Genomic DNA, 72,089 nt, shown 5'->3' with positions numbered 1-72,089 from the left:
GTTTTTTTTTTTTATTTGGACGGAATTGGAATCAAATAATCGACTCCAGTGAAATCCTTACTATATGTCTTATTGTTGTGAAGTCTTTCTTACAGCACCTGATCATAAAGGGAAAGGAGCAGAGACAGGTAACAGAAAGTGAGACCGGTTGGGAATCTGCAATTAATCACAAAATCTCAGTAACTTCTAATTCAGTCAATGCCAAATACATTATAAAGATTTTAAAGGTTGGGCATTTTCATCCAGCTAGGCTGTAACCTAAATTCCACATCGTAGACCAAAGGATGTAATCGTTGACTCGTTAGGGATCTCCAAGACTGCCTTTTAACACACATTCAGATCTCATCAGCTACCAACAAAACAGCAGTAGCAGCAGGTGTATTATTGTAGCTTCACCAAAGTGTCGTGGGCATTGTGTCGTGAGCTTTGTTTATTTAAGCAGACCCTGCCATCGAATGCTAAAGCACTGCCACTGTTCCTCCAATCACTGGCACAGGATCATCTTTCCTAATGCTGTTCAAATCTAGTTTGCTAGAAGTTGGAAGCAGAGAATCTAGATTGTGTTTGTGGTGCCGGCCAAGAAGAGCGAAAGTGGCTGACTGACTACCCATTGTTAAATACCGTAGTGGACAGAGATGCAGACTGCCACCTAATAGACTGGGAATTACATTGGGCCCGGGACTAGAAATATTAGCTGAGGATAAGCTGGCTACAAGCATCTTCATGGGTATGTATACAATGAGACCAGGACAGTTGTGTTGCGCCCGGGTGGTTGCAGGAAAGGCAGCCTACAGTACTTTGGTTCATATGCAGAACACCTGGGGGGAAGGGGGGGACATGACCCCCCCCCCCCCATCCTTGGGAAAACTATGATTTGTCCCCCCGAATATATCACTGTAAACATAACTATGTAATTTCAATAATATTAGTAGTACACAGTGAAAGTAAATTGTGTACATTATAGACACTTAATAGCGTGTTTTTAAGTTTCAGAAGATTGCGACCCCCCGCCTTTTGCCTCAGAATAGTGTGATCCAGTACTCAGCAGTGGCACATCATGCAGGTGTTACAGTACCAGTGTAGGAATCTGAGGTGTCGTTGGTGGCTTGCTTTCAGCAACTAGTTCAAACAAAGCATATGTTAGACATTCCTTTACTTTTACCATTTAATACATTTATACCCTATAATACACATTTAATACCGTCACTAGCCTTAATTTTCGCTACAATGAATTACAGTTCACATTTTGTTAGCTAGCGGTTAGCCGACGTTTGCTAACTCGCTACAGTAACATCAAGTAACATCAACCAGCGTTCGAGTCAATGATAGAAGCTTGCAATGCAATGTACACTGAACAAAATTATAAACGCAAAATTATTTTTTTTACCCACATTTACCATGAGCTGAAGACTTTCTCTATGTACACAAATGCCCTATTTCTCTCAAATATTGTTTGTTTGTGAGCACTTCTCCTTTGCTGAGATAATCCATCCACCTCACAGGTGTGGTATATCAAGATGCTGATTAGACAGCATGATTATTGCACAGGTGTGCATGGAGGTGGTAACAAGGGTTCTTGGGCATGCTGAACCAGTCGGAGAGGTTGAAGGAAAGGGGGGAGTGATTTAAGGAGAGGAGGCTGAAGACATAAACTGAAATACATACTTGTGACGAAGGTAAGTGTAAACATACATCCCAGTGAAAGGGGCCTTACGTAAGATTTCTACTGAAAGCGTAAATATAAGCAAAAATGTCCAGGTGATCTGCAGTTAACGTTTTAAGTTTATGTTTCAAATATTATTTTTATACAAAATAGTTCAGAGTGCCAGAGATATTTCCCATTTAGAAACTGCATTTGTGAAGGTGGTTTATTACCTTTTAATGGCATCAAACAAAAGTTCTGCATTTCCTTGTGCTTGACTTTACTGCTGCCATCCACACCATTGATTGCTCCCTTCTTTTGGAGAATTTGAAAACCCCTATTGTTCTATATGCGGACGGACGCGTCATTGCCCTGTCTATCAGAAGTAGGGCTGTAACGGTACACGTATTCATAAGTGTACCTACCGTACGGTACTGTCCCAAACATCGCAAAAACGATCAACCTAACATTTTTCATCCTCTGCTGTCCCGGGGAAAAATGACACTCCTGTTTCTTTTTTAAGATGCGAAGGATTATTAATAAGCGAGCACAGCATGTTCCACCATTCAACAAGATATATGGTTTGATGCGACTTTCGACTGAGGTATACCGAAAGCTTTAGCCTCACTCCTGGCCTCTTTTGTTGGCTTATTCTTATCTGATAGAGAGACTGAAGGGAGGAGGCCCAAATCTGTCTTTTAAACAAGCCTGCAAATTTAGCAGTTGTACAGTGACAGGTTCTGGTCAAAGTAAAGGCATTTGCACAACCTGGGCTGTTGAGTCAAAGGGAATATTGCAATCTTTTGCAAATTTACAGAATTAATTTAAAGCAGTACAAGAAGACAAATGGATGGTATTAATCTCTTGAATGATTCTGACTGAAGCATGTCCTGTGTATTTTGTTTAGTTATTTTCTTTGGCCTTATGTGTAAAACAACCTCTCTTAGAAATGAATCTCCAGAGATCCTACCTAAGCCCTTCCATGTGTTCACTATGAACGTGTATCCTACGCCCCACCCACCCCTACACTGCCTCACTAGAATCGCTCACTCAGCTCCTCTGTCTCCCATAGGAGCTGAACTCCATATGCACATGCACACACACGCATACACCTATAGTAAAGGTGCAGATATAAAGTCACAAAAACACACGGCCACTATAGCACAGGACATTCAATAAGTAGTAATCTACAAACGGGCTGAGGCAAAAACAAAAACCTGACTCTTCGGGTAGAAACATTTTAGTTTTAATACAAACAAAGAAAACATCCCTGAAACGTTGCCAAATCCAACTTAAGCTGCAGTTGTAGCAAAGGTTGACCCATAACAATGGTTGTAGCTTATTTTGAGATGGAAACAAACAGAAGCAAGTAGTGCCAGTAAAACTTTGGCTGCCGAGCATCTGCAACCTCCAAGAAAAACCTATATGGTCACTCAAGAATTCCCATAAAACTCAGCTTCCAAACAATGGCAACCACCTTAGCATTATACCCCCACACAAAGCCCCAGAATGCACTCCTATGTGGTCAATACACAGAGCTGTCGGAGAGAGATGGTGTCTGGGGAGGCCTGGGATCAGGGTGAGATCTGATGCAGGCGGACAGACAAAGCTGGGGTGGGCTGTGCTGGGAGTTGTACTGGAGGTTTAAAGGGCAGCTGATCCTGTTCAACCCTGTTCGCTGATATCTGTTTGTTGGAAGGAGAGGATCAAGGGAATCATGGACGAGAGAGGAAAGGGGGAATAAAGAGGGAGCAGGCTGTGCTGTTGATAGGGACTGGCGTCACTGGGAAGCAGCCAGCACAAGAACAATAGAGATTAGGAGGGCTTCAGTGGGGCAAGAGGCCCATAGAGGGGCAGCAGTACAGCCCAGCAGGATGGAGGTGGGGGTGGGGGGGGGGGGGCACAGCCAATGTGATATTCCACCATTACTCACCACATAGACAACATAGACATGCACTGTTCCGTATTTATTTAGATGCAACCGATAAAGAACTAAAGGCCGACTGTTCTAGTTTCTGGTATGCCGCAGGGCAGTCATAGGGCTAAAATCTGTCAAGTCATAAGTTGGTTTGTTAATCGTTTTTTGTTTTTTAATGAAGCATGTCTTAGAAACCACTTTTTAACTTTGAATGAACTCAAGTTGAGGCATGTGGTTAGACACAATGCCCATTGTTTATGAGCCTCAGCCCATTTTGAAATTTTTTTGTAGTGATAACGTCTCTCCTTGAAGTCGTACAGAGACCTGTGGAGATGTTTTTTTTGTGTGTTTTTGGGTATTACTTCATAAGGCTTTGGCCACTTCTTTTTTGCTTGGCTGTGTGAGAGTGTGTTTTTTTGTGTGTGTCTAATACTATGCTTGCCAAGAGCTCTTTAAAGATCTGCCTACTGTACCTGCTGGTGACAGGATGTTAGAATTGTATGCAGTTCAGTACGTTAAATGTGTATGCATTCACCTCCCTCCTCTCATTCTCAACCGTCGTGTCTTGCATTTCTACTTCCACTTGCAGTACATCCAGGAGAAAAGTATGTACCATGACTTGAAAACATACAAGTCACCTTGGAGTAATGTTCATGAGTCAATGGCTGTAAATAAATATATAATGATTATGATGATAATTATTATATTTCATATGCTATTTGATATTTTCTTATAGACTTGGAAGTAATGCTGGAATAAAAAAATTGCTTCTCTACTCTGCATGTGTTAGGATCAGGAGGGATTCCACAGGGCTGGTGAACTGCATAATGTATTAAGCTTTCAACTTTTAGAAAAAATATCAGCCAAGGAATGTCTCTGGTTGAGACTGGTTATATAAACAGGAGTCATGTTCCTGTTCAGGAAGTAGACCCATAACATTTGATGAAAAGTTTGATGGGATTCAAGCGAAAGATTAACCAACGGCAAACACTGGCAGACGTTTGGATCACATCCCACTACATAGATTTGAATTCACAGTTAATGTCTTCGTAAACCTCCCCTATCATGACTCATTCTGCCAAGTTGACTTATTCGTAAGGCCAGTAGGTAGTTAGTTCAGAGTATGACCCCATGGTGTCTATGAAAAGCTGAGAATAATGGTTTTAAACAGTATTAGAGGACAGGCCATGCTATGCCACAGTGATGCAACCTCCTTATGTGTGAGCAGCCCACAAAATTTATGTCTACTAGTGAGCTGTCCTGCCCCTACCATAAAATGGTTAAATTGGTTGGTAATGTCAAAAAATTGTGTCAGTGTGTCATGTTTATATTGTCTGTGTAAGTAAAAAAGGTGTGTCCAGGTGTGTTGATTGCAGGCCAAAAGTGGTTTTCCCCTGGCTTCTGTGCATTCTATTTCTGACACAGTGCCAGCCACAGAAACATAGGGACCAGGAAAGATCAGATGTAGCTCATGTGATTCCTTCCTTGCTTTTTTCAGGATTGTGCAGACTCAGACCCTGTGGCTGAACTGGAAGGAAGCACATGTGATGCGTACAGAAAGGCTGCAATAAGAAATGTGAATGTGTTCAACTATTCAATGTATTTTTTATTTGTTATGATATGGTTATGTAGACTTTTCTGTTTTTTTTCTACTTTCCAGGAAAATGTCTTAATGTTTTACTACCTTGAATGTGTTGTGACAATGGTGTAACTGTAATTATTGTTTGCCCTGTTTCTATCCAGTGTAATTACAGGACAATACATGAGGTGCTCTTTAGCTTTATGACACCCCACATATACTCTTACTCTTTGATTCCCTCATTTCTTCAGTTCTTCCCTCATCCCCTTACTTGCCATTCCCCACCCGCTCCTTTTCCTCTTGGCTTTTGTTGTGGTTGTGCCCGGGTGTCCCGTGGGGAGGTGTATGTTATATTTTTTTTGGGCCCCAATGCCGCGTGGTTAGGAACTGCGGGCCCTTTCTAAGTGGCTCCGTGGAGGCAAGGTGGTGCCCTTGGCGCCTGTCCAGTCATGTCCCAGCTGCATTCCTCCGGGACGAGCTGTTCTGTATCATTTCTGCTCTCTCTGACAGGAGACTCCGGAGCTACAAAGAACCCGCTGTGTTGGCCTCTCGTCACCCCAGCCCCTCCTAGCCCTGACTTCCACTGAAGAGGAGAGGCTCGGGCTCCTCTCCTCTCTGATGTGCCTAATTATGCCGACGCTGCGGCCAAACCGGCTCCCACCTGCCGAGCACAAAGAGTCGTTCCACAGGTGTCTGGGCCCACGGCGTGTGCGTGTGCGTCGGCCCAGAGGACACAATCTGTCGGGATCTCATTAGGCCCTGTCACTTCAAAGCGTATACGGTTCCTGTGACATTGGCCTTAATTGCATTTTCAATCACTGATAACATTTCTTGGCTTGGGTGGATTTCCCCTAGTGGTGTTATTATTCGTGGCTCCAGTGTGGTCATGTTAAGGAATTACTTGAAAGGGAAATGGGTGAGGGAGTCGTTTTACTGTCAAGTTCAAGTAAACCGATGAAGCTGCTGTAAAACACACATATGCACATGCAGACACACACACACACACTTTAAATACTTCAGTGAAACCAAAAAATGTTACACAGCGAAGGAGTCAACGCCACACACACAGTCAGGCTGCCCATGTCTGCCCAAACCGAGCTGGCATCGAACCAGCTGCCTTACCCTGATTTCCAGCACGGTTGTTTACGTGTTACTCCAAAGCCTTTGGCCCAAGTGACCATCTCTCTACTGGCCTTCCTTCGGAAGCACAGGAAGTTGTCCATAGTCTCTGTGGCCAGTGGGACCTTTCTTCATGAATCCAAAAAAGGGAGGTTCTGGCTAACTGCCAAACCTTTGCCTTATGACTCTTTAGTATTTGAGTGTGGTAGCTGTGTATATCTACTAAACATCGAATCCACACACACACACACACACACACACAAAGTCTGGAAGTTCCCAATGATTGACGCTTTGTTATCACATCACAAGTCTTAACACAAAAAGAGAAATAGCATATAGGAGCCCTGGTATATGGAGTTGCAAATGTTTATTTAGCTTTTCCTGTATTGTTTTCTTGAAATGTGATGTAGTCTTCTTACTGTTAACAGTAGATTAAGGAAAACTTTGAAATAACTGAAAATGTTGGGGCAACAGTCACAATCTCACAGTTAGCTGTGTCTTTGTGAGACCAGGATTTGAATCCAGCTCACAAACTGTTCCAGGGGCCCTGCGGAAGGTAGTGCAATTGACCATTATCACCTTGGTTTGGGGGAGTCATATTTGAGTAAGGTTGCCTTGCCATGCCACTCTCTGATTCCTTGTTACTGGCTTGGATGCCTGTTAGCAAGTTCGAAGACGTGATGATGAGTTCCCTCTGGTGTGTTCAGACTCGGTCAAGACTTTCTGTTTGAGTGAATGAAGGGATGCATGTCCTTGGCATTTCGTCACCGGTCTCCCTCCTTCTGATGGTAACACCACCATCCCAACCGTGTCAGATTGGTTTTCCAAAATCTCCCATTTCAGCCCATTGCCCAAGCTGCCCTCGGCCATCCAGACAAGCCCAACTGATGTAGCAGCACGTCTCCCAGCTCCATTGCCTCCCCACCGACATGGCGTCAGATCGTGGTCCCCAGTCCGCTTCCTGGCTCTGGAAGGTGTTTTGCACGCTCATTGGGTCGTCGGCCAGCCTCTCCTCAGGCGTTGCCTCGTCTCATCCAACACAACCTCCTGGAGCCACTACTAGCCTCTCTCCCTTCTAGGGCTACCTGCGACACCAGTCTCCTGTTGGCATACCTCCTTCTCATGTGTCCTTCCACCACTGTTATTACCTGTTGTACCCAGCTCCTTGCCACTACTCCGGGCAGAGGATGTGGTTGTCCTCCTGGGATCTGCCACTCTGGGTGGAGTCCCGCAAGTTCAGCTGCCCCTTTCCCATATCCAGGGTCATCAGCACTTCTACTGTTCATCTCCTCCTCCGCGCACTCAGGTTTCAGTCCACCTTTTATGTTTCCCGGGTCAACCCTGTTTCCTGCTCCTAGTGTTCCCCTGCCCCGTGCTGAACCTGTTCCAGTCACGTTTTCTAAAAGGAATCTTGTAGCATACTTTCAGACTCTTCTGCCCACTGCCTGACTACTAAGTGGGGGTGACTCCTGAGTTTATGTTTTTAGGCAAAGTGGAGGGACGGGGAACCTCTGATTGGCTGAGTGGGCAGGCGATTACTTTGTCAGCACTGATCATGGGAATAAGAACACTCCATGGTAATGATGACGGTGCCTCTGCATCATCAATAGAAATTGCAGCTGAACCCTTAAGAGCAAAAAAGTGCTTATTTGCAAACAAAATATCACTTTTGCAAAGCAGATTTGTCAATGACTAATGGATTTCAAACATTGTAAGTACATTATATATTAACATTTTAGTTATGTAGGTAACACCCTGATGTACAGTGACTTACAGTTAAAGCATTCATCTTCAGTCAATAGGGTAGAAGAGGAGAGAGTAGGTGAGAGAGAACAGTGATTATTAGAGTGCAAGACCATCTGGATAGGGGCTGCTTGGGTTGAGCTGAAGGAGACAAAAAGAGAAGAGGAGACAAAGAAATGATCAAAGACCTGTATGAGTGTTGCTTTGAGCTTAGATGATAAACATCATCTAGTAAAGATAAAATCAAGTGCATAGTCTGCATTGTAGATGGGAGGGTGTCAAACTGGCTGACAAACAGATGACAACATTATTAAAGGAGAATAGTTCAGCCCTCTAGCATCTAAAAGGAGAATAGCAGAAATAATGCATTTACGACCAGATAGCCTTAGCGACTAACTAGAAAACCGATATCTAGCTTGGCAATCTAATTAACTTTATGCAATGTGTGGTTCAGAATTGCCATTTTAATGCCTATCCTGCCCATGGTATAACTATAACCATGAAGGCAAATGCTTTTTGTCCTGGGAAAGTGGTGCAGGACAAAGAAAGCTAGCTAGGTTTATCCTTAGCCCAACAGATCAGGAAGTAGGCAGAGATGTAGCAGCATACAAAGTACAGGATGTGATGCCAACCACTACTAAAAGTCATGAATAAAACAGCCAGATACAGTTGACCAAAAAGCACCTAGAAGAGCCTTTTAGATGCTTTTTCTTATGGACCGATCAAATAAGACCTGTTCCAGAGTGACAGAAAGTGGGAGAGAAAAAAAAGAACTACCCATGATCCAAAGTATACGACCTCATCTGTGAAACATGGCTGATCCAGTGTTATACACAACTGGAACTGGCTCACTTTTTCATTAAGTTTACATTTTCCTCATTAAGCAGATGCTCTTATCAAGAATGTAACAACCGTTAGTGCATACATTTCGAGGAACAGCTAGCTAAAACAAAAACACAACTCAGTAGTACAAACCCGATTCCAAAAAAAGTTGGGACACTGTACAATTGTGAATAAAAACAGAATGCAATGATGTGGAAGTTTCAAATTTCAATATTTTATTCAGAATACAACATAGATAACATATCAAATGTTTAAACTGAGAAATTGTATCACTTTAAGGGAAAAATAAGTTGATTTTAAATTTCGTGGCATCAACACATCTCAAAAAAGTTGGGACAAGGCCATGTTTACCACTGTGTGGCATCCCCTCTTCTTTTTATAACAGACTGCAAAAGTCTGGGGACTGAGGAGACAAGTTGCTCAAGTTTATGAATAGGAATGTTGTCCCAATCTTGTCTAATACAGGCTTCTAGTTGCTCAACTGTCTTAGGTCTTCTTTGTCGCACCTTCCTCTTCATGATTCGCCAAATGTTTTCTATGGATGAAAGATCTGGACTGCAGGCTGGCCATTTCAGTATCCGGATCCTTCTTCTATGCAGCCATGACATTGTAATTGATGCAGTATGTGGTCTGGCATTGTCAAGGAATCTTTGGATGATATTATGCACTGTAGATGATGATGATAACTTTAAACTCTTTGCAATTTTTCTCTGAAAATCTCCTTTCTGATATTGCTCCACAATTTTTTGCAGCAGCATTGGGGGAATTGGTGATCCTCTGCCCATCTTGACTTCTGAGAGACAGTGCCACTCTGAGAGGCTCTTTTTATACCCAATCATGTTGCCAATTGACATAATAAGTTGCAAATTGGTCCTCCAGCTGTTCCTTATTTAACTTTTCCAGCCTCTTATTGCTACCTGTCCCAACTTTTTTGGAATGTGTAGCTCTCATGAAATACAAAATGAGCCAATATTTGTCATGACATTACAGAATGTCTTACTTTCAACATTCGATATGTTATCTATATTCTATTGTGAATTAAATATAAGTTAAGGAGATTTGTACATTATTCCATTCATTTTTTATCAACAATTTGTACAGTGTCCCAACTTTTTTGGAACCGGTTTGTAGTAAGCACACTACTTAATTAATCATAGGCAAAAGTTGTTTTTGTGGATGATTTGACAGATGAACGTAGAATTATGCTCAAATACAATTAAATGAACTCACTGGAAGGTGCGTAATCATACACCTTGCATCACACTGCCATAGCTACTAAGGGGTTTTTATGGTGTAACGATCCCAGCCAAACGGGATCACTCAAGTCCTTGTTTTAGTTTTGGTTCCATTGTTTGTTTGTGTCCTGTCATGCCCTCTCTTGGTCTTTAGTTGTTTTACATGTCCTTATTTGGTCTCTCCTTCCTGTCTTCCCTCAGTCAGTCAGTGTCATCATACTCACCTCTGTCCTGTTCCCTCTCTCTTAGGCCTTGTATATATTTTTGTCGTATGTTTAGCTCCCTGTTGGTTATTGTCTGTCCTTAGACACTGGCTGTTTGTGCATTTGTTATGTTGTTCCAGTTTGGTTGGATTAAACCTACCTGTTTCTTTTAACTTTCGTGCTGCTTGTGCCTACTTCCTACACACCCCATCTTAACTGTAACAAATGGTGACTATTTTATGTAATTATATTTTTTCTAAATACTTGTGGTACCCACAGATGGTGGGACTATGTTGAAAATCTGTTTGTTAAAGATTCATCCGATTTGAATGAAATGATCCTGAAATTAAATGTTATCTTTTCCATGTAGTTTTTTGAGAAAGGAGGAGTGGAATTTCACTCACTCATTCCTATGTCCCTCACACGCTCCCAGCCTCAATGCCTCACTTATAAACTTCCTCACCAGAGATGGAAACAGTACTGAAAGTGCAAGAGAAAGTAGTATTACTACTAGTACTATTTTGATATGATATGGTATGTTTTCAATAGGTTGAATAGCCACGATATATCATTTCCATCTTTTATTTGAATATGAGGCAGCCACAACCCACTGCAGGCCCAAATGTGTACCCTGTCTCTCCTCATGTGTGTGCTCAAAGGAGGGTCTTCGGATCCCTGTGGAGGCCACTGCAGCACTATCAAGGCCACTCGCTCCAGGCTCACCCTTACAGACCTGAAACCCAGTAGAGTTTGGAACTGGAATAGGCACACAGACCACGCCATGATTGCAGTTTACTTTAAAAGGAGGGGCACAGAGTGAATGGATAAACTCTAACACACTTTAAAAGGAAGGGAAATACAATCCCTCCCCAGACATTTGGGTTTGTTTGTCTTCACCAGCATCAGACACCTCCTAAGAGAATGAACCCAAACTCTCTGGATGCATTTTGCAATCTTGTCCCTGTTTATACATCTCCACTGAGGTAAAAAGCCTTTTTAGCATCTACACACACTTGGTGAAGTAAGATTCTTCATGGTGATGTTTTTGTTTAACTTTTACTATGAACTCACCACAACGATTTGAGCTAAACACATCACGTGTTCATCCCTGTGGGACAGTGAGGTTTAGTTACCATGGTCGCTGAGTGCCTGGGAGCTAAAAGGGTGGTTCAGCAATTGTCTTGCTCAGTAAAAGTGTAGGGGATAAATTCAGAGTGTCACTGGGATGACCCAAAGACATGCCGTTATAGTGGCTTAGTAATTAGTTCAACCAATAAAAAGATCCGGTGTCATATGCCATCAAATTGTAAACTGATATTGGTTTGTGAAACTATGGGGACATCTAGTGGATTAACATTTACTGTTTGTGTACAGAAGGGAATTCTTTTTGGGGCGTCCTCTGACCCCACCCAATAGCGATGAGCACTGTAAAAATATAAAAGCTAACAAAAAACACTTAATTCAGTTGATTGTGATGAATAATGCGGCACTCCTTAAAAGTCAAAAGCCACAGCTCCTTGTTACTTTTTCTTGTTTTTCTGCATAAGTGCATTGAGCCATACATTAGATTTCCTATGTTAATCTGTGAGGATGCTTCCACAAATTGCAAAATGAAATTATTGCTGTAGTGTTCTTGTTGTTGTTGTTTTTTTAATGACGTTTTCTGTAACACAACGAAACTTCCAGATGGTGGAAGAGAAAGTCTGTGGAATAGAACGGTAACAAAGCTACAAGGTCACAGCTGGAGAGAATAAAGAGCTGTCAGGTGGCATGATGACAGTACAGGGTAACACAGGTTCTGACCACCGGGCCTAATGTCTGAATTACAGAACCATGTATATTATCCGGCTCCCACCACACCTGAGACTCCACAGCACCGGCCGTGCTCAATTCAATACTGGCTAATCTATATTGGGTTTGGTCTTTCTGGGGGTTGTAGTTGATTGAGTCATACTATCACTAACACTCTGTCCCTCTAAGAGATCACTACATTTTCATCAAAGCACTACCGACACCTAGTTTTCTAGCTTTAGTGCTGGACAACATGCCCCAGACTGTGGCAGTTCACTCCCCCTGTCCGCCACTCACCTCCTATCTGCTGAAATCTGCTCCCCTGTCTGCACATCTACAGTATATTTCCAGCAATTTTGCCAGACCCAGCATCTACCCAGCATCTGCCCAGGCTCCACACCATACCATTCATTATTTTAATCTGCCTTCTTATTTTTGTTTCATTTCACTTCATTTCTTTGGCTTTTTTCTTATTAATGTGTACTATATTATTTGTGATGATTTCAAGGAATTTTAAGTGTTTTTAAGAAATAATCTGAATTTACATTTAACTATTTATGAAGCATTTTTAAATGATGCTAATAATCACAACACTGTCTTAGCCCACATTATGGTGAAGTCGGTTAGTCACAAACACAAGTAACTGTGTGTGGATGGATGGAGATTTGACCAGGTCATTGGTGGTTCAGAATTGTATGACTTAGTAAAAGGGAAATAACTATCACCAGTTTCTGCTCTTATTACTGGCCTTTTTTTGTCGTGTTTCTTGTGTGGATCGCTGTGGCAGATGTGTGTTTCCTGTCCAAGCTGTCTCATTTGAGATAAAGATGAGGTGAAATAGGAAATAGCTATCATAGTAAGATGGTGGCGATACGTCACAATAAAATATAATACAGGATCCTACTCAACACTGTTTATTACAAAACTAATTACAAACACACTTCTCTCAGCCGACCAGACCAGGACTACTACAGTACATACATTGCCTCAACCTCTTTCCAGTGGACTTACTGCTACTGGTGACCAGAATGGACAAAGGCCTCACTGGTGGAAGAAGAGGGATTTGGGCCTCCAAATCTTAGTTGAGAAGATGAGTGTCTCCTCCACTTCCAGTTTTCCTGTTGAAAAATGTCCAATTATATGAGAATAAACCTTTTGAACTTTGCTAGCAAGGCTTCAATCACAGGAGAATGTCAGGGATTTCTAGGTTTTTGGTATTACGGGAACATGGCTGCTAAAAAATAAATACACTGGACTCTAGTAAAATACTAAATGGATTCTCCATTCTATGATGGAAGGGCTGCATCTGTTAAGCACAGAAGCGGTGGGGAATGCTTCTTCATGAACTGTTAACACTGTAAAAAGGTTACAAATGTTTCAGGGTAATGCTCACCAAACTTTTGGTACATCACATTAAAATGCCATCTTCACTATATCAAAGCGGCACTAAGCAAAGTGCATAAAAATACGGCATTAATACTGTATCGTACAGCTTTCCATAAAACCACCTTCAGCCAGTTGGATCATGTATCCCTGTTACTTATCCCTGCTTATAACTTGAGGGAGCCAGCTGCACTGAGATCAGTGAGACAGTGGACACAGGAGGCTTACTGAATGACTGTTTGTGTCATGGTCGAGAAAACAGACTGGAACATGTTCAAAGTTTTCATCCGCCCAGGAGACCACCAACACTGAGGAATGTACATCAGCAGTCAAAGGCTTTTTTTAGGAACTTGGGTGGATGATGATCCCAGCCAAATCATTTATATCCACGCAAAAGATCTTGAATAAACAGAGAAATCCAGATACTGCTGAAAGCCTATACTGTAACATCCAATGTCATGAAGTATACTGACGGCTCATTAGCATGCAATGCTAAGTAAAGTAAATACAACATGCCTCTAATCCATGAAGAACGCAAAGAGAAAATACAGACGCCGAACAACTCACATATGCTTGTGATTCATTTGCTTGTGATTCATTTGGCAAGACCTAAACCCAGTGATATTACAAAGCTAAAACAAACAGCGGGGTTCAATCCGATGCCTCCCTCAAGACTAGCACGACCCACTAGTGCTCCGGCCCCCTGAGGCCGACGCGAGGGAGACCACAGGAGTGAACATTCACACAGAGCCCAGCAGGCACCCGGGCCACGTCTTCAGAGAGTGTGCTGTAGTTCCCACATCAAGGAGACGACCAATGTCCCAGCGCTAAAGAAATCCAAGGTAACTTGCTTTTTTAAGGTTATTTGGCATTAATATGAACTTTACCCAGTACTACGAAATTGTGGCCAAAAACCTGAAAGTGAGGGTCATAATAATTTTGACGTACAATTTTGTATGCGAAGGTTGTATTTTGAATGCAGTTATTTTTTTGCTCATCTTTATTAAGGACGCCAATCATTTTGACTGTAATTCAGTCAACGCTTTTGTTCCCTGGAAACATCACTGACGTCACCAGGCTCAATCTGTCTGATGTACCGTTCTTTCTGAGGGGTAGACAGCAGGCTCCGATGATTGGCAATAACACCCATAACACCCCCTGGGGTGAGTTCTCAGCCCTCCTGCTTTACTCTGTGTTTACACATGAGGTCCATCATCACGTTTCCAAGGTTCCGACAACTATGACTGACAAAGCCTACGTAGGAAGGAACTGAAATGGCGATGTGGTGCCAAGACAACACCGGGAATGAAAAGAGTTGGGCTGCAGTACAGGCGGCCAGCAGTTGCACGTTGCGTTCATATAAGCCCATGACTTTTCATGGACCGTCAATGTCAGCAGTGTTTTCCAGAGGGTTCAAGAGCACCTCTGCACCCTACAGCGACTGAGGAAATTCTCCAAATACCAGTGCACTGGTTGTGAGCATTCTGTCCGTCTGCATCACCGGGGAAACTTTACGCGCGACCGCAAGGCTGTCCAGAAGGTGAAGACAGCCCACACATCACAGAGGCCGTGCTCCAGACTATCCAGGACATCTGTCCGAAATGATGCACGTCGAAAGGCCGCGGCATTATCAAGGACCCTTCATACCTCAGCAGTGTACTGTTTATTCACCTACTATGGGTCAGGTGGTGACTGTACTGAAGCAAAGGGTCTCTTACTAACAGCCTAGAATTCTGTTTTTAGCTGCGGGTCACCGGACTGCTGAACACCTGACCTGTTTGACAACCCACACTGACTTGGCTGAACTGGGCACACAGGCACATAGAAAATAGGAAACACTTACGCAAACACACAGCGTGTAAACATTGATGTAAATACTCTGTGATTATTAGTATTAGTACTCTGTGATTATAAGCTCATCCATGCTTTTATCTCTAGTAGGGTTGACCACTGTAATGGCCTCTTAACTGGAATTCTGAAAAAGACTGTAAAACAACTGCAGGTCATTCAGAATGCTGCTGCTAGAATGTTAACCAGGACCAAGAGAACAGAGCACATAACTCTGGTTCTTAAATCTTTGCATTGTCTTCCAGTCAGTTACAGAATAGATTTCAAAGTGGTGCTTTTAGTTTATAAATCTCTGAATGGTTTAGGACCCGAATACATTTCTGATATGTTTGAAGAATATAAACCAAGCAGGGTTCTTAGATCCATGAACACAGGTCAGCTATTAGAGCCCAGAGTCCAAACTAAACATGGAGAAGCTGCGTTTAGTGCTTATGCTGTACAAAACTGGAATAAACTACCAGAAGATCTTAGACGTGCCCCAAACATATAAATCCAGGTTAAAAACACTTCTCTTCTCACGTGCCTATGACTGAGCTCTTAAACTTAACCACGCTGTTTAGCTTCCCACTTTTAATCTTTATATGTTTTATTATTGTATTTTTTATTATTATGATGAATTCATTTGCTTTGATGTTTTCATTTGAGTATCTTATTGTACTTTCATATATTTTTCTTTGTAAAGCACATTGAATTGCTTCAATGTATGAATTGTGCTATATTAATAAACTTGCTTGCTAGAGTATTACCTGTAGATTATCAGTATTATAACTTTGTATCATTTTGGTTTCACTTGTCTTGCATTTCATTTTCTAGGATTGTCAAGCAGTGATTTGCAAGTGTGTCTCCTCATGCATCCTCTGAGTAAGACTAGACCTGATCGTGATAGCAGGAACACTTGGAGGATAAGAGAGGTGGGAGGACAATGGCGGTTGTGGACAGAGGATGAGGTGGCAGGGGCATAAAGGCTTCTGAGAATGACATTTGGAGAGAAGGGAGGAGAGAGTGAATACCAGTAAACAGACTTCTGCTGTTTCCTTTTGTAAGTCTTTAACTGAGTGACAGAAGAACAGGGAGAGAGAGGAGTAGACAGGCAGGGAGGAAGAGAAATATAAAAAGGGGAAAACAAGCCAGACACTATTTAGACAAAAGACTAGTAGAGACAATAGGGGAAGCACACATCTAATCAGTTGAATCTCTAGAATCACTTAGAATATTATTTTTCAAATGTCCTGAAATCCCAAAATAGCAAAATACATGACAATACATTCTATAGTACAATATATAATTAAGGAAGCCAGCGAGGACAGCCCCAAGTGATAAACTTTGGTTGAGATTGTGCTAGTCACCCCACAAAAAAGTATCCAGCCAACTAAAGGGGGAACTGTTAAGGATTATGTTGTTTGTGCCTGGTGGCAGCATGAGCAGGATGTGACAGGTTTTGGTTTTGGGGATAGGTAGATGGTGGCCTTTGGTTAGCCTTGCTGATGCAACCTGAGTGTATTACAGTACAAGGAGAGCTAGGACTCACAGGTCTGGACAGGAGCATATTGTATGTATGTATGTTGAATGTAACCATTTTCTGTATCAATTTGCTAAACCATAGATTTTAAACATAAAAGTTTGCTGTCATGGGGCTGTGCTTTAGAAAAACATAGAATATGATTTGTTGAATTTGAAATTGGGATATCCAATCAGTGGTGCACATCCCCTTCATTATCAACGCCTCTTGCAGACAACATCAAAAGCAGCAAAGAAAGTTGCAGATGGTGAGTGAGAGGGTGGCTTTGACTTCCTGCCAGTCCTGAGAGCAAATCATCTGGTAGGATTTAGGTAATGGTGAGCCGATTGGGTGAGCTGGAAAGATGGTTGCCTTTTACAGAAGTCTCTTGTAAGAATTGGTTGCACTGTAAATTTGAGGCAGCCTAGTTATGTCCTGAAGATAGTGTAGTGGAAGCACAGAAGCTGGTGGGCTTACAATAGGATATGACAAAGGCATGGTTGCCGAAGGCTCGGCCAGCTGGGTTCAGTCCAGCTCAACATGGCAGCAGCTCCATATTTAAAGTAGATGGATGTAAGGTGGGAAGAATAGATGGGCTCTCTGCCAGAGAAAAGGTGCTAACAGAAGCCTCATTTCAGTTCAACTGTTGGTGGGGCCCATTCCAGTTCAACTGTAGGTGGGGCCCATTCCTTGGAATTGGAAAGCTGTGGTGTGAGGTTCTATGGATTCTCAGTGTTGACAAAGGTATATGGTAGTTCTGGGAATGAAGGGTGAGAAGCAATATAGTGAAGTAATTGGACCTTTGAGTCTGAGTCAAGTCTAAATTCCCTGGTGTCCAGGTCTTGGTCTGTGTCCTGTACACCCCAATGCAAGTAGAGGGAATTCATTTAGGTCTTAATTAGAAACCTCCCACTCCTGGTGAACACAACCAAGTACTGGAAAACACTGGGGAGATACATCTACTTTTTACACCTCAGTCGCTACGGAGTTCATTAACTAGCTACACACCTCACCAGGAGTCAAACCAATGCTTTCAGTTGAGTTAGTCTGACTCAGAAATGCTGTTGTGTTGATTACAAAATACACTTTCGGCATTAGACACGTGACTACAGTTTGCACTGATTTGTGGTTGATATCTACCATGCAATTGAAAAATGTATAAGGATAGCAAATCGGGTGCAGATTTTTGGAATTAGACCAGCACAATCAAACTGCATCCGATTTCAATGGGGATTCCCCCGAGTGAAATTGGTGAGGGCATCGGTGGTAAAACGACATGATTGGACTGCAAACACACTGTGATTCAGCTAGCCTTCTTTCCTGCAGTTCAGTTGAGGGAGTGCGGCGCATGACAGGTAAGGCCAAAAGATGCTGATACTGGTGGCCCAGCTTATCAAGCCTGCTGTTAAGCTGTTTCCAAAGGCACTTTGAATCATTTTGCTAATTAGAGCTAGTTTGCCGATTTGGTTCAGCTAGCACATGCACAAGCATTACTGTAGACGTATCACATGACCTATCAACATGTCTTTGTCATTTTCTGTGCACCATGCAAGCAGGGATCTTAGGTAGGAAATCTGATGAACCAGTACACCAAAATATTTGGAACTCCTGAAACTTTTGTCGTCTGAGACAAATAGCATTTACTGCTCCAATCGTAGGTGTTCTAAATGGCAGTTGATTAGGTCTACACCATGATTCAATGCTGAGTTATCGTGTGTCAATTTCTTTTGAAGATTTTGGAGAAAGGCTTACTGGACACCCAATGGCAGACTCAATGTTACCAGCTTCTCGACTGGTACTGTACCTCTTGGGTAAACTAAGCCAACCACTAAATCATACTGGCTACTGGCACTAAAGTCAGTCGTTTGTTGAATTAGATCACCTTTATTCGTCTGTCAACAGTGTTGGAGTTCAAATTACATATCAATTTATCCAAATGTGTGATAGAAAAGACAACTTTCCAAGGGGTGTACTTTTCACATGACTGTATACCAAAAAATTATGTTTATCTAAATGGTAAAAAGGAAATACATTTTTATGAGGAGTGTGGAATGTAATAAAAGACCTGGTGATTCATATTCAAATACAAACCTTTATTCACAAACAGCTTCCTCTGAATGGTACAATAAACAACAGCACAGTAAGTTTCAATTCAAGGACAAGTAGTTCACATTTACAAAATAACAAATAATACTACTTTAGGAATAATACTACTTTAGGAATAATACTACTTTCCACAGGGACACATTTCTTATTATCCAAGATATAAACATCTAACTGTCAATCATCAAGGAGCACATATGGCATCACAAATGTGACAATATGGAAGAGGAAAACCTAACATTGACTTACAAAACATGGCTACAGATGGCTTTTCATGCATTGTTTTCCCTCCTCTCATCCTTGTGCTACTTTGCCATAAACTCTGGTAATGGTAGTGATTGAACCACCCACACGATTCAACTAAAAACATATAAATTACTTCAGATTTTAATTCAGAGTAAGATAAAAGTGATCTAATATAACAAAGATAATATAGCAAATATAACATTCATAGAGCTCTTAAAACAAAAATAATTATAGGGTAAACTTTTCCTCTTATTTCTCAGATAGGACTCTTAAACAGAGGCATAAAAATACATCACAGTGACAGGACGTTTGTTTTCCAATATCAAAAAAATCATATGCCTTACCATTTATTTTTTTCTCCAGCATAACATCTTCAATTCACGTACAAGAGGATTTGAAAACTGTAAACATACTGTAGTACAACAAGTACAAAAGCACATGTGGCAAAGACACAGTCAGAATATAATAATATGCCAGAGCACTGACAGCCTCACTCTTCTTCCATGGATTTCTCAATTTCTTTCAGCTTCCTCACAAACTCCTGGGCCTCTCCGTCCCCTGTCCGTGCATCCAGAATTCTCATGATAGGCTTCTCTATTTGGAGAAAGCAAACAGAGTTGTCAGTGCATCCATCCTACGCCTGACACAATTACCTTTAGATTGAATAGGTTGCTAAATTGGATTACAGAAACTCCTTCCAGACTTAAACGCCCTCTGCTCCCTGGAGCACCATTCCCACTCAGTGATAGATGGGAAGCGTAATGTATATGTCCAGCAGATGGACACACCAATCTTCAATTCAGTCAATTCAGCAAGCAAACTCAAATTTAAAGTGGACATTTTCCCAATTGAATATCCATTATTACCATTTGTATTTGGAATTCTAGTTGATTTAAAATGCACTGTAGGATATTAATCATAACAGATTTGTATGATATATAGATCATTTGATTCATAACAAAATTTGGTCGACACAATAGGATCACGTGGTACACAAAAGAATAAGTGCCCATTTAGTCTCACTACCACTTTCACACATTTTTCTTGCTGAACTTCTACAAAAACTCCACAGTGCATCTTCAATTAACTGATAGAACTAATTCCAACCCTGCTCCCTACCACTGGGTTTGCTTCGGGCCAGGTGCAGAATTGTTGGTTGTATGGTCTTTCCAGCGGTGGCTGAGGCATTGGGTCTCCCTGGCCAACAGAAGTCACTGAGCGGGGCCACAGCTTCTCCGGCAAAATCATTGGTGGACAGCCAATCATAATCCATCACAGTAAAGGTCAGACAGGCAAACCTGTGTCTGTACTGCTCAGGGCTGACGTGGCTACGGAACAGCAGATATAAGATAATTGGTATAACGAAAACATCTGGATGTGCGCTTTTCAATCTAGATGCTGTCAAGAGGGAACTATCACATCAAGCACCAATCAAATCACAGCCATAGCATACAGGTGGCTAAGACACGTACAAATAGAAGAGCTCATCAAATACTGGGTGCAGGGTCTTGAGCTTCACTTGGGTGCGCTGGCTCTTAGCCATTGGGAAGAGGTGGTGGGGACAGAGCTCCACAATGACAAAGGGGTCACTCAGGCCTGCGCGGGTCCAGACAGGGTGGGGGAAGCAATGATCAAGGGTTCAAACAGAACATCAGTTTGGCAGTCCTGTTGGATGTGGATCTATATATTTCACTGAAGGGCCTCTATTTACCGTTGGCATCCAGGGCAATAAGGTCGGCAGCGTGCAGGATCTCCACAGTGAGCCTCTGTTCAGAAGCATCATAGTAACACTTCACACTGATACGGCCAAAGCGGGTGTGCTTCAGTGTCCTCTGAAAGGCAAATCCACTACTGTTAACAGATGATTCATTCGGTTAAGTTTTCACATGTGACATTTTAGTAATTTGGCAGATGCTATTATCTATAGGTGTATGTATGACTTAAAGCAGGTTTTTATACATCCATTCAGTATTATGATTGCCGGAAATCTCAGTAAAGTACCCGTGGTCTAAAATATGCCATTGTTCTTGAATACAGTTTTCTTACTGCATTAGCATTGGAGGTGTAGAGAGAAATATGTGTTTTGTTTTATCAGCTCCCAATCAACACTTCCCTGGCCTGAGGTTTAGTCAGATGTGTCAGCTGAGAAGGCCACAGAGTACCTGCTGAGAGATCTTCTCCAGGAAATACTGCTCAATCAGCTCAAAGGACGAACACTTGTTCAGCCTCAGCTCCTTGTCAAGAGCCTACAGGAACAGCAGGGGTAGTGGGAAGTCATGCTTTCAGCCCCCTCTGGAAAAGGCTCTCGCGTCACCCTGGTCAGGCTTATTATAACTACATGGTACACAGACAATGTCCTCACCTTGTATTCTGCATGGTTTTTCATATCTTCTATGGCAAGTCCTTCTCCCTCAGCATAGAAAAACTGCACCAGAGCCTAAATGGAGCATTACGGTGGGGAAGGTTTTAGTTTATTTCTTTTTTTTTTTCTGTGAACCTTGTCTGATACTCCACTCTGCTGAATTGGCAAAACCCATTAGTTTTGGGAACCATTGCTAACAATTATGATTGGCTCATGAGTCTAAAGGTACTGGTCGAACGGTGTATGTTCTCGCTAACAGCATGAAATCCCTCGTAGTAGAATGAGACCATCATGTAATTCAACACATTTTCGACCTATGCAACACATAAATGTAATAATGTTTTGGCTAAATCGGTTGTATCCATGGACTGCTCTTGGCTACATTCCCATTGTGGTCGCACCTCTTTTGCCCATATTTGCATAAACGTTTCGTGAAACACTTCAACCAATGTGGCCTTTGTCAGCCAATAAGAAAGTTGTGAAGTTCCATTGGCAATAGGCTGTGGTTTAATCGGATTAGTCAAGTTCCCTATAATCTCCTACGACACGTTTTTCCATGTTTTTTGCTACTTTGTAACATTGGTGTTGGATAACTGTTTGAGCTTACACCGCGGCTGAGCTGTCTCGCCACCACTGACTCGGGTGCATTACAAGGCACTTCTTGCTCTTAGAACTTGTGTTGTAGGCTAATGGCTGATAGTGTGTGTGTGTGTGGCTGGCTCAGGCTGGGCTGGATGTAATATAATTGTAATATAATTGTCTGATGTTTCTAACATCAGAAATGCCTATCCATTTGATACCACACATTGGAGTATTTTGATTAGAAATATACGGTCCCTCCCTAAAGGCCAACATCGAATGGTAGTTGTTCCCGACTCATATGCATTGTGAACAGTAGCAATAGGGGGCAAGGTTACGTCAGTACTGATTCACGGAGAGGATACACAACGTCACAAGCCAGCAGGGATACATAAGATATTGATGGTGGAAGGAAGGAAGGAAGGGAGGGAGGTCAATGAATCACTGACCTCCACAGTATACTGAAAACGATTGTAGAACTCCACTTGGACTCCCATGTTCTCTGCCACCACGTCAAGGATCATTCTGAGAAGTAGCTCCCACATGCCGAGGAGAACTCTGTGCAGAACACAGGAGAACCTGGTTTGACCACAACCTCCTTCCTGCTGCGTGTCAGGCGTTTGTAATGACTATATAACGAGCAGTGTTACCCGCATTTGGTGTCATTATTGTGTGAATGTCTGAGGTGCTCAATTAGTTGAAGTTCACAAATAATGTCATTACCTAGCCAGATTCTCCTTGACCAGAGACTCCCTGAGGATGGCTAAAGTGTCGTTTAAGTACTTCATCAGGGGGGACACCGCCTGAAACGGAACAATGTCACAAAACAATGGTACATGTTACAGTAAGCCTGGAAAGGAAGGTAGCCTATTAAAGCATCTGACCAGTAAATGAAGGGTTACTAAATTAAAGGCAAGGGCAAAAATATTTGTTGTTTTGTCCCCGAGCAAGGCAGTTAACTTTTATTCCTCCCAATGTCATTCATTTAAATGTTCAGTCAACTTATCTGATAAAAGGGTAAAAAAAAAAAATTAAATGTATTGATTATCACCACAACAGTTTAAGAAAAAAGGAAGAAAGAAAGAATGTGGTAAGATTGCTGCTACATAAATGTACTGACTCTGAGCATAATGTGCTTGGGTTATTCTTACTTCATCGTTGTTAATGGAGTCAGGGGACAGGCTGATGTGCTGGAGATACCTTCTCAGTTCTGAAAGCATCTACACACAAACACACAATAAAATAATTCCCAATTTTAGCTACGTATCTTTTCAATGGTTATAAGACCCAATTTGAGTCATATCATATCTTACAATATTATGTAAATAGACTTGAGGTCACTTAAAATGTGTTTTCTTTTAAATACTTTAGATGAAGCTTACTTAGAGCAGAAGAGCAATGGCTTGTAAAGTTATTACTATTGTACTCTGATCATATAAGGTTATGATATTTGGGTCTGCTCAGGGAAGTCAAAGGATATTTTTTCTCCCAGCTACTTAATTAAATCTGTTGGTTAAATGTCAGACTTGAATGTAATGGACAGTTTTACTATCTGTCTTCTTTTTGTTATATCATTATTTTAAATGTAGGCAGATAAGTCTTTGTACCATAGTTCTAAATTAATATTGAGTATTGTGTAAATTGCTATTGTTTTGTGTGGTTCCTAACAAAATCATAATTAGTGAATCAATAGATTTGTCACAAAATGTGAAATTCTAGGCCAGTGCAACAAGAATCATTAAACATTAAAAGGCATTTCAAAGGTAGAAACTATTTGTATGGAGGACCAACGGGGTCAAAACTGAATAATTAAATATGTAAATTATAAAATAATTAATTAAATAAATATATTATTTTAAGTGGCACATTGAAATGAAACATTTTTATAAGGCCCATATTTAAAATGGTGGTATGATATTTCATAATAATACATTGTATTTCGTAAGCTTTTTATTTTTATCACATAACATATTTTTTGAAATCATGGCCTTTTTCATAAAATCATGACCTATTTCTTTATTTCTTGGCATATTTAATGTCATATTTCAACATGTAATGTCCTTTTTCAACATTTAACGCCATATTTCAACATTTAATGACCCTTTTCAACATTTAACGCCATATTTCAACATTTAATGACCCTTTTCAACATTTAATGCCATATTTCAACATTTAATGACATATTTCAACATTTAATTCTGTATTCCAAAGCGTATTTCATGATCACAAGGGATATTTCAATCAATGCAAGTGGGTGGTCTTTAGTTGCTGATAGGCTATTCCATCAGCAGGGGCATTGTAAAAAAAATATGGCATATTAATGTGCCACTTAAAATTATATCTTTATTTAATTAATTATTTAATTACATATATATTTCATGATTTCGTTTTGACCCCTTTGGTCCACCATATATTTAAAGGTCTGTAAATGTATGTAACCAGTTGTCATTAAGACTGATATTGACATGTATGATGATGATGATAAGGGTCTTAGACTTTTGATGTATTGTTATCACATTTAACATTTTGTGCAGTTTATTTAATTGACCTCGAAAACTTGCTAAAGTTTTTTAAATGGTGAAGTCAAAAATAGATTTCCACATAGCATGGACAAACTTTTTTTCTAAGACTGACAGAGGAAACAGCTCATTTAAATAGAGGACCTTGTCTGTAAGGTAGGTGATGAGGCGCTTTGCCTCCATCTGCAGGTCAACATCCACATTGTAGAGCTGTCCATTCAGAGCCTTGTTGACCTGCTCCTTTCCCTCCGCCCCACAAGATTCCTCCATGGCGTGCTCCACGCCTTGCCAGTCCAGGTCCCGGGGCAGGCAGCCCAGGAAAACACGCACATGCTCAGTGTTGTTCAACGCGATGCACAACTAAATCAACCCAAGGATGTGCAGCGGAAAAGGGAAGAGGACAAAGCCAGGAGAAAGGTAGAAAAGAGTTGAACAAAGGAAGAAAAAGAGGCAAGGCTAAAAAGGCAGGTAGGGGAATTGGGGGAGGGAGTAAATGATTGACAATGACAAGAGGCACGATAGTAAGTAGATCAAACATTTTAGCTGCATATATCCAGCTGAGGTATTAGTGTTTCCAGGGAAAGAACACTCCCTGACATTTACTTTTCACGTCTTCCTGACCCCCCCCCCCCCCCCCCCCCACAGGCGTTACCTGCACGGTCAGCGTCTTGATGTCTCGCCCAGGCAGGATCCTCTCAATCTTGCGCTTCATAATTTCTGAGTACAACACGGCCTCACTGCAGAAATTCTGCAACACACACAACAGCCCAATCACTATCATTATTAACAGTGAAACCCTCAATTTCCCTTTTTGGTTTATGCTCTGGTGTGTTTGTGATTGTGGCATGCCACCAGTAGAGCATTTCAGTCTGTCTCTGAATGTGAGTGTGAGTTTTTGCGTGTGTGTGTGTGTGTTTGTGTGTGTCTGCACAGAGTCCATCTGTAGAGATGTCCATACTACTGTATCAGAATGTAATTGTATGTTAGAGGTCTTCATGGAATCCCAAAATGTATATTTACGAGCTGAACTCTATCTGTGATTTTCTTTTCTTTATAAAATCGATACCCAATCTGAAATATTCCAAAAATGAGGGACAATCCGATCTTAACTGTGTCAGATATGTATCAGAAAGAAAGAAATAATAATCTGAAAGATACAAAATGCTTGTTTTATATCTATGCAAGCCCGCTAAATTCTTTTAACTTGTCTGCCAGTGAACACTGGTTTCACATGAATTTTATTTTATAGCTTGGCCAGTCCAATACTTTCACAGTTTAGTATTTTCATAAAGACATAAACAACTTAAAATGTTTAGACATGCACTCTCTCCCTTCATTAATTTGTGTCTGACTGGGAGTCCGACGGTCATTAACATAAGGCTGTATCCGAGCCAGTCCGATATAGGATCACAGATAATTGGACTTGGAGTTTGTGTAGTACGTGTAAAAGCATGACGTCGTACACCGATCAGCCATAACACCTGCCTGATATTGTGTAAGTCCCGCTTTTGCCGCCAAAACAGTCCTGACTCGTCGAGGCATGGACTCCTCTAGACCTCTGAAGGTGTGCTGTGGTATCTGGCATCAAGACGTTTGCAGCAGATCCTTGATGTTCTGTAAGTTGCGAGGTGGGGCCTCCATGGATCGGACCTGTTGGTCTAGCACACCCCACAGATGCTCGAGTGTATTGAGATCTGGGGAATTTGGGGGCCAAGTCAACACCTTGAACTAGTTGTTCTTCAAACCATTCCGGAACCATTTTTGCTTTGTGGCAGGGTGCGTTATGCTGCTGAAAGAGGTCAATGCCATCAGGGAATACCGTTACCATGAAAGGGTACACTCGGTCTGCAACAATGCTCAGGTAGGTGGTACGTGTCAAAGTAACATTCACATGAATGGCACGACCCGTAGGTTTCCCAGCAGAACTTTGCCAAAAGCATCACACTGCCTCCACCAGCTTGCCTTCTTCCCATAGTGCATCCTGGTGCCATGTGTTCTCCAGGTAAGCGACACACGCACCCAGCCTTCCACGTTATGTAAAAAAATATGTGATTCATCAGACCAGGCCACCTTCTTCCATTGCGCCGTGGTCCAGTTCTGATGCTCACATGCCCATTGTAGGCACTTTCTGCAGTGGACAAGGGTCAGAATGGGCACCCTGACTGGTCAAAGGCTACACAGCCCCTTACGCAACAAACTGCCATGCACTTTGTGTTCTGACACTTTTCTATCAGTACCAGCATACATTTTTCAGCAATTTGAGCTCAGCTGTTGGATCAAACCACATGGGCCAGCCTTCGCTCCCCAATGTGCATCAATGAGCCTTGGCTGTCGCCAGTTCATCGCTTTTCTTTTCTTGGGCCACTTGATAGGTACTGACCACTGCAGACCAGGAACACTCCACAAGGGCTGCAGTTTTGGAGATGCTCTGACCCAGTCTGAACCATCACAATTTGGCCCTTGTCAAGTCGCTCAGATCCTTTCGCTTGCCCATTTTTCCTGCTTCTAACACATCAACTTTGAGGACAGAATGTTCACTTGCTGCCTAATACATACCATCCCACTGACAGGTGCCGTGATAACGAGATTATCAGTGTTATTCATTTGATCTGTCAGTGGTCATAATATTATGGCTGATTGGTGTATATATTTATATAGATTATAAGTGTTATTCACTTGATCTGTCAGTGGTCATAATGCGTACATGTGTGTGTCTGTGTGGTAGTGGCACTCACGTCTGTCAGACGGGTGACAAAGATGAAGGCCCCGGCAGAGTCTGGCCAGGCCAGCTGGTTCCAGAACTCCCGCACCTGGCTGAAGCACGCTGTCACATCCATCGCTGAGGAGCCGTGTTTGGCCTGCTGTACTGGCTCAAGCTGTTCAGTAAACACACACATACGTTCACTGAGCAGCTTCAATCATATAGAAACTCATGCGCTGTGTTGTTTGTAGGCTGACACACACGTGCATCGCGCTGACATAACAACAAGCCCGGAGAATTACGAATGATCAGTCGATTCTGCTTTGAGAGCTTTACTGGTTATATCGGTCGCAACACAATACGTACTCCCAGACCTTGTTTTGTGGAAAACCTGCGTATCCTGGCACTTCCGTGAAATATCTCTCACCTGATCCATGTCTACTGCTCGGCGAATCCTGTCACAAGACTTGTCATGAACTATCTGCAGCCACTTGTGAATAGATGTCTTGAACCAGTTGTGATATCCAGTCAGGGCCAACATCTTGGCATCCCTGAGACAGTGAAACACTCATTAATCCCCTCACACCTAGAAAATCTATGTTATACATATTGAAAGGATATTTAATATAATATCAAATTACCAAGCAATAATTGTAATATTCTTTCTGTTAATAATATGAATATTCTATAAGTTCCTCCATTCTAAAGACTACAGTACAGACACACTGCTGAAAGACTAACTTGAGAGGAAGGAATTCTCTGAAGCGTTTGAGGGTTTTCAGAGACATGTAGAGCTCGAACAGTGTTTCTCCCATCGTCTGGGTTAGTTTGGAGCTCTCCTGCTCCAGAGTGCCGCACACCCTCTCCATGGCAACACTCACATCATCTGCAACCTGTGGGAGCAACGTGGTTAGTCACTCCATCTCAAAGATCAAAGGGCAAGAGTGAGAATACTCACATGGCTGAACATACAAGAACACTATGTTAATCAGTTTATATTAGAATTGTAATGTATGGATAAAGATGTCACCAGGTCAATAAAATAATTATTACCAGTTTCTCCAACTGTCTATATGCGATGCTGAAGAAATCAACTTTCACTGTACTGAGGGTTTCAAAAGAAAAAGAAAGTTTAATTATATTTAAATTTACAATCTATGGAAGTTATATTCACACTACATTTCATCAATTTAGCAGACAGTAGTTTTCCAGAGTGACATGTACAGCTATGGAAAAAATTAAGACACCACTGCCACCTTTTTCTTTCCTTTCCAAAAAAGTCGAAAAGGAAGGTTTTGAGTGAGGAACAGAAGGGTCAAAATTAAGAGACCGCTGCCAATTGAATGCTTCTGTTCCTCACTCAAAATATTCCTTTTCAACCTTTTGGAAAAGAAAGAAAAAGATGCAGTGGTCTCTCAATGTTGTCCTTAGCTGTAAATAGGTCCGGAAATAATTGGACACTGACACAAGGTGTTATTTTGGCTGTTCACCAAAGTATTTTAATGTTACAGTTAAATAAGGGATAGGGACTTAAAGTGCAGTCTCTCAGCTTTAATTTGGGGGTATCCCCATTCAAATTGAAGGAAGTGTTTAGGAATTACAGATTTAATATGTAGCCCCCTCTTTTATCAAGGGAACAAAAGTTGACAGTTGACTTAAAAGCTTTTTCATGGACAGGTGTTGGCTATTCGTTCATTATTTCTTCATCAATTAAGCACGTAAAATGTCTGGAGATGATTCTAGGTGTGGCATTCGCCTTTGGGAGCTGTTGCTGTGAACCCATAACACGCGGTCAAAGGAGCTCTCAATGCAAGTGAAACAGGCCATCCTTAGGCTGCAAATCCATCAGAGAGATGTGTCTTGTTCAAGAGTGGCTTGACACAAGGAATGCGACAGCTGAAACCCATGTCTTGCATACATCTGTGTGTGGTGGTTCTTGAAGCACTGACTCCAGCTGCAGTCCACTCTTTGTGAATCTCCCCCACATTTTTGAATGGGTTTTGTTTCACAATCCTCTCCAGGGTGCGGTTATCCCTTTTGCTTGTACACTTTTTTCTACCACATATTTTCCTTCCCTTCGCCTCTTTAGCAATGACCTTTTGTGTCTTGCCCTCCTTGTGGACAGCTGTCAAGTCAACAGTCTTCCCCATGATTGTGTAGCCTACAGAACTAGACTGAGAGACCATTTAAAGGCCTTTGCAGGTGTTTTGAGTTAATTAGCTGATTAGAGTGTGGCACCAGGTGTCTTCAATATTGAACCTTTTCACAATTTTCCAATTTTCTGAGATACTGAATTTGGGGTTTTCATTAGTTGTCAGTTATACTCATCAAAATTAAAAGAAATAAACACTTGAAATATATCAGTCTGTGTGGAATGAATGTATACATTATAAAAGTTTCACTTTTTGAATGGAATTACTGAAATAAATCAACTTTTTGATGATATTCTAATTGTATGACCAGCACCTATATTCTACTTACAATTCAGTGATGAAAGTAGATGACACATAGTATTTTTGTATTTTAAGGTTCTAATAGTAGCCTATGGTTTCCATCATCTTAGTAAACATGTTGTCTAACTGTCATTGCATATTACCTAGTGGTGTGCCATGAATACAAGCAGGCACATTGTCCTCAACTTTCAAAGAATCCATTCAGGTTCTACATTCCCAAAATAATTCCACTTTTCAAAAGAGTTCAACGTTATTGAATGGAAAGAGACATCTATTAGAAAATACTAAAAGTGGAATTTCGTTGAGCACCACTCAGCACCATCTATATCATGACCATTTATCTCCTTCCCAGGCAAAGTTTCATCATTTTGGTCTAACCACAGTTTGAAGGACATACTTCAATCGTTCAATTTCTTGGAATGTGATAGTGTTTAACTGCCAACCGTTTTTCTGGGCAATTTGTTGTAATTATTGTTAAAAGACTTGTGTTTTATCAACAGGGCTTCCCAGACTGTTTATTTTACATGGTCAGAGTGGATGAGGTATCAGGCAGTACCAACTCAATTTCACCACTAACACTGACTGATGCGGTGCACTTTGGGTAATGATGTTTCTGTACCTGTAGAACAGCTTGTTGTAGATGTTCTGTCCTCTCTGTACATCTGCACACACAGCATCCACCACCTGGACCAGTCTCCTTAGCTGCTCTTCGAGAGTCTGTAAAATCCCCATGGAGTCTTCAACAGACAGGCTTGTCTACATGATATTTACTATAGAATCCCCAAGAAGTCTTCAACTGTCTGTTGAAGCCTATCAGGCCTATCTATATGATATTACTTTACTATATTATCACCATGGAGTCTTCAACAGACAGGCCTGGCTACATGACCATACAACCTCGTTTCCCAAAAAGTTGGGACAGTGTGTAAAATGCAAATAAAAATAGAAAGCAATGATCTACAAATCATTTATCCCTATATTTAATATTATAATAGTACAAAGACAACATATCAAAATGTTGAAACTGAGAAATTTTAAGGTTTTTGGAAAAATACATGCCCATTTTGAACTTGATGGCAGCAACATATTTTTAAAACAATTGGGACAATGCTTTGGGAAATGATGAGACCAGATGCTATATTTTTGAAAGTGAAATGCATTCCCGTTCTTTCTTGATATAGGATTGCAGCTGCTCAAGATTTCAGGGTCTCCTTTGTCGTATTTTTCATTTCATAATATGCCAACTGTTTTCAGTGGGTGACAGTTCTAGACTGCATGCAGGACAGTTTAGCACACTGACTCTTTTACTACGGAGCCATGCTGTTGTAATATGTGCACAATGTGTTTTGCCATTGTCTTGCTGAAATAACCAAGGCCTTCCCAGAAAAAGATGTTGTCTAGGTGGCAGCATATGTTGCTCCAAAACCTGTACATATTGTTCAGCATTAATGGTGCCTTCGCAGATGTGCAAGTCACCCATGCCATGTGCAATTTTACATTGAGAAACATTATTCTTAAATTGTTGCACTATTTGCCTGCGCAGTCCTTCACAGAGTGGTAAACCACTCTCAATCTTTACTTTTTAAGGACTCATCCTCTCTGGGATGCTCTTTTTGTACCCAATCATGTACCTGACCTGTTGCCAATGAACCTAATTAGTTGTGACATGTTCCACCAGTTTTTTTTTAACATTACACAACTTTTCCTGTCTTTTAATACACTTTTGATATGTTGTCTTTGTACTATTTTCCATTGAATATAGGGTTTAAATGACTTGCACAGCTATCTTTATTGGGGTGTGAACTTACCCCTTCATCTGGTTTAAACTGTGAAATTGTGCTTTCATACCACTCTGCTGTACCTTTCTGTAGAAACCAAAGATTTATTTTGTATGAGTGACTGGTCAGTCAATAACGCAACAGTCTTTCCTCTTATTTTAATGATTTACCTTGACAACCGTGGCAATTTCCAAATGTAGTTCATTTCTAAGGGGACACACAGTCTTGAAGGCCGGCATGGTCTGCATGTGGCCCACACCCCTGAGACACGGTCACAAAGAGAAACATGGGCATGAACCACAGCCACTCATTATGAGTCAAGACAAGAGGCACAATGCAAGGTGCTTTGTATCAAAACTACACAATTGCTGGATGCAAATGTCCCATGTGGTTGCTGGAACGGATGACTAACTGGTTTAACCTATTATTTCCTTCATTTTTTTCCTTGGTGGACTGACTTGTGGGCCATTCCACAAAACTACCCCTTCAATATGTTACGCAGAAAGACCAAAAATGTTATTTTTGAAGCATGTTGTATTAGGGACTATTCACACAATAGTTTCACTGAGATTAGCAATTCCATTTGCGTTTTTCTGGGCCAATGGTAACACATGAAATAAATAGAGACACAGGCTATAAATGTTTTAACTATTAACATTTCTGGATGAATCTTGGACTTAATTGTCCCTCTCGGTTCCATGTTAAGCTCTATTTCCCTGATTTCACCAGGGAATGTTTGGCAGAATTTTAAATCTTTTTGGAAACAGCCCAGCAGAGTAACAGTTTTTCCACCCTTGTGTAAAGTACAGAAGCACAGTCCCCAGTAGATCTGCTCAGAGAAAAGCAGTAGCAACATGAGCCTCAAGAAACAGAACTGCTTTTACTGGCTTACAGTAGTCACAACCATTCAATCTGGAATCACTCTGTGACTAGGACCAATCCAGCTTATGGCTTAGTCACTGAGCCCTCCGGCTGGGGGTTCTTTGTCTCTGGTTCTATTCCATGGTGCTAGTGTTTTGTCTGGTATGGCATCACGAGTGAGTGTGTGATGCAGTGATTTGGTGAACAACAGACTTGGGTGGAAGTTTACCTTAGCATGAGCTCGCAGCGTGTAACTGCAGTTCGATTGGTGCATGGGAACACCTGCCGCATGCTCTTCATCAGGCACAGACAGTGCTCTGTGTATAGCCTAAAGCTGTCTGACAGCTGCCACTCCTGAACACAGGAAGAACATCACATCACGCATCCTCACAATGATTGATCAAACCAGTCACATCACGTTTCGATTCTGTCCAGTCAATCAACAGCAGTTTCCAGAAAAACTTACAGAACCCAAAACAAACATGTTTTGATTCAACAACGGACCCCCAGGCTGTAAAGTATGATGGATGTTGAACGGTGACCTAATGAGGTGTCCTAATTTCAGATGAAAGGTTTTGTGAGCCCGAGGGGAGCTGGGATGAGACAACAGGCCTACCAAGTCTCCCCGCACAGCTTGGGGATCCCACTCTGCATCAATGGTCCTCAGCAGCCGCAGCAGAAGGGTGTAGCACATTCTCTGAGACCGGTGGTGACTGCTGTAGCACTGCCAGCGGCTGCACATGGGAGCATTATATACTAACATACAACCGTACATAACCTTACTCTCATCTTAGACCAAAAAGTTATGAAAAGGTGCAACACCATTCACAGTTAAAAACGCTGACCTCCTTTGACACATTCCTCTCCAGCTTGGCATAGCATTATTATTTGAATTGTGACTAGTGTGACACCTCCAGCAGATGATCTAAATTCAAGTGCTACTACTGTAGATACTTACATGATGGCTTGCTGCAGGGGTGATAGGTCAATTTGCACAGCATGATGGGACAGCACAGTCCATGCTGGAGGGCTCACCTGCCCATTCCAGTTATAAAGTTCTTTCTGGAGGGAAAACAATATTACTATGATTATTATTTTACTCATGGGAGGACACAAACCTGTTGTTGTTATGAGTGTTACTAAGGGTGATATATTTTTTTACTGTATATGTGTATGTTGTGCATGTGTGAAATAAGAGAACTATAAGCAGCCACCTAATTATTTTTATACAGTAAGCAAACCATCTATACCTATTTTCTAATGTTGCTGTATAACAGAATTTTACCTGAATCTGAGCATGCTCGTACTCCAGAATTTGACTCAGCATCTTCTTGTGTATAACTTCTTTTGAATCCCTTTTACTAAGGGTTGTGTCTCTCTGTGGAATAACATTTAATGATCCAGTGACTTGGATAGACAACACATGTAAAACTCATTTGAAATGGATAGACCTAAAATCATATTTGGGTGGAATTCCCATTAACTGGTGTTTTTTCTGAAAGCCCATGGTCTCGTATTTCAAGATAAGCCATTCTTTACTTTTTGTCCAGCCCAGGGTTAGCATCATTAGCTTAATCCAAATTAGGTAAAACCATCATATGTGATTAGCAAAAGCTGCATTGCATGCGAAAAGTCACTTAAAATCTCTTCTGAGACAGCAGCAAGTTATTTGAATGCATTCTGCCAAAGTAGCTGCTGGAATCTGCTGGAGCAATTTTCCCTAGCCCCACTACTTTCCCAAACCACATCGTCTTTTGCTCAGTGATGTAATCAAAATAAAGAAAAACATACACAGGAGCCACAAAATGTTGTTTATGAGCAATTTTCTTCTGTGGAGTTCAGAATTTTTGTGATGCTGCAAAGTGTTTTTTGGAAGCAATACACTGAAACATTTCACTGAAACATTTTGGGCAACAGGTGACTTGGTAAAGATCATGAATCTCCTCTTTGCCCCCAGCAAAATTATCCTCCCAATGACTTCAGAAAATGTTTGACTTTATTTAGTCTAGTATTTGTAGCTATGCTTATTTCATACAGTCTTCAGCCAGTAAATATTGCATGTTTATACAGAGGTCAGCCCCATTATATGTGCAAAAAATAATTTCACAAGTCCTCTGGTTTACAGTTGTAAATGTATTTCTCTCCAACCGTTTATTTTTGTATGTTCCCTATGCTACCAGCTAATGGGGTTTAGCCATAGCAACTGAAAATGACAATTTCTATCATGCAGTGAATATCAAACTTGGACATTAGCAACTAAATTGTTGGCATATTATAATACCTAAATCATAATAAATAAATCACTTTGTAAGATCAGAGTTTTGACAGTGCCACTGAGATGCCCTTACAGGTCTGCATTTCTTTATTTCCTGGGTATCGACCATTTAGGAGAAAACCGCTCTAGGCTATGTTTGCCATGATAAAGTACAAAATAAATGGTTTTAACTGTTGCCATTAAGCAATTTAGAGTTCAGCAAATTGTGGATTATTGCCATAAAGTAAAATGATATTGAGGTATTAGCTGAACACAAACATGACAGCCGCATGTTATCAACATGTTATCAAGATTTCACACCGAATCATTATGGCTCACCTAACCCAGGTGAACCTTTGGAGACAATCATAAAGACTTTAAGTACAGTACTAGTTGTCTTGTTATGTTATAATAAATGAATGATATGCTGTATATTTGATTGCTTTGTTAGACTGCCAGTTAGTTAACTAGCTAGCTTACTGCTATTTGTGTGTAACATGATGATTTTTATTATTAGAATTGCAGTGTCATTTTATGCATATCAATACAAGATAGTAAATTTAATGTTTCCCTTGAGGCAGAATACAGCCACATTAGATTGCAAATTAGCAAACAAGCTAAATGTAATTTGTGTGATGTGATGCATTTGTACTTTTGCAATTCAAGCATTATTTTTATTCATCTAAGGATATTGCACAAAAAAGTCAATATTTTCATATTCTGCTATATTCCACTTGGGGCAGGAAATAGACCTGGATTGATGCAATACATTTTTGTTAATCTGTATGACGGTTTCAATTCATGAATATCAACTAAGTAAATTATGCTAACTCCATGCTAGGCAAAAAATTAAGAATGGCTAATTATGGAATATGACATCCTGGCCCTCAGACACAACATGTTAGGGGAATTTCATCCAAATATTATTTTTGGTCAAATTATACCTTTAAAGAATATCATAAAGACTGTATTAGTTACCTTGGTAGTGAATAGCCTCAGAATCAGATGACATTCCCCCTGGACCTTGGAGGCACTGGACCGGGGCTCAAGCTTAAACCACTTGTCATATCCCATCACAGGAATCTCCTAAAACAGAAGAGCAGACAGGCTAGGTGTTAAGAGAGGAATATGTTTTTTATATATTCAATAAACAAATGCTTCACTAAGTAAGTTGACAGAAAAAACACATTCTAATTCTCTGGAGAAAGTGTGCTATGGTCAAAAAGTAGGATCCTAGTGGATTTCATTTGAGGTGTGTGGCACTCCCTCCATAATCACAGTATACTTCATTGTAAAAACAACAAAAATGTACGTTACAGTCAGACATTACGTAAGTTATCACATTTTCGTCAGACGTTATAATCTAACACAAAAATATCACACTGTGTTTTTTTTATCATTGGGTGTTCCTCCTCTCTGATAGACAATAAGGCAGGACGTTAATTTGAATAAAATCAATATAGTTGTTAACAGCTATTAGATATCTGTTTTAGAATAAACTGTATCAAGTAAGATATGTTACCACCACTGTCTGAAATTAGAAATAATATCACAAACAGCAGGTATGAAGTGAACTCACAGTAACATTAAGGTGGAAATCCATTGCAGTAAAACTGCTATGTCCATTTACAATGTTATTGAAATGAAGACATTACTTCAAACAATAATCCCTGATATATTCTCTATGGATGCACATCATTGCACATACAATTAAACAGAAGTGTTTGTAAAAAAAAAATATATATAATAATAACAATAATATTGTGCCAGTCACGTTATTTCATCTACTGCACAGTTTTAGACACTTACGTTCAATGGAATGTTAATGCAGCCCAGGAAGTCGTCTACATTGTCCTCAGAAGATCCTGATGAAGTCCCATTGGACCGTACTGATTTGGCAATCTGCTTAAAATACCTGGTGAAAAAAGGTGGTGACTTGACGACATGAAATGTAACTCCATCTATATAACCTGACAGCAGGGCTGGCCCACCACATAGGCATAACAAACGACTGCCAGTGAAATTGCACAAAATGTATAATTTTCGCTTCTTGCTGTGGCAAAATGCACAGGCAACCAAATTGAAAAACTTAAGAGTGTTTGGACCGGCACTGCATGGAAGTCAAATTTCATGTTCAATAAAATGTTAATCTATGGCCATATTCATCAACATTACACTTTTTGTACTATTCTACCTGCCCATGCCTCTGAGTCCACTGACTTCATTCAGTTTTTTGCAGGCCTCAGCAACAGAGACGTCATCGTCATGGTCCCTGAGAAACATATAACAAATGTTGGTACATGAGCTGAATTCTTTTGGCATGCAGTAAAGCCAACAATCATTTGGACTGACCGTGGAATGGGACAAACTGTGTTGAACCTTACCATATGTCCAAGTGCAGTAGGTCACTCTGGACATCGTCAATTTCACTATTTAGAAACAAATGATTAATTACATAAAATATTGGTCTCATAAGGTAGCGACATATCCAAACTTCCAGCATTCTGCAAATATATTTATCTCTCATCTGTATCAGAACTCTGCTTACAAAGTAAAGTGCTCGTTCCAGACTGGGTTGAGGGTCTCAGGCTTGACTTCGGTCACTTGAATGCATGTGGCTGCTAGAACCTCTTTGGTACTGGACCTCTTCTCCAGCTTCTCCTTCTTCTTCCTGAAGCTGAACTTCCTCTCTTTCTTCTCCTCGGTCTCTCGGGGGCTCTGACCCAGGAGGATTCCCAGCATGCAATATGGGTCACTGTATCCTACCAAGCACAGATGTGTACACGGCAAAGTAAAGATCAACCAAAGTATGTAAAAATGAGGGACCTATAAATCTTTTAATAATTGCCATTTCTGGCCAGCAAATTTATTTTGACAAACTAATCGTACATAGAAAACCAAATGGTCAGTCATCCATTCAATTTCAAAATCCCATTTGGCCCTTAAACTGAAGAGATCCCCACTCCTTGGTTAAACTAATGAGAAACACTGAGACTGATGAATGATGCAAAGGTGTTCTATATAAGGGAGATAGCAAGTGAACAATGAGGTAATAAATGATTTGTTGACCTTTTGGCAATGCATAAAATTATACTGGGTTGAGATCTGGTGACGGGAGAGGAGAATTACATGGGAAATTCTTTGAAGCTGCTGCAAAAACTACCCACAGCCTTGATCCATGACCCAAAGCCTGTTGGAATGTCACCTCCACACCGGTGTGGACACTGTGTTCAATATCATTTGTATGTGTCCTTTATTTATTCAAGTGTCTATTTAGTCAGTTACCCGATGTCGATCTGTTGATTTTATAATCATATTGGAGATAAATAAAAATTTGCATTCATGTCAAATGGGGAGTTGTTGGCACTGACATTTCATAAAATACATAATCCATAAAAACATAAATTCAGCTTCCCGTTAATAGAAGTACATGGTAAACACCCCTCACCATTCGCATCCTTTGCCATTAGATTTTTCCCTTTCATGACAGATACTCTCAGGGTGAAACTGGCTCTCTGCAAAACAAATTGCACAAAAAACAGTATTACATAAACAAAGAGTCTAATGCATGAGTGAGATCTGACTAAACCAATCCATGAGCATGCTTAATTTCAAAAATTGGGCATTGAACATAGCACAGAGTGTTATAGTAGCTGTATTTTCTTTTTATTACGAATCTTTTACTCGTCAAATGCACTTTCACAGTGTTAAACAACACACCAGCATTCACTCCAGAGTGAGACCTGACTCTCTCAAGAGAGAATAATCAATGTCTGTTTTCTTTGTCAGGTGCATAATGCAAGGGCTTTGTGTGTCACTAAGTTGAAAAGACACTGCTGTGCCAGCAAGAAGAAGAAATCCCTGTATGAAGGAACATTTCAACTGCAAAATATTTTTTCTCTCTGCCAAGAACCATTCATGGAGTCTAGCAGAGGAGCCCAGCATCCCTTTCAAACTGACATTTGAAAGGTCACTGGTAGTCAAGTAAAAGACTGAGAACATCATACAAAGTGGGATTATATCTCCTGGGCCTAGTTAGCCCTACTACTGTATGGCTATCAATACATTCCATCAGCAAGTCTCTCCAGGAGCATAGGTCTACTTATCATTCTTTATACTTTAACCAGGGTAACTGAATATGCTATAAAAAAGTGCATTAAAGAAAACAACATTCTATTGGGCAGACTGAAATATTCTCTCAGGATAAGTAACTGGTGTTTTTTCACAGTTTACGTGGTGTGTGTCTGTGGGTGAAAAACTAAGTAAGGGACAAGAGAAGAGACGTGACAGAAACAGACAAAATGGAGCAACGCAATGCACCTTAGATTCTTGTACTCTCTGCAGAATGATGTCATGTTCTTCCTGCCCCATATCAAATACCTGGGAGAGGAGGAGAGAGGGGAGGCAACAATGAAAAAGGCCACTCTTTGCAAATAATGAAGCTTGTAATTCATCCAGCTGAACTGATTTACCATTTGTCTATGTTAACATATGTTAAATCCTGACATCCACCACCGGTGATTTGCATAAAGTTGCATAATCTTCTCACGACTTCTCAGTAGAAATATTCAGATTTTTTTTTTTGTAATCTTACCAATTGACGCGTCAATTGACCAGTCGTTTTATAGACATATACATCCAATTGCAAAAAAATTCAATTTTTTTTTATAAAGGATAACAAAATCTTTCTCTTATTAGGCATGTATGTTTGTATGCTTGATTAGGGCATGCACAATTGACTAGAGACTAGGGCTGTCACGATATCAGATTTTCACTGCACGATTATCGTGGCCAAAATAATTCACGGTGATGATATTATCACAGTATCTATAGAAAATTTGAAGAAAGAAAATGCTCTCTGTCAAATTCATCTTCAACTTTGTTTAATGTGTTTTTTTCTCTTTTTTTGTCAAATGAATTAGGTTCAAAATAAGAATGTATGGAGGTGGAGAGAGTCTGTAACCGTAACTGTACAAATAAAAGTGTACAAAAAGAACGATTACACTTTATGGATAAGTGAAAAGGTAACCGGATGAACTGATAAACAAAAGATCCACATAGCCTTACACCGAGAGGAGCTTTTAGACAAATACAAAACAGTGTTTAGGCTACAAAAAGGCGTAATTTCAAACACTAGTGTATAGGTCCACACTCGTAGTTTAAGCAAATGCATCGTTTGTCCATGAATATGCTATGGAAAAACCGAGAGGAGTTTTTGGAAAAAATTATCCTTTTAACCATGTGAATAGGCAAACACTGTTTGTCTTTGCGGATCTCTCCCCGGGGGTTCTAGAGGGGTTAACAAGTTGATTTCAACACCAGTGCATAGGACCAGTCTCCTTGTTTAAGCATACGCATACTTATTCTATAGGTGACATGAATAAGGTAATGAATAACTGAGAGGAGTTTTTGGAAAAATACAACTTCAGTTTCGCTTAGTGAATACGATATTATCATATGTGTATTATTAACATGATATCAATATTTCTTTATTTTTTTTATATCATGGTTATCGTCAATACTGGTATATTGCGACACCCCTACTAGAGACATGGACCACGTGGTGTGTCAAAATAAACTGTTTGGTATATGAAGAAGATGAGGAATAATAATAAAATGACAAAGAAAATAAAGAAGAAGAACAACGTGGCACTGGTTAGCTCAGCAATGGCAAATGCTCTGTTAAACCAAGGAAGACACCATAATTAAGAATATAACAACAAAGAACTGTCCAACACACAGCTCCGGAAAAAAAATTAAGAGACCACTGCACCTGCCTCAAAAACTGGATGAACCAAAACCAAAATATTACCAAAAATAGTTCTGGAAATACTTATTGGGGACAGATTAGACAAATACTAGCATGTACCAGAGTAATGGCAAGAGAGAAGTGCGGAGAACATAAAGGAACTGGCATACCAAGTAATCTGTGAAATAATAAGGCAGGGGCGTTATGCTTTAGGCATGTAGGGCCGCCACTGGCCTGTCTGAAGTGTACAGAAACATCTTGTCAGCTCATATCTAACCAAATGCTTCAAAAAGCTTTGGATGGCAGTTCACCTTGTAGTAAGACAAAAGCCCAAATTATACTGATGCCTGACAAATAGTACTGTATGTTTAATAATGTTTTATCCTTCAGGTTTTGGGGCTGTCGCTGGGCAATACGGACTTTCAGCTCCCTCCAAAGATTTTCTATTGGGTTCAGGTCTGGAGACTGGCTAGGCCACTCCAGGACCTTGAGATGCTTCTTACAGAGTCACTCCTTAATTGCCCTGGCTGTGTGTTTCGGGTCGTTATCATGTTGGAAGACCCAGCCACGACCCATCTTCAATGCTCTTCCTGAGGGAAGGAGGTTGTTGGCCAAGATCTTGCGGTACAAGACCCCATCCATCCTGCCCTCAATATGGTCATCTTGTCCCCTTTGCAGAAAAGTATCCCCAAAGAATGATGTTTCCACCTCCATGCTTCACGGTTGGGATGGTGTTCTTGGGGTTGTACTCATCCCTCTTCTTCCTCCAAATACGGCGAGTGGAGTTTAGACCAAAAAGCTCTATTTTTGTCTCATCAGACCACATGACCTTCTCCCATTCCTCCTCTGGATCATCCAGATGGTCATTGGCAAACTTCAGATGGGCCTGGACATGCGCTGGCTTGAGCAGGGGGACCTTGCGTGCGCTGCAGGATTTTAATCCATGACGGCTTAGTGTGTTACTAATGGTTTTCTTTGAGACTGTGGTCCCAGCTCTCTTCAGGTCATTGACCAGGTCCTGCCGTGTAGTTCTGGGCTGATCCCTCACCTTCCTCTTGATCATTGATGCCCCACGAGGTGAGATCTTGCATGGAGCCCCAGACCGAGGGAGATTGACCGTCATCTTGGACTTCTTCCATTTTCTAATAATTGTGCCAACAGTTGTTGCCTTCTAACCAAGTTGCTTGCCTATTGTCCTGTAGCCCATCCCAGCCTAGTGCAGGTCTACAATTATATCCCTGATGTCTTTACACAGCTCTCTGGTCTTGGCCATTGTGGAGAGGTTGGAGTCTGTTTGATTGAGTGTGTGGACAGGTGTCTTTTATATAGGTAATGAGTTCAAACAGGTGCAGTTAATACAGGTAATGAGTGGAGAACAGGAGGGCTTCTTATAGAAAAACTAATAGGTCTGTGAGTGCCGGAATTCTTACTGGTTGGTAGTTGATCAAATACTTATGTCAAATACTAATTAATTATTAATTATTATTATCCGCGACCCGGCCCCGGATGAAGCGGAAGAAGAAGAAGATGTATGTATGTATGTATGTATTTAAAAATTATACAATGTGATTTTCTGGATTTTTGTTTTAAATTCCGTCTCTCACAAATGTACCTATGATAAAAATTACAGACCTTTACATGCTTTGTAAGTAGGAAAACCTGCAAAATCAGCAGTGTATCATATACTTGTTCTCCCCACTGTATTTAGAGAAGTAACAGAGGTCATGTACCTTCAGTAGGTAACTGAAGATGTCTTCTTCACTGGTGACATAGTCTGGCGAGGGCACGCCCACCCTGTTGACCACTGTGTACACAGCCTCTTCATAGATAAGGTCCAACTGAAAGAAAACAGGCCCAGGTGAATGCCTCAACCGCAGCCCTAGGAACACTTGTCCACGTTCAGTGGAATAGGAGAGCTGGTACATGTTGCTGTCAATGGAATTATGTGACTTTACTGTAGGTAACAATGGGAAAGGTTTTAGGAATGGCATATCTAGCTACAACCGCGTGAATATAGAGGCAAACTGGGTACAAGATACTGAGTTCCAGCTGGGGAGCTACACCGCACATGAGAAAAAAGACCATTGAAAAGTCAAATACATAGGAATTAAGAGTCTTCTACTCTTGGGATTCCAGCCTACCTCTCTTCTGCTGCACCTCTCTGGGACAAACAGCTGGTCTACGTGTTCTGGTGGTGGTGGGGCTGTGCCACTCTCTCTTTTGCACTGCGGAGACAGATAACATCAGAGTCACACTATCCCCAAGGAGCTCCATCATCATGACTGCTTCAATAAGGCTTGGAAAGGGCTTGTGAGGTTCAGTCACAGAGGGCTTTTATCGACGAACAAACCATTTCACTTTCAATCATGGTACACAATAACTCAGGCGAAAACTGCGTCATTGATTTTCTTTTTATTCTCCTTTCACCACTTTATTACCAGAAGAGCATAAAAATCAAGTGCTATCAGATCAACATGTTGATAGGGCCTCTTCAGCCCCTGGTTTGTATAAAGCATCGTCTTGAGACAGCCTGCCATGTTCCAGACGGACTTGAAATGTCTCAACCTTGTCCATCTGTTCCCACGCGTCATAACCTACTAGATGGCATAGTGGGGAAGAGAGTGCTCAGAATGTTCTTACTACCCAAGACCTTTCGGCTATGGTCTCCATTTAACACTCACCAATGGATTTTCATTTCAAGGGATTTCCTGGCTGAATAAATTGAAGGAGAGTTTACCTCTGCCTGTGCAGCCAGCAGCAGTTTCTCTTGTTTCTGGAGGATGCCATTCATACGGTCAAAGAACTCTCCATTCCCTTCAGACAGCCTGTGAAACATATATAAGAATAACACTGTCAATTCAATTCCCATTCTGCACAGATAGAAGCGAAGCTGTCTCAAAGGGTCCATATAGAGAAATTCTTTCTTATACGACAGAGTGAAAAACATGTACTTCTATAACATAGTCCGAGTAAATGTATGTTAGCATTATTAGGCCTGTTTTCCTTTGGGAAAGATTGAAGGACACCTAATACTGAGCTGTCAATCACAATCAGCAACAGTCAATCCTGAACAAATTGTTTCATGTTTTGTGTGTCTGGGGAATTTGCAGTAGCCTAAAACCTGTGTAAATAAGCAGCAGATTGGTGAGAAACAGGATATTTTAGGTGAATCAATCAATAAGAAGCATCTAATTGCACTATGCTTGGGAGGTATTTGATTCCCCTTGAGAAATAAAAGAATATGATGCTAAACAAACACTCAAAGCCACCCTACAGTGTCTGTAATAAGAGTATCAATCTAGTCGAGAAGAGGCGATTTCCAGGGAAGATACAAGACATTTGCTGCTCTCTGAGCGGGTGAACTCCTAGACTCCAGTCACTTGCTAATTTCATAGCCCCAGTCGCCATGGTGATGGAGGCATATTCGTAGCAGAGGGATTCACTGGCACAGCGGAATACCTTGGGAAAAACCCCCTCTCGCCCTCCCCTCCCTGCTTTACCTGCCCTTCCTCCCTCCCTTGAATAGAGGAGTGTTCTGGAATGAGTCGTGTGGCAGAGCACCAGGAGCAACAATGCAGACCCGACACCTCTTTGTACCCCGCCAGACCCATCCCCCACACGTCAGTCTCCCAGCCCAGACCTCCTGTTTCATTATACAGATAAAGGACAGAGGGGCTGTCCACATGGCCCATCTCAGTCACGTCCTTTATTAATGCTGCCTGTCACATCACAGCGGGCCTGTGGCAGCCTGGCGGCAGCCGACACAGCACCCAATGATCCCAGAACGCATTGCCTCCCCCCATCTGAGTCAGTGTCTCCAGGAAGCAGGAGGTAGGGGATGGCAACACCCCAAAGGAACTGATGGAGACTAATGGGGCCCACGCTGGGAGGGCTGGTTAGGTCTCTCCAAAGGCGTCTGCAATGCAACGATGACTGATTTATTTGTGGCCAGGGTACGTTTATTGCGGGTTGAGAATTATAGAGGAATGATGATGTCTGTCTGTCTTCATAAAAGAAGCTTGACAGGACAGTGCTAACTGAAAATACAAAACAGGTCCAGAAAGGATGGACGAAAGAAAACGAGTGTATCAAATAAATCATAAGAAATACTGAGCAATAGTGTACAGTGGATATATAAAGTCTACACACCCCTGTTAAAATGCCAGGTATTGTGATGTAAAATAACTTTTTCCACTTTTTATGTGAACAATTCAATTGAAACACAAACTGAAATCTTTGAGGGGGAAACATTTTAAATAAAAAGCTTACAATAACCTGGTTGCACAAAGAAAAACATCCAAGCCTGGCTGAAGTTTGCAAAAACAAACATCAAGTCCCCCAAAAGCACGTGGGAAAATGTGTTATAGTCTGATGAAATCAAGGTTGATTTAATTCCAAAAGGTATGTTTGGCGCAAAAACTGCACATCACACAAAGAACACCATACCCACAGTGAAGCATGGTGGTGGCAGCATCATGCTTTGGGGCAGTTTTTCATCAGCTGGGACCAGGGCCTTAGTCAGGGTGGAGGGAATTATGAACAGTTCCAAATACCAGGCAATTTTGGCACAAAACCTTCAGGCGTCCATTAGAAAGCTGAAGATGAAGCGGAAGTAAACCTTTCAGCACGACAACGACCGAAAGCACACATCCAAATCCACAAAAGCATGGCTTCACCAGAAGATGATTATCGTTTTGGAATGGCCCTACCAGAGCCCAGAGCTGAATCCAATTGAACATCTGTGGGGTGATCTGAAGAGGACTGTGCACAGGAGATGTCCTCGCAATGTGACAGATTTGGAGCGCTTTTGCAAAGAAGAGTGTGCAAATATTGCCATGTAAGGATGTGCCATGCTAATAGACTCCAACCCAAAAAGACTGAGTGCTGTAATAAAATCAAAAGGTGCTTCAACAAAGTATTAGTTTGAGGGTGTGCACACCAGGTTATTGTGAGTTTATTATTATATATTTTCCCCCTCAAAGATTTCAGTTAGTTTTTCAATTTAATTGTTAACCTTATAGGTCACATTAAAGGTGGACCATATCTGACATGATTTATCTTTGTCTCAATCACAAGAACCTGGCATTTTAACAGGGGTGTGTAGACTTTTTATATCCACTTTTTTGTATGCAACACCAAAAAGCATCATATTACGGTGTCTGTCATGTTAGAATAGAAACTTGCTGCCGACTGGCAAACTTGTATCCATTTAAGGAGAAGAAAATGCTGTCTGTTGCTTACCTGGCAACCCTGGCAGGTTAAAATGAAAGCACCAAAACAAATCTGCGCTTCTCTGGGTAACAAGGTGAGCAGATGTCAACAACAGAAAAAGATTCGGAAGCAAGAAACAAATCTGTGTTTCAACTTTCTTGAAGTAAAGAGTTGAGTGGATGCTGACAGGAGAGACGGATTCGGGAGTCTGAAACAAAATAAATCTGTGCAACAACTGTTCCTATGACCGAGTTGTGAGGATGCTGACAGCAGAGACAGACTCAGAAGTCAGGAACAAGACAAGTCTTTTCTCTATGTTCACCTTCAATTATACAGGCACATATATTTTAAGACAGGATATAGGGCAGACGAGCAGTTAAATAATGTTGTGTGAGGGGCAAACTGAAATTAGCAAACAACCACATTGCTACTTTTCTGTTATTCATTTTAAAACTATATATTATTATTATTTATTTTATTGGAATAAAATAAATCTGAAATGTGAATGAGCAGATACATTATAAGAAGATATTGGATTAACCAGTTTATTATCATTAACTAAATTAATTGAACAATACTTAGATTAATTGTATTTATTTGGGTAAAATCTACGTGAAACATAATAATCTGTCTGATATTAAAGCAATGACAAACAGTTTTTTTTTGTTATCTGTCACAGTTTACCATGTTGTGTAAAAACTAATAAACAAAATGTGTGATGAGGACAATTATTTTTCTCATTTCGTCTTCTTAGTGTGCTACTTGTACACTGTAGGGATGGTGTGTGTTGAGCAAGGGCAGTGTGGGCAGATGGGTAACCGCTTCTTTCAAGTGGCCCTTCAATACATAGCTCATCTAGCACAGTTTCTGACAATCCATGTGCTTATTTGATAAGATTCTGTTTTTGTTTTAGGAGTGGGGGAGTTGATGGAGCATGAGAGGAGGTCTGCTTCCAAGTTTTCCATCCCTAGACTAAACTTGAGCTGGAAGTCACAACAACAACATCAGGCGTTTTCGGGAAAACTGAAACACATCATAAACATTTAACTTCCCCCTTACGCAAGAATGCTTGTGGATGTGCACAGCTGTAGTCTAAGCGTGGTGGCTACCAGTCATCGTTAATAGGGAGGAAAAGATTATAGATTTTGATGGTACGATTATGGTCTGAGGAATATTCACTGTTTCACGATTATTATTCAATAATTTATGTCAAAACACTAGGGATGTAGCCTACTGTATAAAATCTTCATTCTTTAATTAGAGGTTTTATTGTATATCATTTCTCTGATGGCTTTTGTTTTTAACAGTTGATTCCTTTCGAAACAGAAATCATACAGTTACGAAAAATACAGTGCAAAATAAATAATAATAAAACCAAGGTGTTACGCTGCTATATTATTGTGCTGGGGGATATGAGGAATGCACTACTAACTTTTCTCAGTCTCCTCCAGTTTTAAATGTTAGGAGGAGATGATGTCCTGGTCCACACCTGCGGATTACCTGGTTTGGGGGGCCTGTTGCTGTCCCTGTCCTTGTCCATCTGGTCATACTTCCGACCTAGTCTAAAATCAAATAGACTCTGGATTTAGCCAAGAGAAATGTATTTATTATTCCAATTGGACTCTTAATATCTCACCAAGCACAGCCAGAAGAGGACTGGTCACCCCTCTGAGCCTGGGTCCTCTCTAGGTTTCTTCCTAAAATTCGACCTTCTTAGGGAGTTTTTCCTAGCCACTGAAATTCAACACTACTGTTGTTTGCTCCTTGGGGTTTAATGCCGGGTGTCTCTGTAAAGCACTTTGTGACAACTGCTGTTGTAAAAAGGGCTTTATAAATACATTTGATTGATTGATTGATTAACAAAAGGTCTATATCTCTTTGGAATTAAATATAAGCAACCTCTGTAAACATTAATGTCACTATTTCAAAACAAAACCAAAGCTGCAGGACTCTTGATCAACAAGCCCATATTAATAAATCGTTTTGTATTTAGTATTTGTGTATTATGTCACATTGTTATCTAATTCCCTTCCAACTCAATGTTTCATTAGGTAGCTTACCACTAAACTAATTATTTTTGTAACTAATTTAAGTTATTACTTGTATTACCTTTACTTGGGCGTGTAAAGAAGAATGGTGATCTCGAAGATGTTGTATCAGATTTGAAGTGTTGGACCCTTAAGCTGTGACTTTTTTCTGAACGTTTTGCATATAGGATATACATCGTCTAGAACAACCCCATTCTTTAAGTATCCAAAATGCTCCCAAACTGGCGACTTCAGGTGGATACAGAGCATCAACGATTGGTCCCTCAGCCATTGTTTTGTTAATTTTGCATATCTAGGTAGTGTCCCTCAAACACAAATGTTGATCTCGTGACAGCATGTTATAGTATAAGTTGGTGTAACTTCGTTTTCGTTCTGCAGTCTGCAGGTTGTTTTAAATCGTGGTTAATCGTGAAATCGCTGCATCCCTAGTCGGTAACACTTTATTTGGATAGTCAATCTGTAGTTGCTTTACAGAATAATAATAACATTTAAATTAACTTTCTAATAACATTAACCCCAACCTGAAAACCTCATCTTACCCTTTCCATAACCCTTACACTAACAGTTATTCTAAACCTAACCCTAATATTAACCATAACAAGCATTTACTTAGTTTTAAATATTTTGTTATTAGTATAAATATATGTAGCGCATCTACAGATGGTAACTTTGACTCTCCAAATAATGTGTAACCCATCTGACTCATGTACAACCCAATATGGGTGATGGTGAGCATGGTACTAGAGTGCTAGATGCTGCATTTCTTACTGTAGTAGAAACTGTAAACTTGTCCTAACTGTAAAAGTGAGAATGTCATCACCGATTGCAGCGCATTTTGATGCACACACACACACACACACACACACACACAGGCACACACACACAGACACACATCCTGGACAACGCCTCATACAGCTCCGGAAAAAATTAAGAGACCACTGCACCTTTTTCTTTCCTTTCCAAAAAAGTTGAAAAAGAAAGTTTTGAGTGAGGAACAAAAGCATTCAATTTGCAGTGGTCTCTTAATTTTAACCCTTCTGTTCCTCACTCAAATCCTTCCTTTTCAACTTTTTGGAAAGGAAAGAAAAAGGTGTAGTGGTCTCTTAATTTTAACCCTTCTGTTCCTCACTCAAAACCTTCCTTTTCGACTTTTTTGGAAAGGAAAGAAAAAGGTGCAGCGGTCTCTTCATTTTTTCCGGAGCTGTAATCCCACCTAGACAACAGTCCAATTTCATGTTGCTAGGAAACAGCTTTTTCCAATACAGCCTTTACATTATAATTTTTATTTATTTCACTTGGTGCTTTGTTATCTGAGAGGTAAATTGACGAAACATGCAAATAGACCATGAGACTGAAAGGAACACATACTGTACAAATCCATACAAACATTAAGTCATATGCGCACACTAAAATAAGACAAAGTATAAAAACACTTTTCTTTCTCAGTATCTTTCTAACAAAGATTTTCCTATTCATACATTTATTCTACATTCAGCATTATCCGAGAATAATCTACATTCAGTGAAGAACAACTGACTTCTCACCTTGCCCGCTCAGGGATTCGATCAGAAAATGCCATGCTTAAGTTTAACCATTTAATAGAACATGCACAGCATCATTTGTACAGCTCTTGGCGTTAGGTTCTGCTCCTCGTGTGTCTCTCACTGCCATCACATGATCGACACTACTAACGATATCAACATCATAAAATCATTAATAGTAATCACCAAAGGCAATGAGCAAAGTACACAGTACTGATCCCTCCCCCGTTAAAAGAGCACAGGTCCAAACAGGTGGAGACAGGGGTGGTGGGTGGGTTCGCACCTGCCTGTGTAGTAGAGCAGCACACATCAGACTGAATAACCTGACAATTAAATAGTCAGTATGAGGTCTGAAATTGTGATAGGAGCAATCCCAGGCGTCAGCTGATATGTCGCTGACCAATCACCACTCAGGATTACTGTCTGAACTGGCTATATGCTCTTTTACTGGTCGTTTGCTACATACTTTATACAGTCAATTAAATGTTAGAGATTTAAAATCTAAGCATTTGAATCATTTGGAATAAAGTATTTCCGTTATGGCAGAGTAATGATGAGTTGTGATTTAGACAATGATAGGAAAGTCATAGTGATTAAAGAATGCAATAAGCCTCAGAAAATTTCTCTATATTATTTAATAATCTCCAGTCCATGATTGTAGTTTCACTCACCATGATCTATAATACTTTCCATGTTTGTTGTGTTTTTGCATAATTAACATTAAATGACTATGTTCCATTCCTGTACAATAAATAACAACTCCTGACAAAGAAAACTGCTTAAAATATTATTGACACAAGAGTCTGTACCATCGGATGTCACGGTCAATTACATGCTAGACCATCTACACTGGGCAGGACACTAATGCTTCAACCCTGCCTGATTTGCATCGGCCTCATTAATCAGCTTTGGCGTTGATCAGAGGTGTAGGCTCTCTACCTCTCTGTCGCTAATGATGGAGAGACGTCAGTGCGACTAATGATGAGCCGCTGAGCTGTCTGCCCAGTCACACTTCACTCAGGGCTCACTCTGGCAGTCCTCATAGGGATATGCCTGCCTGGCAGAGGAAGTGCCTCTCTCTCCTCCCTCAATCCCCCTCTCTCATCCCTAAATCTCTCTCTCGTCCCTCAATGTCTCTCCCCTCCTTACATCGCTCCCTTCCCTCCATCTCTCTCTCCCCACTCTCAATCTCTCTTTCCTCCCTAAATCACTCTTCCCCCCCCCCATCTCTTGCCTCCCCCCCGAGCTTTCTCTCTCCTCCTCCATCTCTCTTTCCTCCCTGTACTATCCAAGAGTGTGTTCATTTAGACACATGAGGGTGACACAGGGGCCACGGCTAACTGTATTCTCATCGTGTGACGATGGGTTGACATCACCTTTTCACATCCAACGAATCTGCCGTAGCTGGCCGGATTCACTGTGGATCTATATTTTTTACTTGCTATTTAATTCTGCATGTCTAATACCGTGCACATGTTGAAGAATAACAGATGGATTTATACATGACAAAGGTTCTGCTCAAAAACATCGTAATGTGTTTTTCTCCTGAGCAAATCAAAACGAGTGCCATCATTAAAAGTGTATATATCCTAGACGCAGGCTGTAACAAACAGATGTCGTTGGGTTGCTATAGAAACCTCAAGGTTCGCATACCCATTACTTTTAGCTTTGACATTCATCTGAAGAGGAATCAAAACAGAAGACTTGCGCCCAAAGATCACTGGAAAAACAAATTATTTATTTACCTGCACTTGTGTATTCTGCAATACTACAGAACAATTGTTCATCAAAAAATCGTAGTCTGGAGTTAATCAATAAAACTTATTTTGTCATTGGATCAACTGTGTTAATTTATTTTTGCAAAAGGTTATGAAAAGCATCATGTATAGATAAACTATGAATGTTAGAGCATTTAAGTATTTATAGGTGTTGTTCTTTAAAAAGGAATTATCCCAATTCACTGACTGCATTTTGTAATGGTTGATGATTGATCGAGGTGTTGGAGAAACAGCTCCTATCTCTGGAGTAGATGAGGGCCATAGAAAACACATGGGACTTTTATGCTCACTAGCATTAGACTAGGCAAGGGATATTCAAATCTGGCCCTCAAAGCCCGTTCCAATCCATATTTTCATTGCAACCCTCTAATTAGGGACTTATTCAGACTTAAGACACCAGGTGGGTCCAATTAATGATGAGGTAAAACAGAAAATCAGCAGGCTCCGGCCCTCATAGGGTAAGATTTGAATACCCCTGGACTAGGCTTTCTTCACACATACTGCAAAAGGAACCTTTACTTACCTCACCAGATGGACATTTATTATCATCAGCTAATGCACACAATTCCAAGCCTTGGATGAGAAGACATGCAATACACTTCCATGGGTATGCTGAATGCAACTAAAACAAATGCTACTATCTAGGTCAACAACAAACTAATGGGATGGTGATTTTTAAAATAACTACCCTATATGGTTCTATTTTTGTAGGTCACAAAATATTTGGATGGTTTTATAATAAGGCAGGATGGTTCTGTTATTTAATGTGGTCTTTCCTACAAATACCTCGGGGGTCACACCCTGGCATGGCAGGCTGCCTGTTGCTATTGCCCTCCCCTGTTTTCCTGATCACTTGTCCCTATTTAAGTTCCTCCTTACGATGAGGAAGCAGGAGACATGCGCAGGGAGAACAGAAGACATTAAAAGAACCAGAACTTAACAAAACAAACACCAGTGTTCCTCAACCCTCTCCTGGAGCCTCTTAGGCCGTTCCATGTATTAGATGTTTCCCAGACCTAGCACACCTGAATCACCTTCTTAACTAATTATCAAGCCCTTGGCTGCTTGATTTAGGTGAGCCAGATCAGGGCTACATCTAATATATGGCACGGCCGGGGGAGGCCCCAGGAGAGGGTTGGGAACCACTGCACTAGACAATTAGACGAGACAGAACACAACGCTACATATGGCCAGAGGCGTTGCTAGGATCACCAAACATTCGGGGCTGACCCAAATGGCCCTGATCAAAAATTTACATACCCTTGAATGTTTGGCCTTGTTACACAAGGAGACACACACAGGTACAAATTTAAGGTGAATTTCCCACACCTGTGGCTTTTTAAATTGCTATTAGTGTTTGTGTATAAATAGTCAATGAGTTTGTTAGCTCTAATGTGGAAGCATTGAGTAGGTTAGATACTGAACCATGGGGAGCAGAAAATAACTGTCAAAAGACCTGCGTACCAAGGTAATGGAACTTTATAAAGATGGAAAAGGATATCAAATTATATCCAAAGCCTTGCAAATGCCAGTCAGTACTGTTCAATCACTTAAGAAGTGGAAAATATGAGGATCTCTTGATGCCAAACCAAGTTCAGGTAGACCAAGAAAGATTTCAGCCAAAACTGTCAGAAGAAGTATTCGGGATACCAAGAAAAACCCACAGGAAACTTCAGGAGAAATACAGGCTGCTCTGGAAAAAGATGGTGTGGTTGTTTCAAGGAGCGCAATATGACGATTATTGAACAAAAATAAGCTGCATGGTTGAGCTGCTGGAAAGAAACATTTACTGCACCAATGCCACAAATAGCCCTGGTTACAATATGCCCGACAACACCTTGACACACCTCACAGCTTCTGGCACACTGTAATTTGGAGTGACGAAACCAAAATAGAACTTTATGCTCACAACCATAAGCGCAATGTATGGAGAGGGGTCAACAAGGCCTATAGTGAACAGAATACCATCCCCACAGCGAAGCATGGTGGTGGCTCACTGATGTTTTGGGGGTGCGGGAGCTCTAAAGGCACGAGGAATCTTGTGAAAATTGATGGCAAGATGAATGGAGCATGTTATCAGAAAATACTGGCAGATAATTTGAATTCTTCTGCACAAAAACTGTGACCCTAAGCATAAGGCCAAGTTGAACCTCCAGTGGTTACAGCAGAAAAAAGTGCAGGTTCTGGAGTGGTCATCACAGTCTCTTGACCTTAATATCATTGAGCCACCTCAAATGTCTGGTTCGTGCAAGACGACCAAAGACTCTGAATGACCTGGAGGCATTTTGCCAAGACAAATGGGCAGCTATACCACGTGCAAGAATTTGGGGCCTCATAGATAACTATTACAAAAGACTGCACGCTGTCATTGATGCTAACAGGGGCACTACACAGTATTATGAACTAAGGGTATGCAGACTTTTGAACAGGGGTCAGTTCATAATTTTTCTTTGTTGCCATGTTTTGTTTTACGATGACCTACAGTTGAATGTGAATCCCATGAGAAATAAAAGATGTGTTTTGCCTGCTCACTTGTGTTTTCTTTACAAATGGAACATATATTATCAATTCTCCAAGGGTATGCAAACTTCTGAGCACAAGTGTATAGATGTCTGTGATGTATTATACATACAGTAATTTTTTCAGCATCAGTATTTTTCTCCCCTAAACATTATTACAAACTTTGGATAGAGTGGATCATGCAGCTTTGCAATTTATTCCAGGAGTAAACTTCAGAACAAATCGTTTTCTTTTATATGTTTTGGCTTGCTGGGTCTCCCTGAGGAATACTCTGTAACTCAGATTTATCTAGGGTGAGAATGTATGCAGGGCTTCCGCGGTAGCTTCTGACTGCTGGATTTGAGGAGTTGTTGGAGATCGAAAAAAGTATTATTGGAAGTTGCTGAAGCTTTGTTGAAGGGTGGTCATATGAGTGCAAAATTGGGCCATCTGCATAGAGTTGGATACGAGTCACCAGGGACAACTTCGACATTATCGATGTACACAGAAAATGAAACGGGCCCAAGAACTGAACTCTGAGGAATACCCAGTGACTGACAGGGTCAAACACTTTGGCTAGGTCAATAAAACGAGATGCACAGTGCTGCTTATAATCCATATGATGTAATTTAGGACCATGAGTGTTGCTGAGGTACACCCATTGCCAGCTCTAAAATCTGACTGCATTGCAGAGGGGATACGATGGGATGCAACATTTTGAATTATCTGTTTGTTTACCAGACTGTCAAAGACTTAGATAGGCATCGAGATCGGTCTGTCACTGTTCGGGTTGAGCTTAACACCCCCTCGAAGAGGGAAATGACAGCAGCGGCTTTCCAATTTAATGGGATTGCGAAAAATTGTAGTGAGAGGTTGAATAGGCAGGTGATGGGGACAGCAATGACTGAGGCTGATGGCTTTAAAAAAAAAGGATCCAGATCATCCAGACCATCACATTTGGATCTAAATGTTGGAGCTTGTTTATCATCAGCTCTCCTAAAATCCATTCGGAGTTGCTGCGATGGGACAACGTTGTAGATACAATTGGGAAAGGGAGAATAAGAGATAATATTAAAATTAATACTAATAGATATAAGAGACAGTCAAGGCATTAAGATGGTACTTTAGCTATCTTAGATTGGGTTCGAGCAGTCGATCTGTAACTAAAAGGTTGCTAGATTGAAACATTGAGCTGGCAAGGTGAAAAATGTGTTAACTTGAATTACTCCCAGCTTATTGCTTCCTTCAGAATAAAAGAGTGGACAGAAACAGGGTTGTCCAGTGGGCTGGGCTGCTCCCTCCAGAACACATGTAATGCTGCAGCATAAGGCCTACAGCTCCTTAAGGAAAATCTATCTTCTGTATCTTTCTCCACGTTCCTGTCCAATATACCCTTGGCTCTCAAACCTCTCTTGGGGACCCCCAGCTGTTCCATGAATTAGATGTATTCCAGAGATCACACAGATTAATCAACTTCTCAGCTAATTATGAATCCCTTCACTGCTTCATTCAGGTGAGATAGTTTAAAACAAAATGATGAGATAGCTGAGGGTCTTTTTTGAAAGAAACTTTATAAACAGAAAGGGTGCTTCAGTTTTTGAAATCCAGTAGTGGCTGGGAAACCCCCGCAGCCACGAGCTGCATAGCAAAAAACAGACTAGGCCTATTTATACACTCACCTAAAGGATTATTAAGAACACCATACTAATACTGTGTTTGACCCCCTTTAGCCTTCAGAACTGCCTTAATTCTACGTGGCATTGATTCAACAAAGTGCTGAAAGCATTCTTTAGAAATGTTGGCCCATATTGATAGGATAGCATCTTGCAGTTGATGGAGATTTGTGGGATGCACATCCAGGGCACGAAGCTCCCGTTCCACCACATCCCAAAGATGCTCTATTGGATTGAGATCTGGTGACTGTGGGGGCCATTTCAGTACAGAGAACTCATTGTCATGTTCAAGAAACCAATTTGAAAGGATTCGAGCTTTGTGACATGGTGCATTATCCTGCTGGAAGTAGCCAGCAGAGGATGGGTACATGGTGGTCATAAAGGGATGGACATGGTCAGAAACAATGCTCAGGTAGGCCGTGGCATTTAAACGATGCCCAATTGGCACTAAGGGGCCTAAAGTGTGCCAAGAAAACATCCCCCACACCATTACACCACCACCACCAGCCTGCACAGTGGTAACAAGGCATGAAGGATCCATGTTCTCATTCTGTTTACGTCAAATTCTGACTCTACCATCTGAATGTCTCAACAGAAATCGAGACTCATCAGACCAGGCAACATTCTTCCAGTCTTCAACTGTCCAATTTTGGTGCAAATTGTAGCCCGTGCAAATTGTAGCCTCTTTTTCCTATTTGTAGTGGAGATGAGTGGTACCCGGTGGGGTCTTCTGCTGTTGTAGCCCATCCGCCTCAAGGTTGTGCGTGTTGTGGCTTCACAAATGCTTTGCTGCATACCTCGGTTGTAACAAGTGGTTATTTCAGTCAAAGTTGCTCTTCTATCAGCTTGAATCAGTCAGCCAATTCTCCTCTGACCTCTAGCATCAACAAGACATTTTCGCCCACAGGACTGCCGCATACTGGATGTTTTTCTATTTTCACACCATTCTTTGTAAACCCTAGAAATGGTTGTGCGTGAAAATCCCAGTAACTGAGCAGATTGTGAAATACTCAGACCGGCCCATCTGGCACCAACAACCATGCCACGCTCAAAATTGCTTAAATCACCTTTCTTTCCCATTCTGACATTCAGTTTGGAGTTCAGGAGATTGTCTTGACCAGGACCACACCCCTAAATGCATTGAAGCAACTGCCATGTGATTGGTTGATTAGATAATTGCATTAATGAGAAATTTAACAGGTGTTCCTAATAATCCTTTAGGTGAATGTATAAGTACCATAGTTGGATAGGAGGATTTTGGAAAGAGAGGTTCTCAGTGTTTTTTTTCAAATGATATAAATGTGTCTAAAACTTAAAGATATTTTAGTGAAAATGACTAAAACGAGACAAAATCAAAACACGGGTGCCAAAATAAACAGTGCTCGATATCACTGCCTGGGTACAGGCTGTCCTTGGTGTTGAACAACGATCAATAGGCTATATTCTGCTGATGCAATTATGCTTTTGCAGTTTAAACTTTTTAAAATGTCTCTCTTTTAAATTATTCAATATGTATTGTTAAAGGTAGACAGCCATCAGTCTATTGACGTAAGAGGCAGTGGTATAAGCTAGCTAATAGATGAAGATACATTTTGAGGGGTTTTGGGGGAGGGGCCTCGAGGTCCGACCTCACGGGGAGGCCTCTGCAATGTCCAGGCTGCCACTGAACAAGGCTGTATAATACTGTATAACAAGGACCAAAAACATTCGTCAAAATAAAACTGATCTTCTCTTTAGGTGTTCAGATAGGATCCCAAAGATTCAGGACCAACAAATGCACAGGTTAGGGCATAGGACAAAGCTGTGGAGCAGTGCCCACTTTAATGCCTGACACATCATAGAGGTGTCAGGGCATATGCCATGCAGCTTAGCCCTGGAGTAATATAGTCTTATTAGATGTAAGATCTTAAATTGTAAGTCTCTAGTGTTGAGTGAGCAGGTATGAAAGCTATCCTCATAATCTGAAAGGTATTTCAGACAGAGCCACGGCCTTCCCATTTTGCTATGAAAGACACAGGAGGGGGCTTGACTAATTATGGGATATAATTTGCTTGATGTTGGGAACCTTTTAAAAAACCCTATCAAACATAGAGTGCCTAGCATTTTCAAACGTGGGACAGTATTTGCGTACATAGTCTGGAAAAACAGATGGGACTGATATCCATAACATGCTGAATGACCACGTTGTAGAAACATACTCAGTAACAGCCTCACACGTGCGGTGACTCAAGTGACACATAGCTACATGTCATGTACACACACACACACACACACACACACACACACACACAGTGAAATACAGTGCCATACTGCCAAACACCATCATGCTGGATATTGCATATATAACAACCTCTGGAGTGCTCAATCAACAGGCCAGGCTTACTGCAAATGTGTGCCGCACCAAACCCCTTCTCCAAACTGACTCTGAATCTGATTTGGTTCGTAAGTTGATTTCCATGATGTATAATGCTGATACCTGTTTATTCAATATTCTTTTTGGAAATCACTTGTAGATTCTATCCCATGAGAAAAAGTGTTTATCATTATTATCACTGTGTGTGATTATAACTTCCATTGATTTTGTGTGCCACTCAGACTCACCCGTGAGGTAGCGGGTCAGGGCAGTGTGTGAGAGGGCTCCTGCTGGCTGCGGAGGCTGCCGGCTCCCTCCTCCCCCTCAGAGACTGGCTCCTCTGCACCTGCCTCAGCACACTGCTTTTCAGGTCCAGCAGCGTCGTCATGCTCGTTCACTGTCCGCGGCCACAAGGAGAGAAATGCAGGTAAACATCCTCCTGGCAACTTCATGGTGATAAGAAAGAGCAGTTGATAATCGAATAGTGTTCGGTCCATGTCATTGTCCCAGTGTTTTTTTTTTAACCATAGTTGAATGTATCTACCACAGATTATATTGGCTTTAGGAGCTTTTCTTTGGTTGAATATACACAAGGGCATTCCCAGTAATCAGCCCCTTACCTCCCTTTCTTAACTCAATTGTAGTCACCCAAGGCAGAAAGTACATGCCATTTCTGATATCGCATGCTGTTAGATTTGTCATGAACTTTGCTGCTTGGCCACTGTTATGACAAGCGTACCTGCAATAACTCATTAAAGCAATAGTCTCTCAAATCCCCCTCCACTGACCTAATCTACTGTAGCAAAGAGGTTTGCTGCCAAGATAAATAAATACTTTATGAGAAGTATCATCCTTGTGAACGTTTAATTCTTTTCTGACCTTGTTCTTAAGTATTGCCTCTAGTTAAACTGTAATATGATGATAGATTTCTAAAGAAAAAGCCCTTCATTAGTTTCCACCTCACTGGGTATGAGTCATCCTCCAGCCTCCTCCGGGTTGTATAGTGGATGATGCCAGCTGATACATCAACCATATAAAGCAGGGAAAAATAAAATGCAAAAAGTACTAAAATGCTCAAAAGACATGAAATTGCAAGGATACGAGAGAGAGAGAGTTTGATTGATGGAGAAGTTGTTTCAAAGAACAGACAGTCTTTTCATCGGCTGCCAGCTTCTCTTTTTTATGACTTAGAAAGACAGAGTACACTGGCATCTCTGTGTTCTGTTTCTCTCAAACAAGTGAAAGTGACAAATGAAATAATACAGCTAGCTAGGCTACACATTTAAAATATTATACAGGAATTAACATTCCAAAACAGTTGTGCTTTCATTGTACTTTTTTTCTTTAGAATGTCAATACCAAAAACCAAAACTGGTTCTGTTGATGTTCCCAGAACATTTAATTACGTTGTGGGAAAAGTGTAAAAATATTTTTATAATAACACAAAATCTGTCCAGTTTGGTTGGTGATCATACAATTTGTCACAGGGTAGATAAAAACGTCCCCGCCAATAATGCTGAGAAAATATGAAGTGCACTGTAGTTCCCAGAAAATGTAATTATGTTGTGGGAACAGCATTGGGAGATGAATAAAGGTTTTTTGCATTAGGGTGCACAAAACATTTCCTCTAATGCTTGTCATGTCAGAGTTCCCTATCATTCTGTCAGGTTGTGACATTTTTTTACTTGACCAAAATATTGGATGGCCTGAAAATAAACTGTGGGGGGAGGCTTAAAGAAAGAGAGACTGTGATACGTGAGTGTATGAGTGCGTGAACAAGTGCTGTGACTGCGCACGTGTGTGTCTGTGAGTCCCCCAGGTGAGCACCTCATTTCAATTAGATGTGGCTGGCCTCCCAATTGGATGTCACTCCTTCTCAGTAATCATCCCCCAGTGACAAAAATACAGCCAAGTGAATGACAGTCTCTCTCCCAAATCTCTCCCCTCGTCTGTCTCCTCTCTTTCACTTTGTCCCTTTCCCTCTCTGCATCGCTTTCTCTCTGTTCCTCTGTTTCCTCTCTCTTACCTCACCACAGGTTCCTGAGGCTTGCCAGGAACTGACGGCGTTGCTCAACAGAGTTTCTCTCTTGCAAAAAGCCAGTGAACCTCAGCAGCTAAAGGCTCCGTGCGGTTAGGGGATGGGAGGGTCTCTATGGTAACGGCAGAGGGAGGGAAAGGGGTTGGTAAATCCAGGTAAACAGAATTCTACTGAGGCTGGCTGCATAAAAGACTCCTTGACATTATTATATCAGTTTTCCCTCACCAGACGAGCTTGACACACAGCCTCACAAACGAGGCACATGTGAGTCCTGATCCCACCTGGATTCTCACCGTCACAGAACAATATGTCTCATATTCAGTGACGCCAAAGGACAGCATTTGCCCCATCACCAGAGTCCCGGAAAGCTCTAATAACATAAGGTTTGAGATGTCGCCTTGTTTTCAAAGCCAATTGTGATGAATAATTTTTCAAATTAATAATTCATCAATGAATAAGAATCTTCCATTTTGTCTGTAAGCAGTCATTCTTCTGTCGATAACACTGTCATCATACGGTAGATCGATTAATCTAGTAGTGTCTATCAGATGACATCAGGTAGCCTAGATTGCTTCAGTATAGCAGAGTATGCCTTGAGTATGGAAAGATGGTGCCAAGAGTACGCCAAAAGTGTGCAAAGCTTTCATCAAGGCAAAGGGTGTTTCAAAAACCTTCAAAAATCTAAAATGCAAAAAAACTTTTTGGGTTATTTCATGATTCCATAGTTGCCATTTCATAGGCTCTTCCATGCAAGACATTTCCAAGATACTGAATATCTCACCTCATCTCATACAATGATGTGTAGTACTCCCTTCTCAAAACAGTGTTGAGACCAGGGATGGAAATTATCACCCGCCACCAGCCAAATGCGGGTGATTTTGTGTTGTGGCGGGTAAACTGGCTTCACCTACCAGCCACCGTGGCGGGTAAATAAAAATAGCATACTGTTTCACCCAGACATTTTAGAGGCGGCGCACATGAAAAAAAATGTGGCGTTACATCGCAGGCGTTAAGAGGTCCGCTGAGAAAACATCTCAGGAGGAGCCAGTGGACAAAGAGGCGAAAGTCAAAAAACTTTTTTTTAAAGAACGATGGAGAAAAGCAGACAATGGGGAGTCCCGCGATTGGTTAGTTTACGATGAGACAAATCTGATAATGTACTGCTCTGTATGTCGTCAACACGCTTCAGAAGATGCCAAAACTAATAGTTTCAATGAGACTTGAGATTAAATAAACTGCTTAAGTATTGTAGATCTTGTAGTATTAATTTTCACATGCAGTTACATATTGTTGGTTAAAAACAAGAAAGTGGCTGGTAAAAACATTGAGTGGCTGGTAGATTTTGAAATCCACCAGCCACAGTGGCCGGTGGACAAAAAATTGAATTTCCATCCCTGGTTGAGACCAGTGTTTTGCAGGTACTATTTAATGAAGCTGCCAGTTGAGGACCTGTGAGGCATCTGAATCTCAAACTAGACACTTGCTCAGTTGTGCACCGGGGCCTCCCACTCCTCATTCTGTTCTGGTTAGAGCCAGTTTTGCTGTTCTGTGAAGGGAGTAGTACAGAATGTTGTACGAGAGCTTCAGTTTTTCGGCAATTTCTCACATTGTATAACCTTCATTTCTCAGAACAAGAATAGACTGATAACTTTCTGAAGAAAGTTATTTGTTTCTGTTAATATTGAGCCTGTAATCAAACCCACCAAAGATTATGCTGAAGATACTGAACTACTCTAAAGATGGCCAGTTTTATTGCTCCTTCAATCACCACAAAATGTTTCTGCAGTGCCAACATAATTACAAAAGGGTTTTCTAATGATCAATTAGCATTTTAAAATGATAAACTTGGATTAGCAAACACACTGTGCCATGGAACACAGGAGTGATGGTTGCTGATAAAGGGCCTCTGTACGCCTGTGTAGATATTCCAATGAAAATCAGCCATTTCCAACAACAATAGTCATTTACAACATTAACAGTGTCTATCCTATATTTCTGATCAATTTGATGTTATTTTAACCCAAATTTATTTTTCTGTTCATTAAAAAAAATCAAAGTTACCCCAAACCTCTAAACGGGAGTGTATATGGTGACCCTGAGGGGGATATTCCATCCATCTTAGGAACAAAACTTCTTTTCATTTCTTCTGAATTTTCTAAATACATTTGTACATCATATGTGTTATTAGAAAGACAAAAAAAGACTTTTTAATGCAATTAGTGAATACATTACAGCCATGTTTGAGGAGTGCAGACATAAGGTACCTAAAATACTGAGACTCTGAGACTCCCAGCAGATGGTTTCAATTATCTGTTTTGGTGTTACCTGATTATTTGCATGTAGTGTTGTGTATATGGCCGGCTGCATGTGTGGATCCAGTGTTTCCCCTATATTCATTTTAAAGCGTTGGCTCCACTAAGTCCATATAAACTTGTATGCCACGAAAATTGCCTGCGAGGCAGCCCTGGTGCCAAATGCACCCCAGAGATTGTGCAAGCAAGATTGTGTGTGCGTCTTTGTCTGTCTATCAGTGTGTCTCTGTGTGTGAATTAATATCTCTTCGTTTCTCTAATCCAATTGTCTTTTCCCCCCTCTGTTGTTTCATAATGTAATTATGGCTTTGAGATATGCACTAGGAAGTCATTCGTCATATGTCTGTTACCAGATGCTCTAAATAAGATAATACAGAACATTATTAATGCCCCAAAGGGATCTTTGATTGTACCGGACAATACATATACATCACAAATAAATAGAATGATAGAGGTAAATTGTTTTTTCCATCTATTTTGTTGGCCCTTCCCTGCTGAAGTATATAACCAACTCTTAAGTGTTATACACACTCCGCTTCAGGTTGTCTTGGATGCACAAATGACACTAATTAGGATGTTCCCTTGAAATGTCAAGAGTGTTTTTCATTAACAACTGGCAATCAAATAGACAATCAGAAATATATTTCTTAATAAAAATTTCCACATGTTGACCTTTAGCCTTGCCTAAATATACCTGTGTGCCACTGGTCTTTAAAGGAAATACAATACTATTGAAATAAAACCAATGTAATTAAACAAAAACATTTTTTTTTTAAATATGAATCCTTTGTCTGGGTCAAACAAGTCATCACTCAAGCCCACAAACTGAAACATGAATGTCTCATCTATAACCAGGTAGGAAAGGGCTTATTTTATTGATATGGCAACACCTGACTTATGTCCCCCCACACACAACAGCCATACTAGAGGAATGGGCATTGTGATATGGCAGACAGAACAAGTTGTGCTTTGAGATCCATGCAAAGCTTTTAGAAGAGCTTGCTGCACAACGAGCAAAGAGATCCCATACAGAATGGGGAGATCTTTGCGATCAGTGTGCATGTCTTGATAGATAAAGGCTCAAATCCCCTACCGGATCTGAACCACTGGAGGACTATCAAAGGTTCAGTCTTTGCAGCTTACTGTCAGGGGCCCCTGCACATCCAAACAAACAATTAACTAGGGTGATCAGCTAGCAGGCAATTTAAGACTGACACATTGCACCTGAGATTGCACCAAACAATCGTCTGGGAGCTCTTACATAGCTTGTGTAAAGTATTTTTGTGCTACTTAGGCTATACAAAGCAACAAGGCAGAAACTACTTAGAGACATGAAAATGACATAATGCCTGAGGCAAAATGCTCTATTAAAATGAGAATTATCTTTTGTAACTAGTTTACACTGGGTAAATACATCCCAATACGTGGAGATATGTGACTGTTCATTTCTCTTTATAACCAGGGAACACTTCAATCAACACAGTGCCCTGAAGTCCTACAATCACATCATATGTAGTTGGCCAATAAGGGCCAACATTACATACAGAAATATCAAAATGAAGTTACCCTTTCACTCAACCTTTTAACAAGTTGTTATTTGCAGCACTAAGAAGAGAGGTGAATGGAGAAAGAGGTAGAGAGAGAGAGGTAGACAGAGAGGACTAGGGAATAGATATTGTTAGCCAGTGTTTTTATGGCACTGGTAGATTGTTCAGAGGGTGATTCATAGGACCTGAGACTCCAGAATCAAGTAGTCTCTAACGTGCCAGAGGAGGCTTTCTGAAAGCTTTTAGGGGAGAAAACATTTACCACACAGACAGATTTAAACTGTCAATCAACAAGAGAAGGGAATGCCTGTTGTCCTACATGAATAACCTTAGGTGTGGGAACAAACATTTAAGTGGCTGTTGATAACCTTGGACAGCAATTTTTAACAACTATGTTGGTCTTTATCTCAAACTTTAGTGACCGACATAGGACAAAGCAATCAATAAATTAGGGAAGGGCTTTTTATGCGACGTTCACTGTACCACCGAAGGCTGACATAGAACTGCCAGGGATTCCAAACGAAACAGCCATTTGTTTCAATTTTTTCCCTGCTGTTTGTATTGATGAGTACTGTGTGTTATTATAAGGAGGAAAACATTCAAGGATTTTAATGAGAAAACGGCAGCACTGAATTTTGTACTGGAAGACTTTTATAAAAAAAAAACATTACAGTACTGTATCATGGGAATACCATATTTGTTCACTTTCTGAAAATTATGCAATATCCTATTACCTAAAATGAGTATCACACTATTCTGACATATTTAAAAATGTAATAATGGTTTGAATGTCATTTACATTTTATTGGGAAGGCCCATGCATGAACTCTTAATACATACATTTCTTAAAAAATTTGTATACTGTAGGAGGATATATAATATTACAAATAAGCCCTACAGAGTGCTAAAATCTGTATTTAAGTGTCACTTTACCAGGTAGACCAAAATCTAATTTTCATTGACAACCAGGACAAAGGCATTCAGGTTGCAAGATGACAACACACACACAACCACATAAATAAATACAAATAAGCACAATGTAGTTTAGATTTGTGTAACATTTGCATATTTGAGCAACCATAAACACTCTAGACCAATCTTCTTTTTGTTAATATTATAAAGGTTTTACTCGTACCCGGTTTTTCTGCCCAATTCTGTGATATCAAATTTGTAATGAAGTCTCTGTTTCATGGCACTCCCAGCAGATTTGGGACTGTTGGTTTTGGGATATGTCTCCTGAAACACATCCATTGTTGTTCTGGTTCTTATTATACTGCTTGCTCAACCAAGAACTTTAGACTGGAATTCTTCCACATCGGAGGGAACACACTCTCATTTGAGCTCACAGACCCCCAAGCCACCATAATGAGTTGCTCGAGTATAACTATGTTTGATTATTAGCCCCTCAAACGAGAAGGGTGCTAGCCACGTACATTGCAACACGCAAGATTCCTGGGCTAATCTGCAAGCACGATTTGAAGCCTGGTTTCGCCTGGTTTTCGCAAGGCTGAGAATCTACTGCTCCACCATTCAGGTGCAATATTATTTCACACCATTTAAGCTATCAATTAAGAACAACATTAAGACATTCCTATAAAGCTTGTCAAGGTATAATTATAATTATAATTTTTACTTTTCACAATATAAATATCTAAAACATGCTTAAATTAACTGGTCAAATGGTCTTAAATGAGAAAAACAGTTATATGTTTGGACTATTAGGAAATTATCATCGTCCATGGCCAATTAATCTGTAACACCAAATTCATACCTTTAAAATGGTAAACCTTTAAAACATATCTAAAACCTTTAAAAACATTCAAATATTTTATTTGCATAAAACCTCATCAATATTACCTCTTGGACCATTCAAGCTAGACATCAATCCGCTTTCATACATTCAGGTAATCCTAACTTCCACATTCTTTGATACTTTAATCAACTATAACAAATATAATTATCATTACCATACATATCCATTCAATAACGCATTAACATCACTATTCAAGAGAAAACAAACCAGCTTTTACATGATCAGTCAATCATATCCAAACCACTCAATCATTCATCTATCTAGTTTTTTCCAACAATAAACTCACTACAACTATAGTCACCACCACAATAAATAAAGCATTCATTGGAAAAACTACAGATTATGAATAATCAGAAGTTGAAGAACAAAACAGAAAACTATCATAATGATTTTGTCAAATGTTAGACATATGAAGTATAGGAAAACCCAGATGTTCATAACCTTTTCATTTGTGGAATTCAAACACTATTTAACAGATCATGTCCCTGATATTTGCATAATAGACATTTACCCCTCTAATATATGCAAATAACCAGACTCTGAGTGCAGACCTCTATTCCCACCCAGCCCAGGCTAATTATGCATCAACCCTTTCCTTTGAAATTCACAAATGATGTCCGAAAGTGCACATCTTATTGGAAAGAAAACATCTGTACATTCAAAAGCTCTGTTAAATGTAAAAAAAAAAAAAAAACTGGTTCCCAGGAGTGATTGCTATAATGAACACACAAACACTCCCTACACCAGGTTATCAGATTAGTCCGTTTCCAAGACAACTGCATGATATATGAAAGGTCCCCTTAATGAATACCTTTCCTCCCCTATGCACACAAAAAAACTATGCATCTTGACAGTTTAGCAGGGCTGGCTGGTTTGATAAAAAAAAATATATAAATAAAAAAAGAAACTCTACAAAGGATGTGTATGAGTATGTATATGTATGAGTAACTATTGAAAGTATAAGTTTAACTATTTACTTAGCTATTCCTACTTCTACTTCTGTCAGAAATTGACAGATATAGAATTTTAACAGATGAAAAGCAGTGTGCATTTCTGTCTGCCCGTTTCAATAATGTTTTTAGGCTATACTTAAAAGAGAGTTTCAGTTTTCCCAGGTTGTTTTGCATTGATCGCTGCAGTTCGCAATTCTTTTTTAAACCCATAATTGATATGAACAACAAAGATGAAACAATAGGATGAAAGCTTTAAAAATATATTTTTAAAGACATAGGGTGCATAATTCATAGTAGAGAACACATGATCATCTGAGGATAAGCGACCAGTTACACCCATAACTAAAGGAATTAATAATAGTGTCATGCCTTCCAACATCAAACATATTAGGGAAATGTAATCACATCTCCCAACATACCTTTTTCTGGTCAACAGGCTTAACGAACTGATAAGCCGCATAACTAGAATTTCGATATATTTATATATTTCAAAATGATAAAAATGAATCAAAATGTTTGTTAGTTGTGCACCTGAATTAATTACGATTAAAATCAGGTACTCTGTAAGTAAAGAAATTAATTGTCCCCTCCAAAATAATGAAACAGCTGATAATCAGTAATGCAAAACATACTTCGTGTTTTTCATTCCCCCTTTAAAAACGACATGGAAAAGATATGGTATATGTCGAACTAAATAAAGTTTATATCCTGTAGATTAAAAAAAATGCTCACCTGTAGCTTTCTCATGCACAGTTGCAATGTGCGTTGTTTTTGCGCGCGTCTTTCAGTTCCTTCCTTCGCACAATTTTATCGACGTAGCAGACTTGTTTGTGTTATTTGTGTGTGTTTCTCTCTTTATAATATGAATAAGTCAACGGTCGCAGTAAACCTACATTTCTATTATTGGATGACGGACAAACGCTCTCATGTTTCCCCAGAGATGTTTTCTTCACTCATGCTATACCGGTGGTCTCCATATATGGTCAAAGGAAGAGCAGCTACACTCCTCCCGCGAGCTGTTGCCGAGGGATGTCAGAAATCCACTCTTCGAAGACGAGGGTAGATACAGTTTATTCACATCACCTGTCTTTTGCATTTACTTAGCTCTGTCTGTGTTTTCTGTCCTAGTCATCTCTTTTGCATGCCAGATTATACTACAAAAGGACAAGTACATAGTAATGTGGCTTGCTTGCTTCAACTATAATAGTTATGAAATAATAGTTGTAGTGTTATTGATTACATATATAAGGGTGGTATTAGAAGTAATGATGGTTAGAGACTGATTGTTATTTATGACATGGGGTATCTGGAGGAAAATGCCCCCCCCCCCCCAAGTAAATAAATAAATATGAAAATGTTTGTCCCTCCCCCAAGCAAAATATACTTTCAACTCACCCTCCCCATTCAAAATGCAGATTAAAAAGTAGATTGAGCGCATTTGGTCTCAAAGACAAACTCTCCTGCTTAACAATATGCACGCAAAGGTAGCCTATAGCCTACTATAGGCCCAGTGTACAAAAAAGCATGACCCTCCCCCATTTCCCTCAGTGTCTCATGTTAAATTACAATCTCTCCCTTATAGAGTTTAATAGTTTTATATTTTGGCCTGCTCTCATGGAGAAGATTTACCCAATTATACATACATCTGCGACACTGCAATTAGTAGGCTAGTAGCAAAACAGTCTGAGCTGCTACCTGATCAGTCCAATCCATCTGTATGTACAATTTCAAACAGTAAGCACCCAAGCACCTTATTTATCTGCACAGATGCATCCCCTCATATATTCTAGTTTATTGATGCCTTCCCTATTCCCCTTCTAGATGCTTCGATTAGTGCCTTGATTACTAAATGTTTTCTTGAAATCTTTATGCCATTGGCCAGGTTGTCATTGTAAATGAGAATTGGTTCTCATTTGGTTTATCTGGTTAAATAAAAGTGAATAAAACACTATCATTATCCTATTATATAATTGACCATGTATTTATGATGGTATTGTATAAAAGTCTAATAGGGTAATTAACTCAAAAGCTTGACATTTCTCAAGGTCTCTCCTTGTGCAGAAGCTTCCTAGACCAGAGTTATACTGAGGAAATAAGTATGAATAAATTGACTGTGAATAAAATGGACTGTGATTTTGTTCAAAGGTGTTGCAAAATGCTAATAGTAAACAATAATGAGCAAGACTTACAAAGGATTAAACATGAAAATATATTTTTTAATTTTTTTGTAGTGAGAAAGGAGAGGCAAGAAAGAAACACAACCATGCTGGAAGCCTTGTTGTTAAATTAATCGATGTTTACAGCAGTACATACATTTCATATACTTTATGTAACTGTTTCAATGTGAGAATCACAATTGGAATTGCAATCGTTATGCTCTAACAACTGAGACACATTTCACATGTTTGGAGCCCCTGTTTTTTCTATTCATATGAATACCCACCAAGATATTGATTTAAATATTTATGCTATGCTATATGCTACACCCTAAACTGGTCCAGACAGCAAAGAAACAATTTGCTTTGGTGATTTTTCTTACCTTAACCTAGTGCGTTAGCAAAGACAGTTTATCAAACTGTGAAAATTGAAAGGCTACACACCCCTCTTTACATTCCTATGATTTAAAATTAGATCTATAAAAAGGTTAACATTCTTTTTTTACTAATGGACTATGCAACTTTCTCCAAAATTGCAAAAAGTTTTAAGAAAATAAAAATATAAGCACAAACGCCACCAGCTTCTTTGATCACCATCATAGTTCTGAGTCCTTATGAATAAAAAACAATATTCTAACGAACCCCTTGTCTTAGGAACAAATACTGTCTGTTATCAAACTGTCTTTGATTTTCAAATTCATTCAGGACTGGAACTGGAATAATCTTTGACATAAACATTTTTGCAATTCAAAAAGAAAACTGTACCAGTGTTAGGAAACCAGATGTTGAAGTGTTATAGTGAAACATGTTAATTTGACAGTTCCTTGCGAAAGTTATGTAATTTGGTCTGTAGCAGAAAATCTAGCACCTTTTTTCCCTAACAATAAAACTTGGCTATTGAAAGTTATAAAATAAAAGTACCTGTAAAGTGCTCTATACTCTTCCGCTTTTTCCGGGATCACACTGGTTTATGAGATAGCTTCACCTGCTTTGTAGTTTGGTAAATCAAGTTTGTTGTAGCAAGTTTATATCCAGTTATTTGATGTAAGGTTGCAATGTTAATGTTTCAACATTTCACCCCTTGTATTTGAAACAAAGTCAGATTTAGAGAGATATAACCTAAACCATTTTGTATCAGAAAGATGTAAGTTGTCCAAATCAAACAGTTTAAGATCTCCAGTATTACAGGAGATCTTAAATAATAGCTGAGAAAATGACAAAAAAGGGTAACAACTACCCCCATTGTCTGCATATATGGAGGCACATCATTGAGAGAACATCACTTTCAAAGACACACAATGTGTTGTTTTGATCTGTTCCAACACCTGTAGCTTATAGGCATTACTATATACTGTCATAGATACACTAAAACTGTGTATATAACGCTTGGTAATTCTTATTAAGAATTCAGAAAACACCCCTTTGGCCTTTTTGTTGTGGTTTAAATGGATCTAATCTGCGTATTTCCTCGGGTGCCGTGCCTTTTCAAGCGAGTTGTTTGAGTTACAGTGACAGAGATTTGATTGTTGAAATCCTTCCATGTGAAGGAGAGGGTCTTTTTTGCATGAGAGGGGGATGGGTGGTTGGAGTCTTATTAAAATCTCACCTTAGGATATAAATAAAAAAACAGAATGGTTATAAGGTGTGCTGTTAGTGCTGAGCGATGCGTGTTATTTGAGCTCATTGCATTGTATTTATAAAGATAAAATAATTGACAAGAAAAACTTTAACATACTGGGATTGTAGGCTGAAGGGAATTAATTAGGCAAATACTAATACTTTGGGCAAACACTAGTTCTACAGCACAGAAAACATGGTAATTAACTACAATAACAATAATCCATTGCACACCAAGAGAAAAAAGATAACATTGCTAACATGTTTGTCTGACTAGTACCATAGCTGAATGGCCATGTGAGTAAAGATGAACAAACTACTGAATATAATGAAATAATGTAGTAATCAAATAAAAAAAGGTAATATAGAAGTGTTTAATATTTTATTAAAGATTTTTTTTAAGAATAATGTTTAAGTTACTGTATGATGACTGCAGTGATGGGCAATTTCCTAATTAATTAATTGTAAAATATAAACATAATAATATATAAAATCCTGCTAAAAACAGTATTTGGCTCTAGAAAGACAATAGAAAGCTTTTATCGTTGAGGACCAATAATGTAGTTGAAGGATGGGTACAAATTTAGCCAAATTGGCTTTTGGGCCGGCACTCTTGAACAGGTTGCAGGACATAGAATCCCATAACATGCTGGAACATGCTATACCAGTATAAGGACTTTTCAAGCTTTTGTGTTTTCAGATTTGTTTCCCTCTAGATAGTGGAGTCAATTTTGCCTGCATATTCAAATGCTGTACAAAAGTCCCTGCAGGTGTTGAGGATGTGTTACCACCTTCTGAGCTTTTCTCACTTACCATTGGTCTTATATCCATGCACACTATGCAGAATTATAATTTGATTATTAGCATCTGCAAGTCTCTCATGTATAATGAGCAAGAGATTAACTGAATGTACAATATCTCCAGTTATTCCTCTCAGCCAGGAAAGGCTAGAGTGCAAGATAAGGATCGAAACATTATTTAGAGGTACATGTGTATACAGTGTAGTACAATATTTTGCAATAGTTAAATATAGTTATAAACCACATGAGAATGCTGTCAGCATGGAAAACTTGTTTTTCTTTCACACAGCAACAGATGATGCCAAATTGAGAGGGTTTCCTTCCCAGATTCAAGAAATCAGCATATGGAGGAAGTAAAAGCACCTTCACAAACAACATCCCTACGCTTCCCTGTCTGATACTACACATTTCTCTCTTCCGCTCTCTTGTTTTCTGTCTCTGGCACACACACATTCTATAAATAGGCATGGACACATTAATTACGTGGCTGCTGTGGTGAGGTGCCTCTCTACGTTCAGAAATGATTCCACACACAGCCAGTAAAACAAAAGCTCCAGTCAGGCACCATTTTATGGTACTCTACCCAAATGTAACCCCTTATTGTGTTTTGCAAATGGAGGGCCGATTTTGAAGAGATAGTGATGAATCGGACTAAGTACAGCTACACAACATAATTCTACAGCAAGAAAAACAACAATATAATGAGATTAAAGACCTTAACAACAAAAGTGGATTGGATGACAAATCACAGGTGGTTGTACACCATAAATGTTATACTCAAGGCTGTGCTTGGTTCACGCCAAGTATGTCAAATCACAGGATACTTGATTGAACTGTAATAATTGAATCCATGATCATGCCATACAGTGATGATCAGCATGGTATTACATGATTTTATTTATTACACATTTATAGATATGTGTTAATGTTCATGGGTTCCAACTATTATTAAGGTACAGACACTACAGATATATTGATAGTCAACTGTTAAGATTATGGCTTATCTGAGATTATCTGAACAGGGCCAAATCTAGTATGATGACTATTTGGCCTAATATTACACTATAATGGCTTGGGAATACAATTAGCTTTGTCCCCACAATTAAAAGTATAGATATTAGCCAATGTTTAGTTGCGGATGGTTTAAACTAAAAACATGTTTCACATCTACAAAGGAATGCATATAATCTCTATGGACTCTACTTACCATCCGGGGGTTAAAAATGTTTCCCCTCGCTGTTCCTCCTCTTAGTGGCACTACCAGGGGAAAAAATATATTTTTAACAACTTTGCTGATAACGAGGAACAAATGTATACCCCTGGATGGTAAGTCAAGACCATAG

The 72,089-nt window shown here is 40.2% G+C and overlaps 1 protein-coding gene and 1 long non-coding RNA gene across 3 annotated transcripts; one reads left to right on the top strand and one right to left on the bottom strand.

The window, feature by feature from the left end:
• Positions 1 to 1,588: 1,588 nt before the first annotated feature.
• Positions 1,589 to 5,802, top strand: LOC109616313. The gene is made up of 3 exons (XR_002197423.2): positions 1,589 to 1,676; positions 5,059 to 5,136; positions 5,650 to 5,802. It is a non-coding gene; the product is annotated as an uncharacterized LOC109616313 (long non-coding RNA).
• Positions 5,803 to 18,919: 13,117 nt separating this feature from the next.
• Positions 18,920 to 67,174, bottom strand: baiap3 (BAI1 associated protein 3). 2 transcript variants are annotated; one of them, XM_020050688.2, is made up of 35 exons: positions 66,906 to 67,174; positions 59,537 to 59,660; positions 57,759 to 57,907; positions 43,145 to 43,232; positions 42,549 to 42,632; positions 42,138 to 42,245; positions 38,979 to 39,038; positions 38,107 to 38,173; positions 37,207 to 37,420; positions 37,043 to 37,087; positions 36,853 to 36,930; positions 36,468 to 36,573; positions 35,637 to 35,744; positions 33,690 to 33,782; positions 33,363 to 33,466; positions 33,021 to 33,138; positions 32,634 to 32,758; positions 31,714 to 31,804; positions 31,574 to 31,630; positions 30,385 to 30,482; positions 28,366 to 28,417; positions 28,054 to 28,205; positions 27,740 to 27,863; positions 27,347 to 27,487; positions 25,264 to 25,359; positions 24,756 to 24,971; positions 23,244 to 23,312; positions 22,816 to 22,895; positions 22,542 to 22,650; positions 21,514 to 21,588; positions 21,314 to 21,397; positions 20,863 to 20,983; positions 20,624 to 20,747; positions 20,271 to 20,479; positions 18,920 to 19,745 (listed from the first exon to the last, which is right to left on the bottom strand). In XM_020050688.2, exons 3-35 carry the CDS (start codon positions 57,896 to 57,898, stop codon positions 19,642 to 19,644), a joined length of 3,540 nt encoding a protein of 1,179 aa, XP_019906247.2. In that variant the 5' UTR covers positions 57,899 to 57,907; positions 59,537 to 59,660; positions 66,906 to 67,174; the 3' UTR covers positions 18,920 to 19,641. The 2 variants fall into 2 exon arrangements, with proteins under 2 accessions (XP_019906247.2, XP_010873202.2); XM_010874900.3 differs by lacking the exon at positions 59,537 to 59,660.
• Positions 67,175 to 72,089: the final 4,915 nt, after the last annotated feature.

Source organism: Esox lucius, chromosome 11, assembly GCF_011004845.1.
Source record: "Esox lucius isolate fEsoLuc1 chromosome 11, fEsoLuc1.pri, whole genome shotgun sequence".
In the NCBI taxonomy this organism is placed as follows: Eukaryota; Metazoa; Chordata; class Actinopteri; order Esociformes; family Esocidae; genus Esox; species Esox lucius.
This window is presented reverse-complemented; position numbering and strand designations above follow the sequence as displayed.

Excerpts from the sequence above, each read along its gene's own strand:
- baiap3 (XM_020050688.2), bottom strand. The coding sequence starts at position 57,898 with ATGACGACGCTGCTGGACCTGAAAAGCAGTGTGCTGAGGCAGGTGCAG. Across the intron at positions 38,174-38,978 it reads AGAGAGTACAAGAATCTAAG|AGAGCCAGTTTCACCCTGAG; the intron begins GTGCATTGCGTT and ends TTTGTTTTGCAG. Across the intron at positions 20,480-20,623 it reads TTTGATGAGCTCTTCTATTT|CCACGTCAGCCCTGAGCAGT; the intron begins GTACGTGTCTTA and ends GCTGTTCCGTAG.